The sequence below is a fragment of the Triticum urartu genome, chromosome 3A (genome assembly GCF_056163025.1).
Source record: "Triticum urartu cultivar PI428250 chromosome 3A, HENAU_Tu73, whole genome shotgun sequence".
Taxonomy (NCBI): Eukaryota; Viridiplantae; Streptophyta; class Magnoliopsida; order Poales; family Poaceae; genus Triticum; species Triticum urartu.
The window spans coordinates 721518131-721590219 of record NC_141875.1 but is presented as its reverse complement, the minus strand read 5'-3'; the positions used below and the strand labels follow the sequence as shown (position 1 = coordinate 721590219).

The 72089-nt window shown below is 44.9% G+C and overlaps 3 protein-coding genes, 1 long non-coding RNA gene and 3 pseudogenes across 4 annotated transcripts; 3 read left to right on the top strand and 4 right to left on the bottom strand.

Moving 5' to 3' along the window:
- Positions 1-1334: 1334 nt before the first annotated feature.
- On the bottom strand, positions 1335-7552 carry LOC125530464 (UDP-glycosyltransferase 76E1-like). Its single transcript, XM_087517279.1, has 2 exons — positions 6989-7552; positions 1335-2348 (listed from the first exon to the last, which is right to left on the bottom strand). Exons 1-2 carry the CDS (start codon positions 7494-7496, stop codon positions 1459-1461), a joined length of 1398 nt encoding a protein of 465 aa, XP_087373405.1. The 5' UTR covers positions 7497-7552; the 3' UTR covers positions 1335-1458.
- A 27789-nt stretch (positions 7553-35341) lies between these two features.
- Positions 35342-36935, bottom strand: LOC125530463 ((S)-8-oxocitronellyl enol synthase ISY1 pseudogene; annotated as a pseudogene).
- A 4019-nt stretch (positions 36936-40954) lies between these two features.
- Positions 40955-62031, bottom strand: LOC147982160 (UDP-glycosyltransferase 76B1-like; annotated as a pseudogene).
- LOC147982162 (uncharacterized) lies at positions 48349-49612 on the top strand (annotated as a pseudogene).
- On the top strand, positions 50439-51184 carry LOC147982161 (uncharacterized). Its single transcript, XR_015599120.1, has 2 exons — positions 50439-50792; positions 50880-51184. It is a non-coding gene; the product is annotated as an uncharacterized LOC147982161 (long non-coding RNA).
- LOC125530461 ((S)-8-oxocitronellyl enol synthase ISY1) lies at positions 58373-59780 on the top strand. Its single transcript, XM_048694853.2, has one exon. It carries the CDS (start codon positions 58475-58477, stop codon positions 59654-59656), a length of 1182 nt encoding a protein of 393 aa, XP_048550810.2. The 5' UTR covers positions 58373-58474; the 3' UTR covers positions 59657-59780.
- Positions 62032-64249: 2218 nt separating the features above from the next.
- LOC125530462 (UDP-glucose iridoid glucosyltransferase) lies at positions 64250-70017 on the bottom strand. Its single transcript, XM_048694854.2, has 2 exons — positions 69449-70017; positions 64250-65270 (listed from the first exon to the last, which is right to left on the bottom strand). The coding sequence occupies exons 1-2, from the start codon at positions 69570-69572 to the stop codon at positions 64381-64383; spliced, it is 1014 nt and encodes a 337-aa protein (XP_048550811.2). The 5' UTR covers positions 69573-70017; the 3' UTR covers positions 64250-64380.
- Positions 70018-72089: the final 2072 nt, after the last annotated feature.

Below are 72089 nucleotides of genomic sequence, written 5' to 3'. Positions count from 1 at the left end.
CCGGCAGGAGGGACGACGAGTCAGCCATTGCGGTTGTGGTGCGGAATACTATATTGATCACTAATGTTGTTGTGACCGAGCATTGTACAAGGGAATGAGGGCGTGGGCAGGCGATGGATGCAACTGGCAGTGCAGAGCGCGATCAGTTTCCATGGTGTTATGCACAAATTCGTTTTGAGATGCATCCACCAAGAATCAAGTGGTGTTAGGTCTCCCTAGTGTTGAAAACAACGACATAAGACTAGCCACAGTGAGGAGTAACTTTGACTAGTAATATATGTATGTTACTAGTCTATGTTACTACCTCTATAGTGGGGAGTAAGATATGTATGATGTTATCCAACACTTCATTTATTAGGATGTAAACTCATCTTGTCTTGGTATATATGTGTGATGTTACCCATAGTTTAAGTAACTATAGCTATGTTACTCAAATCATCTCTTTCCTCATTAAATCGTTGCACTGTGGCTGAGTTGGACCCATGTTACTACTGAAGCTACTCCCCACTGTGGCTAGTCTGATGAAAACCTAGTTACACAAAACAATGTCATTACGGTAAATTCTTTGCGAATCTTATAGCGTATGAGCCCATTATACCAAGTTCGCACAAGGGCCTACAAAATGCCAGGGCCGGCCCTTGCTTAGCCCATACATATGTGCTCATCCGATGGCTTGCATGGACCCTTGGTGATTCATCCGCCAGTATTTAATGTCATAGTAAAAATGTGAATCAATTCCAATTAACTCTCCCAGTGTCGCGTGTTCTGTTGTGCTTCTCCTCGACGCGCTAAATACTCTTAGCCTGTGACTTCAGTGGTATGTGTAGCCTCCTCCCAGCATGCATGTGAGAAACGACACTATCACCGCATTGCAAAGGTGGGCGGCGGCGCAGTTACTTTGTAATGGGTTTTTAGTACTAGTGTTGCCTCGGCAAGCTCTAGATTTTCTCATTCCACTAGAAGCCTCATGCTCGTCCCCCCTATGCGTGGATCAGAACATCGGCGTATCGACAAGCTATACAAAAGAAATTGGTGCAAGTATCTGATCAATCGCATCACACAGTAGTACCGACAGATTGTTATTTGGGCACGTGAAAAGCATACCAGAGTACCAGACAACATAGACAAAAATTGAAAATGAAAATTACTAGGGTTGTAGTGAGATTTCTTTTTACTTTCATAAAGGCAGTAGCTTAAGAACCAAAGATACAGTGATATTTTTTATTTCTTTGATATAAGACAGTACAATAAGATATTTCTTACACATCCCTTCCCAATTATAAAACATCGGATGCTTTTGATATATAGCATGCACAAGCGAAAATGACCGACTATATCGCAATGTGGCTTGCGGTCATACATTAATACAATTGTTTCAAATGTTTGTTTCAGCTCCAACATATATGCGGTCATACATTTATCACACGGGAACATATATGCATCCAAACTAAGTAATATCTAAATGGAAGAAGGTAATGTCATTATGCAATTCACCAACAAATCAATTCCAGTTTGTGAAGAGCCTCCTTTCATAATGCACCGGGTTTCTTTGTCTTTGCGATTATTTGCCCTTCGCCTCATCTCTCCACCTTCGTCGTGGAAAAACAACTTTTTAACACTCCTCTGAATATTGTCCCTGTCCATCTTGCCCTCTAACCGAAACCCTATCTTCCACACCTCCTGGACATACCTGGCATTTATCATTTGGTCGCCGAAATGTGGTCTACATATCATTGGAACACCCTCACTTATGCTCTCCAACGTTGAGTTCCAGCCATTATGGGTCCAAAATCCACCAACCGCCTGGTGCCCAAGAACTTCTTGTTGTGGGGCCCAGCTCACCACCATTCCCCTATCTCGTGCCTCTTCCTCAAAGCCGTCGGGTAGGCCTATCTTCCCTGAACCCTGAACCGAGTCAGGCCGGATCACCCAAAGAAATGGCATGCGACTGTTGGCCAAGCCCCATGCAGTCTCCACTAGCTCTTCCTGATCCATGGATGCCAAGCTCCCGAAGCTCACGAACAGAACAGATCCTACTTCTTGCTTGTCCAACCAATCCAAACATGTTCTATCTTGAGCCAACAGGCTGCTCTGGGCACCTAAAGATATCTTGTGAAGCGGACCGATCGCATACACCGGAACGCCCATGCCATCAATGATCTTTTGTAGCTCAGCATCTTCGAGGTCGCTGAAGGTGTTAATGATGACACCTGAAGAACACATTGATGATACCACAATGCGTTCTATTAAGGTGGACATCGTTTCATGTGGAATTGTGGCTGAGAAGACCATGTCTTGCTGCTGGAGCGGGTGGAGACCATCCAGTTGCATATTCAGTTGCAAATGATCTGAAATTTTGGTAACAAAATGATCAACCATCGAGTGGTGTATGTGTGGATGCACGTGTATTATTAAGAAACTAAGCAACTTAAATATGCGAGTCCCGTTTCTAATGAATGTTTGTTGATGTTTTGGTAGGTGAACGTGATTGTGGTTGAGCATGGTAATGTGCATATGTGGATGCGACTAGTAATGCATGTTTTGTACATTATTATTTATATATTCACATGATGCTACAACCATTGTTTTAACTCTATTGGCTACAGCCATTGTTTTAACCCTCCTCCCGCATCGCCACCCTCGCGGGCGACACGAGAGGCACTAACCTTAGCTGCCAGCCTCTCTTTATTCTCCCCTCCTCCCCCTCCATCGCAGTCATGGGATAGCGACGGTTAAAGCTCGTGCATTTGACGGCAGCAACGAAGGGCTTCTCCTCCTTCCCAAGTTGAATGGCGGCAAGGGTGCACGATCCGCGGGGTGTGGCGTCTGCCTCGGTCCATGACGGCGCGGTGGCTCCCGGTGGCGATGCTCATGGTGATGCGGGTGGAGATCGGCCAGAGGATGGGGTTGGGGCTAGGCGTGGTCGGTGGCGGTGACGACGTCTGACCCGGATCCCAGGGCAGCGGCCTTAGTCGTTGGCGGCAGGTGAAACTCAGGAAGCCCACGGCGGATGGCGTGGTGGTGCCCCTCTCCAAGGTGGAACTGCGCCGGCCATCTGGTGGTTTGGCTCCGAATTGGATTGGATCAGTGACGGTGACGAGCAGGAGCGGGACATTTCCCGGATGCTCTCGCGGTTTGGTGAGGTGGGGTGGCGGCCCACCTTCTAGGCTCCAGTGGTGGTGCACTCCAGTAGTGGTCGGTACGCCAGGGCTCACACGGTGGAGTGCTGCTATGTATGGTCGCTGGATCTGGGCAGCCAGATATGGGGCTTTGAATGTGGTCTGGCCGATGCACAGGATGTTGGATGGATTCTCGTGGGATGAAATCCTAGTGCAAGCCTTGTGTTTGGCCGATGGCCGAAGCCGGTGATGGTGACGCCACAGGCGTCGTTTCCTTCCTGAAGGCATCATCGAGCTGAAGCTTGCACCTCCTTCCGCTACCTTCGGGGAAAACCCTTGATCAGTCATTCAGATGATGGCGGCGTTCACGTGCCGTTCTCCCATTAGGGGCATTATTCTTGGACGGGTTCATCAGCTAGAGGGGCCATGGACGACTACAGTAGTGGAGCAGCCAGGCATCTGATGCAACGACAACGGCGGGTCTCGGTGGCATGGGGCAGCGGGGTTTGGACGATGGTCGCGTGTTGATAGACGTACGCAGGATGGTGGTGCTATCTGGCGTCGTGGTGGCGTCAACGGCAGTTGGGCTTGGCGAGCCGTATGCATTGATCTCTCCTGAAGATGGGATGGCGGAAGATGGAGGTGTCGGATAATTCAGTCTGCGCATGCGTGTGTGGTGAGACTCTGCTACACAGGTTGGTGCTATCGGCTCGTGGCAGCCTGGGGTGGGCACTGGATTAGATGGTGTGCGTGGATGCGCCAGGGCACTCCATGAGCCTTGTAGGTGTAGCGAGTGAGGTCGCCAGGAAGGTGGCTTTGGGTTGATCCATGTATCTACTTTGTCAGACTCTGTTGAATAATTAATATAGATGGATGTGTGCATCGCTCGATGCAGAGGTCGGGGGTAATCCTCCTCTTCGTAAAAGAACAAAAAACATGAAGCTCCTTTTACTTGGATTTCCTTGCTTCCATCTTAATGCTAGTGATTCTCAGTATGCTCTTAGCTTGAGTACTCCAAAATATCAGTTGTGATAATGCTTTGGAGGTTGCTTTTAAATGCAGTTACGATGGACTCCATGTGCCATCTATTTTTTGATTTGTGATCCGTTCCCAGGCCTTGCTTCTTATGGATTTCCCCTTTTCTATGTTTTTGTTTAGCGTGCTTCCCTCTAAAAAGTTTACATCGATCTTATGGTATGCTTCTTGCTTGTAGCTATTTGTTTACTCTAGTAGGACTTCAGTGGTATGTGTACTTCAAATCTCCCGCAACCATTTGTACTATCAATTCCTTGCCCCGTTACTATGTTTCCTTGATAGTAGATCCCTTTCATTCGGCCCCACCTAGTACTGCATTGATTTGCCCATGGCTTTCTGGGCTTAGTGGCCGGAACTGACATTAGTAATTTATGTACATTTTTGTAATGTTTGTCTCACTTGGTTATTTCTGTTATCATAAGAAAAGGTATACTTTTCACCGCAAAATGTATCCTAGATGAGCAATAACCCCCTCAAGTGATATGTTGTCTAATTTGCACCTTCCAAATCATGGTTGAACGTGCCTTTTGATGGTTCTCGAGCTAATGCTGCATAGATTTGGTGCCCACTACGTGTGAGGTCCAGTTGGGGTGGAAGTTGGAATACCTTCCTGTGTTATTTATTTTCATGTCCAATTTGGTTGTTCGTGTATGTTACCAAATAATTTTATATATTTTTTGGTTTGTGTATGAGGCCTTAAATGCAATCAGCCTTTTTGTATGCAGAAATATTTTGGGTACTCTAGGGTGATAGAAATCCTAGAAGTGTTTTCTTTGGTTTGTTATGTATGAGGCTTGTTTGGGTGTATGTCATGTTGTAGGGGCAGGAAAAATGGTGACGCATATAGGTTGTTATCTGGGCAACTTAATGGGAACAAAATCCCACGTTCTCAACAAGAACCTCTGCTTTTCTCTTGTCATGGTTCAGCTTAAAAGTTCAAGGACAGTGCTGATGCATCACATTCGCCAAATGCTAGCTATGACATTCGACGAAGTTCTAAACGAAAGACAGCCATCTGTTCAGTAGGTAATCCCTAAGATTTTCGTTCTATCCATGTATATTATCTTAGATTTTGACGCTAGTAAAAGTGTACAGTTGTGGCCGCTAATTTTTTCATGCAAATATGGTCTTATAAAAATTTAAATGATAGTATCATGATAGAAACCTATGAAAATAACAACACTAATTTTACTTCGCTAATCTACATATTTCTAAACTTAAGCATTTATGTCTTGTACGAAAATTTGTCTGCTCTTTATCCACTGGTCATCAGTAAAGATATCATAGTTGGATTTCTCAGTTGCAGTAGTGTTTTCTTAGAATGAAAACATAATATTCAAATAAGCATATAAAGAAGTTATGCGCCTATAGTTCATTTTTTTCTATTCATATTGGTTATTCTCTTTTAATCATCATTCCTTATCTGCTTGTCAATGGCTAATCAAAGAAAAAAACACCTCGTATGCTTCTTTCAATTTCCAGAGAACCATCAATGAAGAACAAAATATAATTACTGATTGCGTGCATATAATCCTTATATTCTATTCGTCCACCTTCATTGATGTTGGTGGTACTGCAATTACGTTGTTCCATTAGTTCAATGGCATGCATGTAGATGATGATGTGCATGCATACTTATCTTCCTATATATTCATATGTCACCTATCCATCTAATGGAATGTGTCCTCTTGTTCATACTCATCTAAATTGCTAGATATTTTATCTCAGCCAGCCAAAGCATAACTTGTGTTTTCGTTATTCTCCCATCCATGTTATTTGCGTAGACTTATGTTGTTACACTGAAAATTCCCTCCATCGGTACGTATTAAATGTTATGAATGGAATCACAATCGATCTATCTCTCATCTCCTCACATAAGTAAGATTGAATTCAAAGTGTGAGACTATTCCAACCATCAATCTCAAATCTCTATAATACTACTATGCATGTTGACTGTGGACAGCGATGCACATAGTGGTGTGAACTGTTAACTTTTTGTCTATTAGCTAGATTGATACTTTGGGGGGGGGGGGGGGGGGGGGGGGGAGGTCCCTTGTCACAGAGCGCTGGAAAAAGCATGCAATTTGTAAGGAAAACTGAATATCCTCTTGCTTCCATTTGTTGCCAAAATATGCATGTTACCTTGTTTTCCCTCGCTAGTTTCATACGGTCTCAATCACTAGTCTTATTGTAGTTCATTGTGTACCTTAGTATATCATAAGGTTAGATTAAGTGGCAATGGGCATCAAGCTGATGCATATATATGGTACTCCCTCCGTCCCCTAATATAAAACATTATTACATCCAACATGCTCTTATAGGTTCACATATTGGATGTAATAGCATCTTATATCATGGGATGGAGGGAGTACTTGGTAAACTTGGCAGGTGAAACCTAATATTACAAATTTGTAATTATCATTGGTTCTTCTCAAATTTTATTACTATCTTTCAAGTTCTAGAGTGCAACATTTTCTTTCACCATGTTTCAGAATTCAAAATTTTAAATTTGTCAAAATATATTTATGAGCGATCTTGTTTCAAAGTCCTTGTCATAAGAAACACAAAAGGACGCCGAATTAGACTTTCGACGTATACATTAAAAATTGAAAATTGGATGAAAAAGTATGGGAGGGTGAATAGAATAGTGTGGTTGGTGGAGCATGCAATCCTTGGCAAAAATATGCATGCATGCGATAAAGACGATTCACCGGCTGACAAATGACAAAGCAATATGATCAAGACTAAGCATGCATGCACCGGGATCTCCAAGAGGAATGTCCCGTGCATGGTTGAATTGTTTTCTCGTCTGTTAGGTTGATGTAGTTAGGTACCTTGTGGCGGGAGGACGCCCTTATCGCAGAGCGCCGGGAAGGCCATATAAGCCAAGAGGCAGGCGGCGGCACCCGTGCGCAGCACCAGCGTCGGCACGCCGAGACGGTGGGCGACCACCTGCATCCCCCGGAGGTTGGAGTCTACCACCAGGCATGCCGGCGCTCCCTCCTCCTCGAGGACCAACTTGCGGAGGCTGTCCTCGAAAGGCGCCTCGAGACGCTCGTTGATGCGAAGCAGCGCCTCGGCGAAGTTGCCGTGGCTGCCGGTGGGGATGAGGTCTGCGATCGGCACTGAGGCGCCGACGGTGACGAAGCGGTAGCCCGCGGGGCGGCGCGCGGGTTCCGGGGCGTTGAACGCGGAGTGGAAGACGGTGACACGGAGGCCCCGGGCGTGCAGCACGGCGGCGAGCTGCAGCATCGGGTTGATGTGGCCCTGAAACGGCAGCGGAAACAACAGCACGCGCCGGGCACCACCGCTCGCTGGAGCCTTGTTCACCGCGCTGGCCATGGCCTCCGTTAGCGAGTATGAGGAGTACGTGCCTGATGATTACCGATGGACATATGGATACCTATGCTGTTGGTTTTTATACAGGAAAGGCAATCATTGGAGATTTATGAGCGCGCTGAATGGGTAAGGGCGGGAGACGATTGATAGACACCAGGGGTCCGAATGTGGGGTTTGCTTAAGGAAATGCGTTATTATGCTGAGTTTTCGATCGGTTTACAATTCATACCGATGTACATCCACATTCCTCGTGTGCGCAACGTGTGGAATGGCAGTCTGCTACTGGTATAATTGAGGATGATGATTGATGAAGACACTAACCGACAGCTTACCAACGATCCCGTTATTGGAAAAATCCTCCCATCCAAGAGGTTACGAAAAAATAGTCCGCCATCGTTAGTTTATTAGGGTGTCTGTGGTGTGCCCAACGGCAGATCCAGGGTCTCTCCGTTGCCGGTTCTCTGTTGGACGATATAATAAGCTACTAGGCCCCCCATCCAACGTCACTCCTCCACCCAACTATTTCATCGCCCCAATTTAAGTCATGGGTCCTTCCACTTACAGTCAAAACCGCCATACGCCCTGCTCTGCTGGTGCTGCGTTTAGAGCATCTATAGTCGGGTGTCTCAAACTCTTCTCAAACGTCCGGGCGGCTCGCCCGGTCACTGATCGGTCACGATTTTTTGATCTAGACGAACGCCTCAAACAGGCCTCAAACGCCCGGGCTGACCGGCACCCCTCATATTCAGTCCCAATATAGGGCGGATATGGAGGCGCCCAGACATGTCCGTCACGTCGGACCCGGCTCATGCTGGCCCACCCGACCCCACATATATTCCTCCCCATTCGCTTGCCGGACCAAACCCTGGTCTCTTCACTCCACTCCCCTTCACTCTCATCCGCCACCTGAGCTTGGCGGCGGCGGTTTCCGGCCGTCTCCGTTATGGCAGGCAGCAGATCTGACTGGGATGTCATCCCGTGCAGGTTGGAGAAGGCAATGGTGGTCCCCATTGCACTCCGAGGCTCACAGGAGGATAGGCCCGGCCGTCGGACGGATCTGTCCGCCGCGACTCCATAGCGTCAGTTCAATTGGCGCTCCGGTCTTCTGGGGCTGATCATCGCGGTCCTGGCAGCCGAAACCCCTCTCCTTTCCCATCACCGGTAGGGCAGACTATTAGTCCTACGGGAACGGGCGGCCCGCCATGGGAATGAGAGGATAAGGGCCGCCGAGCCCCGTATCTCGGCGGAAATGACGGCTGATGCGGCCGCAGAGGAGGAAGCCATCCGCGCCCATATTTTCAAGAAACGGCAGCGGAGGAACACACGCGCCCTCGTCCGACAGCAGAATCGGGCATTATGTGCCATGGTTGGACTACCACCAAAGGAGGAGATGGCAAACAGTGACGGCGAGGACAGCTCCAACGACAAGCAGATCTGGCTCGATCCATACTACGTTTTTGACCAGTACTTCCGCGAGAAGGATGGCAAGGGCGCCGGGAAGGACAAGGGCAGCCGTTGATGAACTCCACCATAACCAAACATGCCAAATTTTGATAGCCCGGTTGCATGTTCAATTAGTAGTGATAGAGTGACAGGACGTTGTGTGTGCATCGACGTAGTTGCATGACTATGTATGGATTTGAGATATGATAATTGAGGTGTCAGGATGTGGATTACATTATTTGAGGGGTGCCCATTCAGTGCCCGCGGATGGGCCTTGCCGCTCTACGGCCTATCCGAAGACTCCATCCACCTTATTGCTAGCCGCTTCCCCCTCTGCCTCGTTGACGCACGACTCTGGTCAGGTTTCGACAAAAAAAACTATGTTTGTGTTCCCCCTAGTGGCCCCAGTGATCGACACTTGGACCCTCGCCATTTACCGTCTGCTCCGTCATGTAGGATTTGCATAGCCCATGCCACTATGGCCAAACGATGGCCTCTTCTCTTTGATTTGCCCTGGTGGCCTGCTCCTCTTGTCGATTGGCCCTCCGCAGTTGTGGCCACCTACTGGTGAACGGCGCCTGCCCTTGGGCATGCATGCAACCCTTTTGCATCCTTCACAAGCGCCGGCACTCATGATCCAGGTCAATCCCGTGCCGCATCCTATGTGGAGGTGACCCTTGCAAGATGCCCGCGCCCCTGGGATTCTGCTAAGGCCCGAGGCCCCTCTGGTCAATTAACCCCGCCCTCGACCCATCCATGTTTAGTCTATCAACCCCTGCCCAGCTCTTGTTCATGGGATGTGACAAACGGAGGCCCCGAGGGATCTGCTTCGCTTCCACATCGGCTGCCGCGCGGCCACGACGTCGATGGGTGGACAGTTGCATGGGAATCTTATGTCCATGCCCTGATCTCTTCCTCATATAGCATGCACAGCCCACCCCATCCCCCTACCCGCTCCTCGTGACCTCCCAAAACCTGAACCTAATGGTGCGCTGCTACCGTTGCCTGGCTCGCGATCATGTGGTGCGCGATTGCCCGACCCCGTGTGGTACCGGAGGTTCTGGCGATGGGGCTATCTCTCTTGGTCATGCACTGCTATATTACACCCCCCCCTTCCCCACATTCAATCCACACGTCTCCGTCCACCTCCATCTCTCATGTCTCAAACTCCCAGTTGTCCCCTTCCTCCAACCGACAACCCCTCCTCCAAGGTCTGCAACGCGCACAAAAATGCATCCAAAAGAGCATGGAGAAAGCAGTTGCGGAAGCCGGCCACCTGACATCTCCGAAGAAAGGTGGCAGGGCATGGACGGAGGCCAGGGGCCAGGCGGGGGATGCCATCGCCGATGCACTCACTGATCTTGCCGGCGGAGATGCAGTCGTCGTACTAGTACGCCGCATCGCAGCTCGGCTATCAACACCGGTTCTCGGCCACTTTCTGTTTCGCTAACTTGCCATCCCCGCAGCTTGTCTAGTTGCGAATGTCGGACGTGAATCAAGTGGGTGCCCGCTCTCTGTTTGCCAGAATGATGCAACCGAGCGCGAAGCTAACTGATGGCGAGGAAGTGTTGGACACCATCCATGATGGATTGGGTGATTTTAGTTTTTGGAGGAACACACACGAGGCGCTAGCGCACGAGCTGGTGGTGGTATACACGGGCCGGAGCAGACACAAGAAAACAAAAGCCCTAGTCAGCTAGCGGTAGAAGACAGGAGAAGTAGCCCAAAAAGAGAGAGATGGGCGAGGCGCCGCCCTGAAACGGGGCAACCGGTGTAATTTTCGCGTCATGTGGGTCGATTAGACAAAATCTAGAAAAACACAAGTTCTGGCCATTTTTCTACCTAAATCTGGGCTCGTTCTAGGCACAATCTAGGGGTGGCTCGGTCGTTCGCCAGAAACCAGGGCGTCCCCAGCAGGCGCGCGATCGATCGATCTACTAGACTTGGGCACATGGCTTGCGCATGCAGCAAGCCTAGCCGCCGGAAAAAGAAGAAAAAGGGCTGTGCATGGGCAAATTTGACAATTTTGACCCATGGACGCAATCAATTCACAAAATGAAGTGCCCCTAAAACTATTTCACAAGGCTGACCTTTTTGAGTGACGCCCAACATGCAGGCGCCACATGTAATGTGCCGCGCCTAGCCCTTAGGCATTGCACTGTCTGTTACTAGTTGGCTGCCCCCCCCCCCACACACACACACACCCCAACCCCCAAAGCATCCCACCTGAGATTTTCCTCCTCTCCCCCTCTCAAATCCTTCCCTAAATCTTCCAAATTTGAAGATTTTGTCTGTGGATTTCAAACTCAAACCCTCCCTCAAGGTAATCTTCTGCGATCCCCTTTATTTGATCCAAGTAATGTTAACAAATTGCTCAGTTGTTGCTCGTTTGGGGAAACCCTGGTTTTGTATGGATCTAGAGATTTGCATGGAGATGTGAGATGTTTGTTTGACAATTTCCTATGATTAGGCTTGTTAGTATGTTAGGGTTATTCTTATGGGTGTTCTTATGTTGGAGCTAGGGTTAGGGTTAGGGTTGTTGTTTCATATATATGTTAGGGTTTGTATTCCATGTTAATCCTTGGATTAGTAATCATGGAAGAAATGTTATGTTGTGTTGTTTGAATGCTTATGGTGATGGGAAGAATATGTGTGTTTGTTCATCATGGGGACAAAGACGCCTTCTTGAAAGGCAATATTGAACCGGACCCGGATGAGCTTGACATGGTGTTTGATAATAGTCCTAGCTATGCGGCGCTCTTGCAATAAGTGAGGAAAGATTTGAATTGGATGAACCCTAGTGATATCGTTGAGTTGGAGGGAAGGCATAATGTTGATTTTGGAATGCACATCCGTTGGAAGACAATGTGTGTCAACTAAGAAGTGAGGCCAACATTGAGCCCGTTTCCAAACAACCAAAATGAAGCTTTGCAAGAGAAGAGTGATGAGTATGCGGACGAAATGTGAGGAGGCACAGAACAAGCGTCTAATGGCTAGGCGCTGCACATTACATGTGTGGCGCCTAGCTCTGAGGCGCTGCACTGCTGGGTGCCGGCCCAGGGACTGCCACGCTGGACAGAGATGCAACGCCAGAGCTAGGCGCTGCACCGTAGGGTGGGGCACGTGCGTATCAGGCGCCACTCAAAAAGATCAGCCATGTGAAAATAGTTTTAGGGGCAGTTCATTTTGTGAATTGATTGCGTCCATAGGTCAAAATTGTCAAATTTACCCCGTGCGTGACTACGTGCGTGTTCATAAGCCTATGTGTAAACATGTTCGAGAGTTTTCTATCGTTGTGTGTGAAGGAAATATGCCCTAGAGGCAATAATAAAGTTATTATTTATTTCCTTATTTCATAATAAATGTTTGCTATTCATGCTAGAATTGTATTAACCGGAAACATGATACATGTGTGAATACATAGACAAACAGAGTGTCACTAGTATGCCTCTACTTGACTAGCTCGTTAATCAAAGATGGTTATGTTTCCTAGCCATAGACATGAGTTGTCATTTGATTAACGGGATCACATCATTAGGAGAATGATGTGATTGACTTGACCCATTCCGTTAGCTTAGCACTTGATCGTTTAGTATGTTGTTATTGCTTTCTTCATGACTTATACATATTCCTATGACTATGAGATTATGCAACTCCCGTTTACCGAAGGAACACTTTGTGTGCTACCAAACGTCACAACGTAACTGGGTGATTATAAAGGTGCTCTACAGGTGTCTCCGAAGGTACTTGTTGGGTTGGCGTATTTCGAGATTAGGATTTGTCACTCCGATTGACGGAGAGGTATCTCTGGGCCCTCTCGGTAATGCACATCACTTAAGCCTTGCAAGCATTGCAACTAATGAGTTAGTTGCGGGATGATGTATTACGGAACGAGTAAAGAGACTTGTCGGTAACGAGATTGAACTAGGTATTGAGATACCGACGATCGAATCTCAGGCAAGTAACATACCGATGACAAAGGGAACAACGTATGTTGTTATGCGGTCTGACCGATAAAGATCTTCGTAGAATATGTGGGAGCCAATATGAGCATCCAGGTTCCGCTATTGGTTATTGACCGGAGACGTGTCTCGGTCATGTCTACATAGTTCTCGAACTCATAGGGTCCGCACACTTAACGTTTCGATGACAGTTATATTATGAGTTTATATGTTTTGATGTACCGAAGGTTGTTCGGAGTCCCGGATGTGATCACGGACATGACGAGGAGTCTCAAAATGGTCGAGACATGAAGATTGATATATTGGAAGCCTATGTTTGGATATCTGAAGTGTTCCAGGTGAAATCGGGATTTTTACCGGAGTACCGGAGGGGTTATCGGAACCCCCCTGGGTTAATGGGCCTTAGTGGGCCTTTGCGGAGAAGAGGAGAGGCGGCCAGGGCTGGGCCGCGCGCCCCTCCCCCCCTAGTCCGAATAGGACAAGGAGAGGGGGGCGGCGCCCCCCCTTCCTTCCTCTCTCCCTCCTCTTTCCCCCCAAGTCCTAATCCAACTAGGAAAGGGGGGTGAGGGAGTCCTGGATTAGGGGGTGTTCGGGTAGCCGGACTATAACCTTTGGCCGGACTCTTGGACTATGAAGATACAAGATTGAAGACTTCATCCCGTGTCCGGATGGGACTTTTCTTGGCGTGGAAGGCAAGCTTGGCAGTACGGATATGTAGATCTCCTCCCATTGTAACCGACTCTGTGTAACCCTAGCCCTCTCCGTGTCTATATAAACCGGAGGGTTTTAGTCCATAGGACGAACAAAAATCATACCATAGGCTAGCTTATAGGGTTTAGCCTCTCTGATCTCGTGGTAGATCTACTCTTGTACTACCCATATCATCAATATTAATCAAGCAGGAGTAGGGTTTTACCTCCATCGAGAGGGCCCGAACCTGGGTAAAAACATTGTGTCCCTTGTCTCCTGTTACCATCCGCCTAGACGCACAGTTCGGGACCCCCTACCCGAGATCCACTGGTTTTGACACCGACATTGGTGCTTTCATTGAGAGTTCCTCTGTGTCGTCATCTTTAGGCCCGATGGCTCCTCCGATCATCAACAGCGATGCGGTCCAGGGTGAGACTTTTCTCCCCGGACAGATCTTTGTATTCGGCGGCTTTGCACTGCGGGCTAATTCGCTTGGCCATCTAGAGCAGATCGAAAGCTACGCCCCTGGCCATCAGGTCAGATTTGGAAGTTTAAACTACACGTCTAACATCCGCGGAGACTTGATCTTCGACGGATTCGAGCCACAGCCGGGCGCGCCGCACTGTCACGATGGGCATGATTTGGCTCTGCCGCCGAACAGTGCCCTGGAGGCCGCACCCGCATCCGCTCCGACCCCTAGCTCGGAGCCGACTGCGCCGATCGAGGACGGGTGGCTAGACCCCGCCCCGGGCGCTGCAGTCTCAACGGCGATCGAGCCGAACACCAGTTTTATCCCCTGCGAAGCTCGTGACTCCAAAGTTCCGGACTCTTCTCCGGACTCCGAACCCTCCGTGTTGGAAATATGCCCTAGAGGCAATAATAAATTGGTTATTATTATATTTCCTTGTTCATGATAATCGTTTATTATCCATGCTAGAATTGTATTGATAGGAAACTCAGATACATGTGTGGATACATAGACAACACCATGTCCCTAGTAAGCCTCTAGTTGACTAGCTCGTTGATCAATAGATGGTTACGGTTTCCTGACCATGGACATTGGATGTCGTTGATAACGGGATCACATCATTAGGAGAATGATGTGATGGACAAGACCCAATCCTAAGCATAGCACAAGATCGTGTAGTTCGTATGCTAAAGCTTTTCTAATGTCAAGTATCATTTCCTTAGACCATGAGATTGTGCAACTCCCGGATACCGTAGGAATACTTTGGGTGTGCCAAACGTCACAACGTAACTGGGTGGCTATAAAGGTACACTACAGGTATCTCCGAAAGTGTCTGTTGGGTTGGCACGAATCAAGACTGGGATTTGTCACTCCGTGTAAACGGAGAGGTATCTCTGGGCCCACTCGGTAGGACATCATCATAATGTGCACAATGTGACCAAGGAGTTGATCACGGGATGATGTGTTACGGAACGAGTAAAGAGACTTGCCGGTAACGAGATTGAACAAGGTATCGGGATACCGACGATCGAATCTCGGGCAAGTATCGTACCGATAGACAAACGGAATTGTATACGGGATTGATTAAGTCCTTGACATCGTGGTTCATCCGATGAGATCATCGTGGAACATATGGGAGCCAACATGGGTATCCAGATCCCGCTGTTGGTTATTGACCGAAGAGTCATCTCGGTCATGTCTGCATGTCTCCCAAACCCGTAGGGTCTACACACTTAAGGTTTGGTGACGCTAGGGTTATAGAGATATTAGTATGCGGTAACCTAAATGTTGTTCGGAGTCCCGGATGAGATCCCGGACGTCACGAGGAGTTCCGGAATGGTCCGGAGGTAAAGAATTATATATAGGAAGTGCTATTTCGGCCATCGAGACAAGTTTCGGGGTCACCGGTATTGTACCGGGACCACCGGAAGGGTCCCGGGGGTCGACCGGGTGGGGCCACCTGCCCCGGGGGCCACATGGGCTGTAGGGGGTGCACCTTGGCCTATATGGGCCAAGGGCACCAGCCCCAAGAGGCCCATGCGCCAAGAGAAGAGGGAAAGGAAGTGTCCTAAAGGGGGAAGGCACCTCCGAGGTGCCTTGGGGAGGAGGGACTCCTCCCTTGGCCGCACCCTTCCTTGGAGGAGGGGCCAAGGCTGCGCCCCCCCTCTCCCTTGGCCCTATATATAGTGGGGGGAAGGGAGGACAGCCCCATCTAAGCCCTGGCGCCTCCCTCTCCCTCCCGTGACACATCTCCCTCCTCCCGCAGCGCTTGGCGAAGCCCTGTTGGAATCCCGCTACTTCCACCACCACGCCGTCGTGCTGCTGGATCTCCATTAACCTCTCCTCCTCCCTTGCTGGATCAAGAAGGAGGAGACGTTGCTGCTCCGTACGTGTGTTGAACGCGGAGGTGCCGTCCGTTCGGCGCTAGGATCATCGGTGATTTGGATCACGACGAGTACGACTCCATCAACCCCGTTCTCTTGAACGCTTTCGCGCGCGATCTACAAGGGTATGTAGATCCACTCCTCCCTCGTTGCTAGATGACTCCATAGATTGATCTTGGTGACACGTAGGAAAATTTTGAATTATTGCTACGTTCCCCAACACTCCGCGCCCCTGCCAATCGAATCCGATTGGGCGCCGATCATGGAATTCACCACCGCGGATATCTTTCAGCACTCGCCCTTCGGCGACATCCTGAATTCACTAAGGTCTCTCTCTTTGTCAGGAGAGTCCTGGCCGGATTATGACCGGCAGGATTGGGATGCGGACGACGAAGAAATTCAACGCCCACCCACCACCCACTTCGTAGCCACTGTCGACGACTTAACCGACATGCTAGACTTCGACTCCGAAGACATCGACGGTATGGACGACGATGTAGGAGACGAACAGGAACCAACGCCTATAGGGCACTGGAAAGCCACCTCGTCATATGACATATATATGGTGGATACACCCAAAGAAGGCAATGGCGACGGAACAGCCTGCTACTGGTATAATTGAGGATGATGATTGATGAAGACACTAACCAACAGCTTACCAACAATCCTGTTATTGAAAAAATCCACCGATCCAAGAGGTTACGAAAAAATAGTCCGCCATCGTTAGTTTATTATTGGGTGTCAGTGCCCGGCGGCAGATCCACCGTCGAGAAAGGTTAGGTCCAGGAGAAGATTACAGCCTCTCCGTTGCCGGTTCTCTGGTGGACGATCCAATAAGCTACTAGGTCCCCCATCCAATGTCACTCCTCTACCCAACTATTTCTTCGTCCCAATTCAAATCCTGGATCCTGCCACTTACAGCCAAAACCGCCATACACCCTGCTCTGCGCCATTCACTGGGCTCTGCTAGTGCTGCGCTTACATCATCTACAGTCGGGTGTCTCAAACCCTTCTCAAGCGTTCAGGCGGCTCGCCCGGTCTCTGACCGGTCACGTTTTTTGTGAAGGAAATATGCCCTAGAGGCAATAATAAAGTTATTATTTATTTCCTTATATCATGATAAATGTTTATTATTCATGCTAGAATTGTATTAACCGGAAACATAATACATGTGTGAATACATAGACAAACAGACTGTCACTAGTATGCCTCTACTTGACTAGCTCGTTAATCAAAGATGGTTATGTTTCCTAACCATGAACAAAGAGTTGTTATTTGATTAACAGGATCACATCATTAGGTGAATGATCTGATTGACATGACCCATTCCATTAGCTTAGCACCCGATCGTTTAGTATGTTGCTATTGCTTTCTTCATGACTTATACATGTTCCTATGACTATGAGATTATGCAACTCCCGTTTGTCGGAGGAACACTTTGTGTGCTACCAAACGTCACAACGTAACTGGGTGATTATAAAGGAGCTCTACATGTGTCTCCAAAGGTACATGTTGGGTTGGCGTATTTCGAGATTAGGATTTGTCACTCCGATTGTCGGAGAGGTATCTCTGGGCCCTCTCGGTAATGCACATCACATAAGCCTTGCAAGCATTGCAACTAATATGTTAGTTGTGAGATGATGTATTACGGAACGAGTAAAGAGACTTGCCGGTAACGAGATTGAACTAGGTATTGGATACCGACGATCGAATCTCAGACAAGTAACATACCGGTGACAAAGGGAACAACGTATGTTGTTATGCGGTCTGACCGATAAAGATCTTCGTAGAATATGTAGGAGCCAATATGGGCATCCAGGTCCCGCTATTGGTTATTGACCGGAGACGTGTCTCGTTCATGTCTACATTGTTCTCGAACCGTAGGGTCCGCACGCTTAAAGTTACGATGACAGTTTCATTATGAGTTTATGTATTTTGATGTACCAAAGGTTGTTCGGAGTCCCGGATGTGATCACGGACATGACGAGGAGTCTCGAAATGGTCGAGACATAAAGATCGATATATTGGAAGCCTATATTTGGACATCGGAATCGTTCCGGGTGAAATCGGCATTTTACCGGAATACCGGGGGGGTTACCGGAACCCCCCGGGGGGTTATTGGGCCTACATGGGCCTTGAGGGAGAAGAGAGAAGGAGGCAGGAGGTGGCCGCGCGCCCCTCCCCTTCCTAGTCCGAATAGGACAAGGGAAGGGGGGCGGCGCCCCCCCCCCCTTTCCTTCCTCTCTTCCTCCTCTTTCCCCCCTTCTCCTTGTCCAACTAGGAAAGAAGGGAGTCCTACTCCCGGTGGGAGTAGGACTCCCCCCTGGCGCGCCCCTCCTTGGCCGGCCACCCCCTCCCCTTGGCTCCTTTATATACAGGGGCAGGGGGCGCCCTAGAACACACAAGTTGATCTTCGTGATCGTTCCTTAGCCGTGTGCGGTGCCTCCCTCCACCATATTCCATCTCGATCATATCGTTGCATTGCTTAGGCGAAGCCCTGTGTCGGTAGAACATCATCATCGTCACCACGCCGTCGTGCTGACGGAACTCATCCCCGAAGCTTTGCTGGATCAGAGCCCGGGGAGCGTCATCGAGCTGTACGTGTGCTAAGAACTCGGAGGTGCCGGAGTAACGGTGCTTGGATCGGTCGGATCGGGAAGACGTACGACTACTTCCTCTACTTTGTGTCAACGCTTCCGTTGTCGATCTACAAGGGTACGTAGATCACACTCTCCCCTCTCGTTGCTATGCATCACCATGATCTTGCGTGTGCGTAGGAAATTTTTTGAAATTACTACGTTCCCCAACAGTGGCATCCGAGCCTAGGTTTTATATGTTGATGTTATATGCACGAGTAGAACACAAGTGAGTTGTGGGCGATATAAGTCATACTGCTTACCAGCATGTCATACTATGGTTCGGCGGTATTGTTGGACGAAGCGGCCCGGACCAACATTACGCGTACGCTTACGCGAGACCGGTTCTCCCGACGTGCTTTGCACAGAGGTGGCTTGCGGGTGACAGTTTCTCCAACTTTAGTTGAACTGAGTGTGGCTACGCCCGGTCCTTGCGAAGGTTAAAACAACACCAACTTGACAAACTATCGTTGTGGTTTTGATGCGTAGGTGAGATTGGTTCTTACTTAAGCCCGTAGCAGCCACGTAAAACTTGCAACAACAAAGTAGAGGACGTCTAACTTGTTTTTGCAGGGCATGTTGTGATGTGATATGGTCAAGACATGATGCTAAATTTTATTGTATGAGATGATCATGTTTTGTAACCGAGTTATCGGCAACTGGCAGGAGCCATATGGTTGTCGCTTTATTGTATGCAATGCAATCGCGATGTAATGCTTTACTTTATCACTAAGCGGTAGTGATAGTCGTGGAAGCATAAGATTGGCGAGACGACAACGATGCTATGATGGAGATCAAGGTGTCGCGCCGGTGACGATGGTGATCACAACGGTGCTTCGAAGATGGAGATCACAAGCACAAGATGATGATGGCCATATCATATCACTTATATTGATTGCATGTGATGTTTATCTTTTATGCATCTTATCTTGCTTTGATTGACGGTAGCATTATAAGATGATCTCTCACTAATTATCAAGAAGTGTTCTCCCTGAGTATGCACCGTTGCGAAAGTTCTTCGTGCTGAGACACCACGTGATGATCGGGTGTGATAGGCTCTACGTTCAAATACAACGGGTGCAAAACAGTTGCACACGCGGAATACTCAGGTTATACTTGACGAGCCAAGCATATACAGATATGGCCTCGGAACACGGAGACCGAAAGGTCGAGCGTGAATTATATAGTAGATATGATCAACATAGTGATGTTCACCAATGAAACTGCTCCATCTCACGTGATGATCGGACATGGTTTAGTTGATTTGGATCACGTAATCACTTAGAGGATTAGAGGGATGTCTATCTAAGTGGGAGTTCTTTTAGTAAATTAATTGAACCTAAATTTATCATGAAACTTAGTACCTGATAGTATCTTGCTTGTTTATGTTTGATTGTAGATAGATGGCTCATGCTGTTGTTCCGTTGAATTTTAATGCGTTCCTTGAGAAAGCAAAGTTGAAAGATGATGGTAGCAATTACACGGACTGGGTCCATAACTTGAGGATTATCCTCATTCCTGCACAGAAGAATTACGTCCTAGAAGCACCGCTGGGTGCCAGGCCTACTGCTGGAGCAACACCAGATGTTATGAATGTCTGGCAGAGCAAAGCTGATGACTACTCGATAGTTCAGTGTGCCATGCTTTACGGCTTAGAATCGGGACTTCAACGACGTTTTGAACGTCATGGGGCATATGAGATGTTCCAGGAGTTGAAGTTAATATTTCAAGCAAATGCCCGGATTGAGAGATATGAAGTCTCCAGTAAGTTCTATAGCTGCAAGATGGAGGAGAACAGTTCTGTCAGTGAGCATATACTCAAAATGTCTGGGTATAATAATCACTTGATTCAATTGGGAGTTAATATTCCAGATGATTGCGTCATTGACAGAATTCTCCAATCACTGCCACCAAGCTACAAGAGCTTCGTGATGAACTATAATATGCAAGGGATGAATAAGACTATTCCCGAGCTCTTCGCAATGCTGAAAGCTGCGGAGGTAGAAATCAAAAAGGAGCATCAAGTGTTGATGGTCAACAAGACCACTGGTTTCAAGAAAAGGGGCAAAGGGAAGAAGAAGGGGAACTTCAAGAAGAACATCAAGCAAGTTGCTGCTCAAGAGAAGAAACCCAAGTCTGGATCTAAGCCTGAAACTGAGTGCTTCTACTGCAAGCAGACTGGTCACTGGAAGCGGAACTGCCCCAAGTATTTGGCGGATAAGAAGGATGACAAGGTGAACAAAGGTATATGTGATATACATGTTATTGATGTGTACCTTACTAATGCTCGCAGTAGCACCTGGGTATTTGATACTGGTTCTGTTGCTAATATTTGCAACTCGAAACAGGGACTACGGATTAAGCGAAGATTGGCTAAGGACGAGGTGACGATGCGCGTGGGAAACGGTTCCAAAGTCGATGTGATCGCGGTCGGCACGCTACCTCTACATCTACCTTCGGGATTAGTATTAGACCTAAATAATAATTATTTGGTGCCAGCGTTGAGCATGAACATTATATCTGGATCTTGTTTAATGCAAGAAGGTTATTCATTTAAATCAGAGAATAATGGTTGTTCTATTTATATGAGTAATATCTTTTATGGTCATGCACCCTTGAAGAGTGGTCTATTCTTATTGAATCTCGATAGTAGTGATACACATATTCATAATGTTGAAGCCAAAAGATGCAGAGTTGATAATGATGGTGTAACTTATTTGTGGCACTGCCGTTTAGGTCATATCGGTGTAAAGCGCATGAAGAAACTCCATACTGATGGACTTTTGGAACCACTTGATTATGAATCACTTGGTACTTGCGAACCGTGCATCATGGGCAAGATGACTAAAACACCGTTCTCCGGTACTATGGAGAGAGCAACAGATTTTTTGGAAATCATACATACAGATGTATGTGGTCCGATGAATATTGAGGCTCGTGGCGGATATCGTTATTTTCTCACCTTCACAGATGACTTAAGCAGATATGGGTATATCTACTTAATGAAACATAAGTCTGAAACATTTGAAAAGTTCAAAGAATTTCAGAGTGAAGTTGAAAATCATCATAACAAGAAAATAAAGTTTCTACGATCTGATCGTGGAGGAGAATATTTGAGTTACAAGTTTGGTGTACATTTGAAGCAATGCGGAATAGTTTCGCAACTCACGCCACCCGGAACACCACAGCGTAATGGTGTGTCTGAACGTCGTAATCGTACTTTACTAGATATGGTGCGATCTATGATGTCTCTTACTGATTTACCGCTATCGTTTTGGGGATACGCTCTAGAGACGGCCGCATTCACGTTAAATAGGGCACCATCAAAATCCGTTGAGACGACGCCTTATGAACTGTGGTTTGGCAAGAAACCAAAGTTGTCGTTTCTGAAAGTTTGGGGCTGCGATGCTTATGTGAAAAAGCTTCAACCTGATAAGCTCGAACCCAAATCGGAGAAATGTGTCTTCATAGGATATCCAAAGGAAACTATTGGATACACCTTCTATCACAGATCCGAAGGCAAGACTTTTGTTGCTAAATTCAGAAACTTTCTGGAGAAGGAGTTTCTCTCGAAAGAAGTGAGTGGGAGGAAAGTACAACTTGACGAGGTAACTGTACCTGCTCCCTTATTGGAAAGTAGTGCATCACAGAAAACTGTTTCAGTGACACCTACACCAGTTAGTGAGGAAGCTAATGATGATGATCATGAAACTTCGGAACAAGATACTACTGAACCTCATAGATCAACCAGAGTGAGATCCGTGCCAGAGTGGTACGGTAATCCTGTTCTGGAAGTCATGCTACTAGATCATGATGAACCTACGAACTATGAAGAAGCGATGGTGAGCCCAGATTCCGCAAAATGGCTTGAAGCCATGAAATCTGAGATGGGATCCATGTATGAGAACAAAGTATGGACTTTGGTTGACTTGCCCGATGATCGGCAAGCAATTGAGAATAAATGGATCTTCAAGAAGAAGACTGATGCTGACGGTAATATTACTATCTACAAAGCTCGACTTGTCGCAAAAGGTTTTCGGCAAGTTCAAGGGATTGACTACGATGAGACCTTCTCACTCGTAGCGATGCTTAAGTCTGTCCGAATCATGTTAGCAATTGCCGCATTTTATGATTATGAAATTTGGCAGATGGATGTCAAAACTGCATTCCTGAATGGATTTCTGGAAGAAGAGTTGTATATGATGCAACCAGAAGGTTTTGTCGATCCAAAGGGAGCTAACAAAGTGTGCAAGCTCCAGCGATCCATTTATGGACTGGTGCAAGCCTCTCGGAGTTGGAATAAATGCTTTGATGGTGTGATCAAAGCATTTGGGTTTATACAGACTTTCGGAGAAGCCTGTATTTACAAGAAAGTGAGTGGGAGCTCTGTAGCATTTCTGATATTATATGTGGATGACATATTACTGATTGGAAATGATATAGAATTTCTGGATAGCATAAAGGGATACTTGAATAAGAGTTTTTCAATGAAAGACCTCGGTGAAGCTGCTTACATATTAGGCATAAAGATCTATAGAGATAGATCAAGACGCTTAATTGGACTTTCACAAAGCACATACCTTGACAAGATTTTGAAAAAGTTCAAAATGGATCAAGCAAAGAAAGGGTTCTTGCCTGTGTTACAAGGTGTGAAGTTGAGTCAGACTCAATGCCCGACCACTGCAGAAGATAGAGAGAAAATGAAAGATGTTCCCTATGCTTCAGCCATAGGCTCTATCATGTATGCAATGCTGTGTACCAGACCTGATGTGTGCCTTGCTATAAGTTTAGCAGGGAGGTACCAAAGTAATCCAGGAGTGGATCACTGGACAGCGGTCAAGAACATCCTGAAGTACCTGAAAAGGACTAAGGATATGTTTCTCGTATATGGAGGTGACAAAGAGCTCATTGTAAACGGTTACGTTGATGCAAGCTTTGACACTGATCCGGACGATTCTAAATCGCAAACCGGATACGTGTTTACATTAAACGGTGGAGCTGTCAGTTGGTGCAGTTCTAAACAAAGCGTCGTAGCGGGATCTACATGTGAAGCGGAGTACATAGCTGCTTCGGAACAGCAAATGAAGGAGTCTGGATGAAGGAGTTCATATCCGATCTAGGTGTCATACCTAGTGCATCGGGTCCAATGAAAATCTTTTGTGACAATACTGGTGCAATTGCCTTGGCAAAGGAATCCAGATTTCACAAGAGAACCAAGCACATCAAGAGACGCTTCAATTCCATCCGGGATCTAGTCCAGGTGGGAGAAATAGAGATTTGCAAGATACATACGGATCTAAATGTTGCAGACCCATTGACTAAGCCTCTTCCACGAGCAAAACATGATCAGCACCAAGGCTCCATGGGTGTTAGAATCATTACTGTGTAATCTAGATTATTGACTCTAGTGCAAGTGGGAGACTGAAGGAAATATGCCCTAGAGGCAATAATAAAGTTATTATTTATTTCCTTATATCATGATAAATGTTTATTATTCATGCTAGAATTGTATTAACCGGAAACATAATACATGTGTGAATACATAGACAAACAGAATGTCACTAGTATGACTCTACTTGACTAGCTCGTTAATCAAAGATGGTTATGTTTCCTAACCATGAACAAAGAGTTGTTATTTGATTAACGGGATCACATCATTAGGTGAATGATCTGATTGACATGACCCATTCCATTAGCTTAGCACCCGATCGTTTAGTATGTTGCTATTGCTTTCTTCATGACTTATACATGTTCCTATGACTATGAGATTATGCAACTCCCGTTTGTCAGAGGAACACTTTGTGTGCTACCAAACGTCACAACGTAACTGGGTGATTATAAAGGAGCTCTACATGTGTCTCCAAATGTACATGTTGGGTTGGCGTATTTCGAGATTAGGATTTGTCACTCCGATTGTCGGAGAGGTATCTCTGGGCCCTCTCGGTAATGCACATCACATAAGCCTTGCAAGCATTGCAACTAATATGTTAGTTGTGAGATGATGTATTACGGAACGAGTAAAGAGACTTGCCGGTAACGAGATTGAACTAGGTATTGGATACCGACGATCGAATCTCAGACAAGTAACATACCGATGACAAAGGGAACAACGTATGTTGTTATGCGGTCTGACCGATAAAGATCTTCGTAGAATATGTAGGAGCCAATATGGGCATCCAGGTCCCGCTATTGGTTATTGACCGGAGACGTGTCTCGGTCATGTCTACATTGTTCTCGAACCGTAGGGTCCGCACGCTTAAAGTTACAATGACAGTTTCATTATGAGTTTATGTATTTTGATGTACCAAAGGTTGTTCGGAGTCCCGGATGTGATCACGGACATGACGAGGAGTCTCGAAATGGTCGAGACATAAAGATCGATATATTGGAAGCCTATATTTGGACATCGGAATCATTCCGGGTGAAATCGGCATTTTACCGGAATACCGGGGGGGTTACCGGAACCCCCCGGGGGGTTATTGGGCCTACATGGGCCTTGAGGGAGAAGAGAGAAGGAGGCAGGAGGTGGCCGCGCGCCCCTCCCCTTCCTAGTCCGAATAGGACAAGGGAAGGGGGGTGGCGCCCCCCCTCCCCCTTTCCTTCCTCTCTTCCTCCTCTTTCCCCCCTTCTCCTTGTCCAACTAGGAAAGAAGGGAGTCCTACTCCCGGTGGGAGTAGGACTCCCCCCTGGCGCGCCCCTCCTTGGCCGGCCACCCCCTCCCCTTGGCTCCTTTATATACGGGGGCAGGGGGCACCCTAGAACACACAAGTTGATCTTCGTGATCGTTCCTTAGCCGTGTGCGGTGCCCCCCTCCACCATATTCCACCTCGATCATATCATTGCATTTCTTAGGCGAAGCCCTGCGTCGGTAGAACATCATCATCGTCACCACGCCGTCGTGCTGACGGAACTCATCCCCGAAGCTTTGCTGGATCGGAGCTCGGGGAGCGTCATCGAGCTGTACGTGTGCTAAGAACTCGGAGGTGCCGGAGTAACGGTTCTTGGATCGGTCGGATCGGGAAGACGTACGACTACTTCCTCTACTTTGTGTCAACGCTTCCGTTGTCGATCTACAAGGGTACGTAGATCACACTCTCCCTTCTCGTTGCTATGCATCACCATGATCTTGCGTGTGCGTAGGAAATTTTTTGAAATTACTACGTTCCCCAACATTTTGACCCACACAAACGCCTCAAATGGTCCTCAGACATCCGGGCAGACTGGCACTCCTCATATCCAGCTCAAATATAGGGCGGATATGATGGCGCCCGGACACGCCTGTCACGTCGGACCCAGCTCATGCTGGCCCACCCGACCCCACATATATTCCTTCCCATCTGCTTGCCGGACCATACGCTAGCCACTTCAGTCCACTCCCCTTCGCTCCCATCCACCACCCGAGCTCGTCTTCGGCGGTTTCCAGCCATCTCTGGTATGGCAGGCAACGGATCTGACTGGGGTGTCATCCCGTGCGGGTTGGAGAAGGCAATGGTGGTCTGCATCGCACTCCGACGCTCCCAGGAGGACAGGCCCGGCCAACGGACGGATCTGTCGCCGCGACTCCATAGCGTTGGCTCAACAGGCGCTCGGGGTCTTCTGGGGCTTGATCATCGTGGTCCCGGCAGCCAGAACCCCTCTCCTTCCCAATAACCGGTAGGGGCAGACTATGAATCCTACGGGAACGAGCGCCCCGCCATGGGAAGGAGAGGATAAGGGCCGCCGAGGCCCGTATCGCGGCGGAAATAGTGGCGGCGGAGGCGGCTGATGCGGCGGCGCGGGCAGCCACAGAGGAGGAAGCTATCCGCGCCCATATTTTCAAGAAACAGAAGCGGAGGAACACGCGCGCCCTCGCTCGAGAGCAAAATCGGGCGGTCTGTGCCATGGTCGGACTACCACCGAAGGAGGAGATGGCGGACAGTGACGGCGAGGACAGCTCCGACGACAAGCAGATCAGACTCGATTTGTACTGCATCTTGAACCGGTACTTCCATGAGAAGGATGGAAAGGGTGCCGGGAAGGACAAGGGCAGCCGTGGATGAACTCCACCATAGCCAAACATGCCAAATTTTGGTAGTCCGGTTGCATGTTTAGTTAGTAGTGATGGAGTGACCGGACATTGTGTGTGCATCGACGTAGTTGCATGAGTTTGTATGGATTTGAGATATGATAATAGAGGTGTCCGAATGTGGATTACATTATTTGAGAGGTGCCCGTTCAGTGCCCGCGGACGGGCCATGCAGCTCTGCGGCCTATCTGAAGCCTCCTTCCACCTTCTTGCTAGCCGCCTCCCCCTTTGCCTCGTCAACGCACGACTTTGGTCAGGTTCCGACAAAAAAACTATGTTTGCATTCCCCCTAGTGGCCCCAGTGATCGACACTTGGACCCTCGCCATTTACTGTATGCTCCGCCATGTAGGATTTGCGCAGCCCATGCCACTACGACCAAACGGCGGCCTCTTCTCTTTGATTTGCCCTGCTGGCCTTCTCCTCTTGTGATTGGCCCCCCTCTGTTGTTGCAAGCTATTGGTGAACGGCACCTGCCCTTGGGCATGCGTGCAACCCTTCTGCATCCTTCACACGCGCCTGCCCTCATGATCCAGGTCAATCCCGTGTCTCATCCTATGCAGAGGTGACCCTTGCTAGATGCCCGCGCCCCTGGGATTCTCCTAAGGCCCGAGGCCCCCGTGGTCAACTCACCCCGCCCTCGACCCATCCATGTCCAGTCAATCTACCCCTGCCCGGCTCTTGTTCACGGGATGTGACAAACGGAGGCCCCGAGGGATCTGCTTCGCTTCCAAATCGGCCACCGCACGGCCAGGACGTTGATTGGAGGACAGTTGCATGGGAATCGTATGCCCATGCCCTGATCTCTTCCTCATATAGCATGCACAGCCCACCCCATCCCCCTACCCGTCCCTTGATACCTCCCAAAAACCTGAACCTAACGGTGCGCTGCTATCATTGCCTGGCTCGCGACCATGTGGTGCGCGATTGCCGCGTCCCCTTGCGGTACCAAAGGTTTTGGCGATTGGGCTATCTCTCCTAGTCATGCACTGCTATATTAGACCCCCCCCCTTCCCCACATTCGATCCACACGTCTTCATCCACCTCCATCTCTCATGTCTCAAACTCCCAGTCGTCCCCTTCCTCCAACCGACAACCCCCTTTGTCCAACCGAAAACCCCTCCTCCAAGGTCCGCAACGCGCACAAAAATGCGTCCAAATGAGCACAGAGAAAGCAGTTGCGGCAGCCGGCCACCCGACATCTTCGAAGAAAGGTGGCGAAGCAGGGACGGAGGCCAGGGGCCAGGCAAGGGACGCCATCGCCAATGCACTTGCTGCTTTGGCCGGCGGAGATGCAGCTATTGTACTAGTATGCCGAATCGCAGCTCGGCTATCAACACCAGATCTCGGCCACTTTCCGACATGTCTGTGCCATGGACAGGCGACCTGGACGCGTCCCTCCATTTAGCTGACTCGCCATCCCTGCAGCTTGTCTAGTTGCGAACGCCGGGCGTGAATCAAGTGGGTGCCCGCTCTCTGTTCGCCAGTATGACGCAACCGAGCGCGAAGCTAACTGATGGGGGGAAATGTTGGGCATCATGCATGATGCATTGGGTGATTTTAGTTTTTGGAGGAACACACACGGGCCGGAAGCGCATGAGCTGGTGGTGGTATACACGGGCCAAAGCAGACACAAGAAAACAAAAGCCCTAGTCGGCTAGCGGGGTAGCAGACACAAAAAAGAGAGATAGGCGAAGCGCCGGCCTGAAACGGGGCAACCGGCGTAATTTTCGCCTCAGGTGGGTCAAATAGACAAAATCTATCAAAATACAAGTTCTGGCCATTTTCTACCTAAACCTGGGCTCGTTCTAGGCACGGGTGGCTCGGTCGTTCGCCGGAAACCAGGGCGTCCCCAGCAGGCGCACGATCGACCGATCTGCTGGGCTTGGGCACGTGGCTTGCGCATGCAGCAGGCCTGGTCGCCGGAAAAAGAAGAAAAAGGGCAGTGCGTGATGGAAAATCCTATTGGCCGCTTGTTGCTGCAAACTGCCAGCGCTTCGCACTAGGGCGAGCGACCGAGCGATGCTTTGGGCCGGCCCACTTACCAACATAGCTTACGAGGTTTTGTGAACCATCTAGAAGGTTCCATGAACCGGTTTTTTTCTTTTATTGGTTTTCCATTTTTTTTCAGTTTTCAGTTTCTTTTTCTTTTCTTTTTTTCGTTTTCTGCTTCCTTTTCATTTTTTTCGTTTTTTCGTTTTTTGTTTCCTTTTCTTTTTCAAGTTTATTTTTCTTTTTCAGAACATCTTCACAGTTTTACAAAATGTTTAGGATTTTCTTTTTTTATAACCTTTTCTTTTCTTCTCTTTTTTAAAAAAATCGAAAATTTTAAATATTATTAGTGTTTCCAAAAAAAAATCGTTTTTGAAATAATGTTCTCAAAAATAAAAAATTGTTCTCGATACACAAAAAAGTTCAAAACTTTCGAAATTCAGAAAATGTGCGGATTTCAATTTTTTTTCTTCACATATTCAAAATATGTTTGCGCTTCCAAATTTGTTTGGGATTTTTCAAAATTGTTCTTCGTTTCAAAATTTGTTCTCAAGATTCAAAAACTGTTCGTGCTTTCAAAAATTGCCCGCGCTTCCAAATTTGTTAAGGATTTTTCAAAATTGATCGTCATTTCAAAATTTGTTCTCAAGATTCAAAAATGTTTGTGCTTCAAAAAATAGTTCGCGCTTCCAAATTTGTTCTCAAGATTCAAAAATCATTCGTGCTTTAAAAAATTGTTCACAAATTCCAAAAACGTTCATGTTTTCGAAAAATGTTTGGGAAAATCGAAATTTATTCGTTTTCATAAAAACTTTTCACATATTCAAAAAATGTTCATGTTTCAAAATATATTCACAAATTCAAAAAATCGTCTGCATTTTTATTTTTTTACTAATTCAAAAAATTGATCCTGTTTCCAAAATTGTTCACATATTCGAAAAAATAATACAGTTTTGAAAATTTGTTCACAAATTAGAAAAAGTCATGTTTTCAAAATCCATTCTCAGATTAAAAAAATGCTCGATTTTGTAAAAATAGTTTAATTTTGAAATATGTTTAGTTTTCCAATTTCTTTATTCTTTCCAAAATATGTTTTGCGTTTATGAAAAGTAGTTCATAATTTACATATATTCATGTATTTACTTTTTGTTCCTGTTTGTTTAAAAAATTGAGTCTCCTAATAATATTTGTGTTTCTAAAAGTGTTTCTTTTAAAAAAATATGCTTCAAATTTTAAAATAAGTCTTAATGTGCAACAGGTTAAAGTTCATATACTTCGGGCTGCCATTGTAATCGCGAAATATTAGATAGTACAGTGGCTATTAACACGCTTCCCTGTCCGGAGGACTCGAGTTCAATCCCTTGCCCACAAGTTTTTACTTATGGAATTGGCTGAATTGGTTTTTATTTTTCGCCGTTGCAGCAGTTTATTTAAACTCCCGCTGTTATTGTTTCATAGTATTTAGCGTCGCACAGTGGGAAGAGCATCACGTGCAACCAGTGGCGGAGACAAGGGGGGGCGAGCAGGGGCATGCCCCCCTATCGATGGAGATTTCTTTTACGAGGCAGTAGTAATGAGCGAGAATATTAGGTGATTAGGCGTACTGCCCCCCCCCCCCCCCCCTATTCAGCCCCCTATTCAGACGTAAAATCAGGAAAGGAATCGAGAAGGCCCATAATTAAGGTAGTATTTTATATAGGTAAGCCCACTCTTAGCTAAAAAAAAGCCCACTCTCGGCCTCATCCGCAAATTAGGTCTTGACGTTTCCCTAAAAAAAGATAGGTCTTCATGTTAAACGCCGCCCTCTGTGATTGATGCGTGATTGCATTAGGATATTGGATCTGCACAATTAGCAACTACACAAACGATCAAGGAAATTGGCTCTGCCGTACATGCTTGCTACTTCCTGGACTTCGTGCAAATTTCGGCGATCAATTCCAGATTAGATCAGAGGCGACGTCGCCGCGATCATGAGCTCGTTAATTCTCCGGCCAACTAGCCAAGGTTAGCACAACTAACAACTGCTTACTCATCTCGATCAGTTCTCATCTTATACCTATCAAATTTGTACATCAAATTTCAATTCTTTTGATTATGTGACTTGTGATGTAATTTTTTAGATTTATATTTATCAAGAGAAAAGGGTCGCCAAACACCAAAAATATTATTTCAACTTAATTGTTAAGGGCATGTTTTCAAAGTAAAACGAGAGACGACTTGCTTGAGCATTGCATGAAAATTTGCTTCGAAAAGGATTCACAACTGAATTATCTTCTAATGAAATTGTTAATGTGTTTTATGTTATTGAAAATCATGGAGATTATATAACTAATTCAAATGTAACTAGCACGTGTCTATACTCTATAGCACTGAAGCGGTATTTTTTTCCAACTTTGCTTGCCCCCCCCCCCCCCCCGGTCTAAATCCTGGCTCCGCCCCTGCGTGCAACTGAGGAAGGTCATGGGTTCGAATCCTATCAGTACATCACGCTCTTTTTTTGCGAATTTTTCATTCCTTGAAGGACAGCGAATGGGCCGGCCCAGTTGCACGACCCCTGTGCGTCGCGCGACCTATTGGCCGTAAAATGCGGCATATAGGAGGTCTCGTGCGTTGACGCCGACGCCAATGCGGGAGTCAAACATACGTACGTGGCGGCAAGCTGACGTGACGTGATGCGGCGTTGCGTTGTTTGTGCGCGAAGAAACGAAAGCAAAGTGCGTTTCGAAGGGAAGCAGCCTGTGCGTACGTATGGGCCGAATTGAAGGGAAGCCTTGTTTGTGCGTTCGGCGCGAGCGAGCGAATGAAGCTTTTTTTTTTTATGGTGATACGTGTCTCATTCATGTCATAAAGAATAAAGTACAAGTCACGTAATGATCGACATGATAAAACTGAAAAGATGATAGAACATCTCTGAGCTCACGCGCGTCACTTGTGTCCGGTACCACTACAGCAGTCACCGAAGAAAAGAATGACGGATCACCTCCTCACCCGAACTCGACGTGGTTCCATCGCTGATATGCAGCTTTGCGGATCTCCAAAGTGACTCACCAAAAGTGAAGCCATTGCCGTTGAACGAATCAGATCGGGCAACACTCTGGACACGTCATCAAACTCCACATCTGACACCCCAGCACGACTAAGACGCTGAAGGAGAAAACCATATCTGCCATCCATGAACCACGAACCCAGCACATGTTTCGTCTTCCAGATGTCGTCGATGCAGACCATAATCTACATCCGCTCCTGGACTAGCTCCCAAGCTCCACGCCGACGCTCGAGCAAACGTCGTCGCAACGGCGAAGTCCGAGGACTCGGGTCCACCACACGGATGCCGCCGCCACGTCATCCTTACTTGAACTGACTGGTTTCCAAATCCATCCCCAACCATAGGACCGTGGCCTCGTCAGGGATGGATCCAAAGAATCTTTATTCAGCGCCGTCATCATCACCACCGAAGCCAAGGCGAGAAACAACCTAAAGACCTAGACTATAAGGGAGTAAAAACAATCCACCCGCGTGCGATCCGGCGACCCCTCATCACCGACAACCGAGGTCGCCGGCGGAGGGGAGCCGCCGGAGGACAGCGCTGAAAGATGGCCCCCTGACGGCTACCTCAATTCGTTCGTTTGTGCGAGCGAGCGTACGTCTAGTTGGTGATGCCTAAAGACCGACGTATACGAAAATGGACGGAGATAAGATTGACACGAAAGCGAAATAGGTCACGTTCCGAGCAACCATGTTACGTTCTGCAGCCCTGCCATCGTCCTAGCTTATTCTAGATCGGGTTTGCTATTTGAGATCTAGATGTAAAATAATTATCTCATATTTAACTCCCTTATTTTGGATTTGTTTTGTCCCTAAAATTCATGCACAGGCTAATCTCGCGTTGTCCGCGATCGTGACAGCGTGGGCTGGCCCATGTGTGGCAGCGTGGGCTGGCGTTGCCTTTTCTTTTTGTTCTTTTTGTCTATTTTTTTGAACTGTTTCAATTCGCTCCAGCCTTTGCATTTTGTGAGGTATTTTATCTTGTTTTATTTTTTATTTTTTCTCACCCTGCGATGCTATGATATGCATATATATCATATGCTGTATATATCATATGCTGCGTGCATGCATATACCGTTCAATCGTTGGTGCATGTTTGTTTGTCGCTGTTTCGATTTCTGTTTATCTATCCAACGTCTCTATGGAACAGTAAATTATGTATCGAATTGCTAAAACTTTTTAGCGATGTTTCATCCAAGTTCCAGTCCATTTGATTCGTCACTATTAGTTTCGTGTAATTTTTTTGATCGGGGTTGTTTTCTCCCGCGCGTCCGGTGTCACTCGCCCGTTGTCCATTTTGCGGCCCATCACATCGTGCATTTCTTTTGTTCGGCCGTTCTTTGTGGTTTGTTTTTTCCTGTGTTGTAGTTGAAAAGATAAGTTGTTTGTATAAGTCGAAGAGACGAGCCGACCGCTGACTCATCAGGTCTGTCCATCTCTCTCTCTCTCTCACACACACACACATTCCTCTTTGTCTTTGAGCAGAGGTGAGACGAGGATGGATCTACTTCTAAACCCTACAATGACAGGCAACGACGGACGCGGCTAATCTGCACCCGAGCTCATATGCTCCCGCATGAACAATAAAATCGAAAAAAAATCAAAAAATTCAAAAAATTCCAAAACAATTTTGAGAGAAATATTGACAAAAGTTCTAAGTGCCTGCAAAAATTCGTCATGAAATCACATTCCTAGAAGGCGTGGCAAAAAAACAAAAATAGTACTCTGAAAAAGCTACTTTCAAATGCATTTTGAAGCACTGAATTTGTTTTTTTTTGCCACGCCTTACAGGAATGTGATTTCATGATGAATTTTTGCAGGCACTTAGAACTTTTGTCAATGTTTCTCTCAAAAAAAAATTGGAATTTTTTGAATTTTTTTCGATTTTTTTTCGATTTTACTGTTCATGCGGGAGCATATGAGCTCGGGTGCAGAATGAACTTTTCAGGCAACGACCCTTTTTTGGAAGTCTAACCCTAATATGTAAGAAGTCTGCCTCTTTTCTTGTCCTACTTTGTGAGTGCACCGTTCATACGCAACTTGGCCTGACCCATTTTTTGTCCTGGTTGCAAGTCCACCCTCGACACGCAACTGGGTCCCGACCACTTTTGTCCCTGTTACAAGTCCACCCCCGACATGCAAGTCCACCCTACAAGCCCAGTTTGACTCGTAACTGGGCATGTGTTTTGTCTTTCGTTCTAGTTGAACTGGGCATGTGTTTTGTCTTTCGTTCTAGTTGCAAGTTGACCATTGACTTGCAATTGGGCTTGTAGTTTCGTAGTTGTCCTAGTTGCAAGTCCTCCTTTCACTTGCAACTGGGTTCATATTTCTCCCATCTACAAGGCCACCCTCGACTTGCAACTAGGCATGTTTTTGGTTTTCATCCCAGTTGCAAGTCCACCCTTGACTCGCAACTGGGACAATAGTTTGTTTCATTTCAGTTGCAAGTCGACCCTTGACTCGTAAATGGGTTCGTTGGTTGTAGTTGTCTTAATTTCAAGTTCATCCTCGACTCGCAACTGGGACCACAGTTTTGTTGTTGTCCCAGTTGTAAGTCCACCCTCGACTTGCAACTCTATCCATATTTTTGTTGTTGTCCTAGTTGCAAGCCCACACTCGAGTCACAACTTGACATGAGTTTTGTTTTTCATCTCAGTTGCAAGTCCACCCTTGAGTCGCAACTGAGCTCATAGTTTTTGTTGTCCTAGTTATAAGTCCACCCTCGACTTGCAACTAGGCTCATATTTTGTTTTATCCCAGTTGCAAGCACACCCATGACTCGCAACTGGGCCCGTGTTTGGTCTTTCATCTCAGTTGCAGGTCCATCTTTGACTCGCAACTAGGACCGTAGTTTGTTTATCCTAGTTGCTAGTTGACCCTTGACTCGCAGCTGGGCTCGTACGTAGTTTGTAGTTGTCCCAGTTTTGTGCCCATCCTCGAGTCACAACTCAGCTTGTAGTTCACCTAGTTGCAAGCGCACCCTCGACTCGTAACTAGGCATGTGCATTGTTTTTAATCCTAGTTGCAAGTCCACCTTTGACTCGCAACTGGTCTCATAGTTTGTTTCATCCCACCCTCAATTCTCAACTACTAGTCTTGTCCCCCGACTAAATTGCACACCTTAAATGCTATGCAACTAGGCGTGGTTGGGTTGGATTTCGAAATTGGCGTTGTGGGGGGTAATCACATGTCCAACATTCTTTCCGACGAAAAACAAGAACAATCCCTCACAAACTTCTAGAAAATGTCGAGATTTTTTTAATGCGTGAAGTTTCTTTAGAAAATTGCCACGAACATTTCTTTGAATATTATGAAACTTTTTTTCATTCTATAATACATTTTTTAAACATCACTAACATTATTTTGAAATGCATGAACATTTTTTAAATGGTGCAAAAGAATTAATTGACAGTTTATGATTAAAATTAAAAAAACTCAATGAATTAGTATTTTTTTTAAATGATTGGAATTTTCAAAAGTGTCCACACTTTGAAAACTGTTCGGGGATTTTCATAAATTGTCCGTGCTTTTTAAATTTTGTTAATGAAGAAATTGTTCGGAATACCATATTTTGTTCTTATTTGTAAAAAAATGTTCGGAACTACAAAGTTTATTCACATTTCAAAAAGACTGTTTCAAATTATAATTTTTTTTGTGTTTTTGAAACATACTGGACACTTCAAATTGTTCACAATTTCTAAAAAAAAGGTTTCAAAAAATTGCAAGATTGTTTTCTAATCTCAACAGTATACTATGTTCTTATATACTCCCCTCTTAATAATAATCAATAGCAGCTATCTATTGGAGTGGTAGGAGCCCGTGGTGACCAGCATGTTGCCGCGAGTTTGATTCCTAATGCGGCGCACGTTCTCAGTTCATTTTTTTGTCGCTCTAGTCAGTCGGCCGAAAGAAAAAAAGAAAGAAATGACGCGAAAAGAAACAAATAAGAAAACAATCTACTGACGTCACAACTTAGATGTGAGATAATATCTCACGTCTAGGTGTGATATAGTCAGACCCATTCTAGATTATAACATGGGACTGCGTATAAACAATATAAAAGCATCACGGAACAATCTTGAGAACCTTCATCTTGTCAATCCATGCGTTGAAGGAGCTGGCCGTGTTACGGAAGCCGAGGAATCCATGCTCCTTGCTCTTGTTCATGCTATCCAGATGCTCGATCTCAACATTGAACATGGCGTCGACGAACCACCAATTGGCGATCTCATGGAGCCCCGTCGTGACAAGCTCATTCTCCCGGAGAATCTCCGCCCACACGGCCTCCTTCCCCGCCATGGCGTCGGCGAGCACGAACCGGCTGCCCTCTCCCTCATACCCTGCCCATTCCACCCCGAAACGATCGGCCAGCATCGGCCTGAGCTGCTTCCACTTGAACACATCCCCATTGCTGCAATTGAAAGCTTCATTCTTTGCGAACGGATCCACGGCTGCCCAGATCTCGTGCTCGGCGATGAGATCCGCGTCCGAGGCGTCGCTGAAACCCTCCCAGGCGACCCTGCAGCCAGGCCATCTCAGCACGGCGCCCTCCTTGCGGCAGATGGCAGCATAGACGCATAGGCTGGCGACGATATTCATGGCGCTCCGGGCAGAGAACCCAAAGACCACGGAAGGACGGTGCACAGACCAGCTGACGGCGCCGTCGCGGCGGGAGACCTCATCGAAGAGGGTATCCTCCAGGTCGTAGTAGAAGTTGGGGTAATCCAGGCGGGGCATGTCCTCGGTGTAGGGCGGGTCTGGGACACCTAGCTTGCCGACGGCCTCGAAGGGGCCGACGTAGTGCTTGCGTCCGGTCTGGAGGCAGACGTGGGCGAGCGCGGGGCAGCCCGGGACGACGACAGACAGCACGTTGCGGAGCATGGCGGAGTTGGCCTCCCGATTCTGAGCCTCCGTCGGGTGGCTGGACCACGCGGCGTAGAAGACATGACTGATGTCGGTGAGCGGTGTGAGAGCCTCCGCTACGGCCGCCGGGTCGGCCAGGTCGAGGTACAGATGCGTGATGGCGGGGGAGGGCGGCGGGCACCAGGGAGGGAGCGGGCGACGGGAGACGGCGTACACCTTCCAGGGTCCGCCGGGGGTGTCGTCGCGCGGGAGTATGTCGACCAGCGAGGTGCCGACGATGCCGGTAGATCCGACGACGAGGGCGACACTCTGAAAGGAGGACGCGGCGCGCTCGTCCTGGCTCTTCTTGACGGCGCCCACCGCACCCGCCCACCACCAGCTCATCGCGGATGTCATGGCAGCTAGGCTGACCCCGTCACTCGGCGGTGAAGCAGCAAGGAGAAGCTCGGGTACAGGTACAGCACAGGCTTTGTTTGCATTAGAGCATCTCCATCCAACAGGCGCGCTAAACAGGCGCCGCGCCCTAAATATATCCACTTTAGCGCGCGCGCAACCCGGCGGATGGCTCCAGCGGGCGCGCAATAACCGCGCGCGCGGTATAAGCAGTTGGGCGCACGCTAGGAAGCGGTACCTCGCGCGATGTATTTGCTGCGCCCGCTTCCGTGCGCGGCACACACGACGCTCGCGCTGCGCTCTTCTTCTCCCCCTCCAAAGCCCCGCGCGCGTTGGCGCCGGCGACCCGCACCCATGGACGCACATGTCGGCACCCCGCTCATCCCGTCCTATAGCCACGACCCCCCAGCCGCCGCCGCCGCAAACCCTAGCCCGGGTGGCGTTGGCCTCGCCTCCGCCGGAGCTCCTCCGACGAGCGGCCTCGCGCGCGGCCTCTTCATGCCGCCGCGGATGACCTCGGCGGCGGATGGCGTCGCGCCGGCGCCGGCCCGAGCCGCCGCCCCTTCCTCCTCAAAGCTCCCCAATGCGGCGCGGCCAAAGAAGGGCAAGACATCGGCCAAAGAAGGGCAAGACATCAACTTGTTTGTGTGAAATTTTTGTTGTGTTAAAAATGTTCATCATTTTGTGTAGAAAAATGCCATATGCAATGCACCGGCGAGTCGCGCGCGCTGCATTTTGGCACGCTACTGGAGCGGCACGCGCTGCATTTTAGCGCGGCTGCTGGAGACCTGCACTGCGCGCCGCTCCAAATCAGACGATGCGCGCGGCATATCTGTTTTTTGCGCGCGGCGCGACCGGCGCCTGTTGGAGATGCTCTTACAACGGAGGACTCTGATCGTTTTATAGAGGACTATGAGCTATAGTACGTGTGCAGTGACGCACGCGTCGTAGACCAGAAATTTACTTGAAACAAGATAGACTAGCTAGCAACAGAACCAGATATTTTCGGTAGCGAGATTAATTAATCAACAACAATAATATTATTCAACTCGAGAAGTGCTGCGTGTGTTGGACTGCTTTCGTGGCCATTTGGCTCGAGGTGTTGTTATTTTTCTGGTTCAGATCCACGTGTTTCTTGCGTGGTGGCGGCTTGGGTGTTGGGCGGGCCGCCATTGTTACCGAGAAGCGACACGACTAATTAGCACAAGCTAATTAACAGACACACTTATTAATTCTTCGTGTAGATGAGATTCACTGATGTCTCATTTAGACCTCTTTCATTCGCAGGTTTCTAAAAACGCGGGACTAGTATTAATTTAGGATTGGAATGTCTTGTTCATCTCAATCCTTGTTTGATTGCAGCATAGAAAAAACAAAGGATTCTTTTAAAAAGGTGAGAGTGGATGCTAGAAATTCTATATCAAGTAGTACAAACAAATTCTTAGAAAAAATTCCTATAGAATCAAACAACCAACATAGAAAAAAAATCCTAAGAATCCTAATCCTCTAGAATTCCTACTAAAATCATTTGGACTAAAGGATCCCTTAAGTTATCCTCCACATGATCTGAGGTGTTGAGATTCTTGCAGAAACAAAAATTGTCCCGCGTCGCTGGAATATCCTATTTGCCGCTCGCTGCGGCAAGTTGTCGGCGGACGCACAGGGAGATCAATGGAGGGTTCGCGCGTGGGCCGGCCCGTAAAATGTTTCGACAATTCTGGTTTTACGAACCTTCTCGTTTGTTCCCAGCTGGCTTTATCCGGTTTTGGGAACCTTCTAGGAGCTTCCTAACACTTTTTTTTCTGTTTCTTTTCGTTTTTCGTTTTCCTTTTTCCTGTTTATTCTTTCTTCTCTATCTTTCCTTTTCATTCCTTTTCTACTTTTTCAACTTTTCTTTTTCACCTTTTTTCTTTCTGTTTATTTTCTTTATTTTTCCTCATCTTCACTTTTTCATTTTTCATAAATTTAAAAATGTTCAAACTATTCAAATTTTGTTTGCATGTAAAAAATATTCGTTCTTTACAAAAATGTTTGAAGTTTAAAAAATTGTTCGCTTATTGAAAAATATGTTCAAATTTTAAAAAATATGTTCTGGTTTTAAAAATATTGTTCATGTATTGAAAAAATGTTTGAATTTCCAAATTTTTAAAAAGGTTTTAAATTTTCAAATTTGTTCTTCAATTTAAAAAATGTTCGTGCTATCTAAATTCCTTTCTTTCAAAAATGTATTCGAGTTCTCAAATTTTGTTCACAAATGCAAAATATTCATAGATCTAAAATTTTGTTCACAAAATTCAAAAAATGTTCATCCTTTCAAATTTTATTTAGGAGTTTCAAAAAATGTTCCTCTTTCAAAATTCATTCGAAAATTTAAGAAAAATGTTCGTGTTTTCCAATTTTGTTCGGTAGTTTCAAAATTTGTTTCTATGTCAAATTTTGTTTGCAATTTTCAAGAATGTGTCTGTTTCTAATTTTGTTTGGGAGTTTCAAAAAATGTTCGAATTTTAAAAAAAAGTTAACGAATTTGAAAAATGTTCATCTTCTTTTCTTTTTTTCTGCTTTTTTCCTCCTGTTCCTTTTTCCTTTTTAGAGTATTTCACAGTTCTAAAAAATGTTCCTGATTTGATAAAACTTTTCATATTTCTCAAAAAATGTTCGAAAATTAAAAAAATAATTTTCAAATTTTTTTCCGAGATTGAAAAAATGTTCTTGTCTCAAAATTTTTTGACGGATTCCAAAACTATTCGCATTTTGAAATTATTGTTCAGAGTTTCAAAAAATGTCACTTTTAACAAAAATTTGTTCACATATTCAATAATGTTCGTGATTTTCAAAAAAGTGTTCAGTTTATCAAAAATTTGTTCGGATATTCAATAAATGTTCGAGCTTTTTTTCTTCTTCTCAAACTTGAAAGGTGTTTGCTTTAAAAAAAACATATTTCCAAAATAATGTTCACGTTTAGAATTTGACAAAATGCTCGGATCTATATTACCTGTAATTTCGCGCGCCTTTGCAAACCACGAAGCTCATCTATCCCGTTGGCTATGCTCTTGCATAAGCAATAACAGGTCCGTGGTTCGATCCCTTCCTCGAGCACACTTTTTTGGGGATTTTTCATTGTGTTACGCTAATGGGCCGGCCCAGCTGGAGTCGCGCCTGTGCGTCCGCTCGGCAATTCGCCGCAACGAGCAGCACATAGGAACTCCCCGCGTCGCTGACTCCCCTTGTTGTTGTTTGTCAGGCCATTTTCTTGTTTTGGGCCGCGTCGACGTTTGTCTCCTTGTTTGCATGGGCCTCTGTTTTTTCTTATGTGGATTGCGTTCACAAGTCTGTGCTTGCTGTAGAGTTGGAAGAGTTGCATGGGCCTCTCGTTTGGATTCTTTTCACCCCCAATCAACGCTCTCTCTTTCCCACCCTCATTCCATTTTCCATCTAGCAGAGTGTGTGGTGAGTATAAAGGGAGTCGACTCGGGTCGCTCTTGTTCACTCGATGAAGAGATGGTAGGACAAACGGATGTGGTGAGTGATCTAGGATCGATCTGATCCCTCCCTATTATTTTTAATGTGACACGTGTTGTATATGTCACATGTATAGGTGATCATCGAAGGTATTCTTCCACTGAAGGTATTCGCCCCACGTGGTGTATGCGCCCTCGAGCTCACTGAAGGTATTCTTCCATCTTTAACACGTATAGTTCATCCGACCTAGTTGCACATACACTCTCGACATGTAATTTGCACCGTCCCAACCTAATTGCATGTCCATCCAGAACATGCAACTTGCCTCGCGATTGATCTCGTCATATGTCCATCCTAGCCATGCAATTTTTCTAAGATGGATGAAGTATGTTGTAACTCTTCAAACATAAATGACATTACGTGCCAAATGGAAGTATGCAAATGTTGGCAGAAATGTATTAAGCAATATGCAACTTCAGTCATATTCCAAACAAGTCCACGTATGATGACAACATTCTAAGTTTTATGAATGAATTCATATGAAAGTAGGAAACACGCATCGTCTAAATGGAAGAAGATAACGACATTATGAAATTCACCAACAAATCAATTCTGGTTTCTGAAGAGCCTCCTTTCTTGATACATTGGGTTGCCTTGTACTTGAGATCATTTGCATTATGCCTCATCTCTTTGCCTTCTTCCTGGAAAAAAAACTTTCTAACACTTGTACCAATGTCCCCCCCTCTCCAACTTGCCCTCTATATCAAACCCTATCTTCCAGACCTCCTGGACATACCTGGCATTTCTCATCTGGTCAGCAAAATGGGGTCTACATATCATCGGAACACCCTCACATATGCTTTCCAATGTAGAGTTCCACACGTTATGGGGCCAAAAGCCACCAACCGCTTGGTGCCGAAGAACTTCTTGTTGCGGGGCCCAATTCACTACCATTCCCCTGCCACGAGTTGCGTCCTTAAAGCCTTTAGGTAGGCCTACCTTCCCCAAACCTTGAACCGAGCCCGGCCTGATCATCCAAAGAAACGGTACTTGGCTGTTGGCCAAGCCCCATGCAGCCTCCACTAGCTCTTCCTGATCCATAGACGCCAAGCTCCCAAAGCTAACAAATATAGTAGACTCCGCATCATGCTTGTCCAACCAATCTAAACAATGCGGAGCCCCCGACAGTTTGCCGCAATGTGCGGCATATAGGGTTTTCTGCTCTGCCTTCGAAGGAGTGCTTCGGGAGCATCCTATACGACGCAATCTGTGTCATATAGGAAACTAACGTAGGGGCGCCGCGCAAACTGGGCTGTCCCACAGACGTGAGGTAGAAAATGACGAACACGAGAAAAAAGGGAGTTGGCATGATTCAAACATGCGACCGCCCACTTATGTGCATCAGCTGCTTGGCCAAGTGCCTCTCGAGTTCTACTGACATAAGTAACAAATCACGGATAGATTTGCAAAAACTGGACCCAAAAATTGAACTTGCAAACAATTTTGACAAACCCGACGGAATTTCGAAAAATTCTGCATATTTTTAAATTTTGGACAAAATATGATGCATGTGAAAAAAAATTGAATTTCCAGAATATTTTTAGAAAAATCCGAACTTGTTTTAAATTTGGAGCAAAATTTTTAACATGGGAAAATATATCTGAAAATCATGAACATTTTTCGAATTGAGAGAACAAAAATTTTAATTCAAGAACAAATTTTGAACATGGGAAGAGAAATGAAAAATCCAGCACATTTTTGGAAGCAAGAACATTTTTAATTTTGAGATGTAAAAATTTGAAATAGAGAACACAAATTTTACATGGGTACAAAATTTTGAAAATCCCAAATATTTAAAAAACACAAACACTTTTTAGAACAAAAAATTGAAATCAAGAACAATTTGAAAATCTGAACAAAATTGGAAACATGAACAATTTTTTAATACATAAACAAAACTTAAAATGAATAATTTATCGAAAATTGGAAATACTAAATGTTTTTTGAATTATTGATTTTTTTAAAGAAGCAAACAAAACTTTGAACTTCTAACATTTTCTAAAAATATTAACAAAATTTGGAAAACAGGAATAGTATGTGAAAATTCAAAGAAATTATGCAAAAAAAATTAAATTGCTAAACATTTCTTGAAAAATAAAAATAATTTTGAAAAAGAGAAATGAAAATGAAAGAATATAAAAAGGAAAGGGAAGTAAAGTAAAAAAGAAACAACAAAATAAAAAATGTAAAGAAAATAAACAGGAAAAAAGGTGAAAAAGGAAACAGTTGGTCAGATTTCGAGCAATTCGTTCCAGGGTACCTCAGAAATTTAACGTTCCGTCAAACATTGCCTTAATTTACGGATTTAGGCCTTTCCGAAAATAGAAAATAACTCCCGACCGCCCCCAGCACCCATGCCGGCACCTTGTCGAAAAAAAAAACACCCATGCCTGCACACAAGAAAGAAACACGTGGATCTGAACCAGAAAAACAACAACAGCGCATATACATCGAGCCAAATGGCCAGGAAAGAAGTCCAACACACGCAGCACTTCTCGAGTTGAATAATATTATTGTTGTTGATTAATCTTGCCAGCAAAAATATCTGTTGCTAGCTAGTCTATCTTGTTGAGATACACATCGAGCCAAAGACCACAAAAGCAGTCCAACACGTAGCACTGGTCGTTGAATAATGCTGCCACCTAAAACTAGCTCAATTGCAGTCCGGCTGTTGTAAGTCAATTGCCTTTTTCCAGATGCTACGACGCGTGCGTCACTGCACACGTACAGACGTACTAGCTCAGAGTCCTCTATAAAATGACCAGAGTCCTCCGTTGTAATGCAAGTAACCAAGGCTTCGAGCCTGTGCATGAAAATGTTTGTCAGTTTCGAAAATCATATGTTCACCTTAAGGTAAAAAAATATGTCAATAGTTCAAAACAATTAACCATACATTGAATGAAGTTTTTTTTTCATACAACACCATAAAAATGTGCTCCGAAATGTTGTAACTATTCAAATCAGATCCAAACGTACCATTGCAAATTTCAGGCACGTCACACATAAAAGAAAGTTATTTGACGACTCAACATTGGCAAAACACATAAAGGAATTTAGTAAAGGAGAGTAATAACCAAAAATGTCATGCATCTAGATGATTGCGTTGTACTAGTACCATCGGTGCAATTTCATGCATCTCCATGGTTCCTTGATGATGGAGATACTGATCCGTATAGTGTTTGGACACAAACAGCTGACAAGTACTGCTTGATAACTAAGCAATTACTGGCTGGATTAACACTAACTTATTTCTAACAGTTTAGGGAAAACGTTTGCAAATGTCCAGTCTGGACGCTATTAAGCCAATTCTAACGGGGCAGCCTGAACGGATGCGGATATTGTCCATTTTTTGTCCGTTCAAGTTGGCAAAACGGACAACGAACACAGACGGACAGGCGAATACGGCTTCTGCACCCAACGGTGCTGCCCCACTTGGTAAGATGCCCGCCTGCATCATTCGTCAAACACTTAGAAGCGCGGACAACGCTCGCGTCAACGACGAGCATGCTCTTCGACTTGCGACCCTGACGTTGCTGCTGTCCAGCGCGAGGGAGAGCGAGCTGTCATGGTCGGGCGTGGCCCGTCGCGGCGCAGTAGCTGTGGGTCCCTCCACCCCCAGCACACGCAGCGCGCAGCTAGGAGCGAGGCTAGCGGCAGATGCGGCAGCCGAGACTCCTTTGCCGCACAGCGCATGCGCAAGTGCACGCTTGATCTAGTGTCCGACACGTAGATGGCCGTCGTGTGAGGAGGTCGGATGTCGCGGTGACGAGGTTGGGTTGCATCGCGCCTTGGCCCGGAGGTGCTCCACCTGGAGCACGACGCAGGCGGACGCCATCTCGCAGCAGTCCGTGGCGGTGATCAATTGCGCGGCGAATCCTCCCGGCAGCCACTACTTGCCCAAATCCTCTAGGCAGTGGTCCTCGCTGGAGACGAGGCCTGAAGGCATCTCACCGGAACGGCGCGAGGTGGCAGGTTGAGGAGGTGCCGGTGGTGCATTGAGGTGCCCGCCGGAGTTGCCCGAGTGGCCTCAGAGGTGCGCGCCGAAGTGGAGCGAGTGCCATGGAACTGCGCAATGGAGTGGCGCCGAGCGCCAGTGCCGCTGCCCAACAACGTACTCCCGTGGATCCAACAACCTACTCCCGTGGATCCAGTCGCCACACGAACAACGTACTCCCATGGGTCCAGTCGCCACAAAGGTACCCTCCGCCTCTGTAGATGTCATCCATGGTGGACACCGCACCCGACAATTGTTCGGTTAAAGTCCATCGGCCATATTTTGATGTACTCGTTGTTCACTTTGAAACAAACATGACGGGTTCACACAATGAGTACTGCTATGCTGAGTTCCTAGATTCATATTCATTAAACGATAACAAAGATGAGGATGAAATAGCGGCGATAACATCTATTCTTGAAAAAGCCATAGTGAGCATATTTTTCATTTCAAGGGTTCAACAAAGGTCATATGACTATGATGACTAGTTTCCCCCGATGCACCATTCAAAATAATTTTTTCCACGTTGATTCCTGATGCAGGAACCATTATTATTCAGGCGCCTCTACACAGGTGCCAGTGTCTATATATGATGATTACTTCAAACTGAAGAAAGATGGTGTTGGTCACATTGGGTTCTCAGGTCTACAGAAGTGTACAACTGGTATGAGGATGCTTGCCTATGGCAGAACCGTAGATTTGTTGGACAAGTACCTCTGAATGTATAAGAGCACATGGTTGGAGGTCATGGTTAGATTTGCCATCATAATGGTGAAGGAATTTGGATCGGAGTATATGCGAGAACCAAATGCCGAAGACAAAGCAATACTATTCATGGCACTTGGAGAATCATGAGGGTTTCCATATATGCTCAGATCTCTGGATTGAATGAACTGGAAAGGGAAGAACTGCCCATATGCTCAGCAAGGACAGTAATAGTACTAGGGCCATCATAAAAAGCCCAATATTAATCTTGAAGCGGTTACATCACAAAACCTCTGGATTTGACACTCTTTCATTGACGTATCCGGGTCTCATAATGACATTGACATGTTGTAATAGTTTTCATTGCTTGCAAGGTTGTGTGAGGGAAAAGCTCCTGCGTGCAACTATCATCAATGGACATGAATGCAATATGGGGTACTATATTTGTGATGGTATCTATCCCTCATTGGTGACCTTTGTCAAGACCATCTCCATGCCATGAGGTAAAAAAATGCCACTTTGCTACAAGATAAGAAGGTGCCAGTAAGGATGTGAAGAGGAAATTTGGAGTGCTCCAAGCTTGTTTTGCATTTCTTTGCAGACTTGCTAAATAATGGGATCCAGAGACATTGTGGGAAGTGATGACAGCTTGTGTGATCATGTATAATACGATTGTGGAGGATGAGGGTGAGGGCGTATGCCTTGGCCTTGAAGTTCAAAACATGGGTGATCCTATATAGCCTCTAGATCAGATTCCAACGATGTTTGAGGAATTTGTTCAACTGCATCATCAGATTCGCAATCAGCAAACTCATACATAACTTTAAAATGATCTCGGTGAGCATTTGTGGCCATTTGTGGGTGTTTCGTATGGATAATTACAACATGTGTCTGAGTAAACTGTATTCAAATTCAAACTATTTTATTTCAAAAATTGTGTTTGGATTGTAATATTTTTGTTTTAAAATTATAGTTTCGTCGGAATATTTATATTTGAGTTATTGATGCGTCGTGGTATTTACTTTGATTACCTCCAATATTCGTACTACTACACAAGGAAAACGGATAAGCCTCGAAATATGGTGACACATTTATTTAGAGTCAATTACACCGGTGGTGCTACAACTTGTCACAAACGGTCACTTTAGTGCTAGAACTTACGGTATACATTAAAGTGATGCAAAAACTTGGCTCGTACGTGCAAATACGGTGCAAATCTCGTTTGTATACGGCTGCGATGCTGACAAGGCATGACAGCATGGCATAGGGCCCGCTGTCGGTGACTTCCAAAAAAATCTTGGTTTATTATTATTATTTTCTCACAAAAAGGCCCCTGTCAGGTGTATTGCATCCGGTGGGTCCCACTCGTCAGCGAAACATCACAAATTTTATTAGAATGAAAAATATGCAGCCAAGGGATTCGTACCAGTAACCTCAGCCTAAACAGCATGTGCATCTAACCATCAGTCAAGACCTCACATCACGAGATAGAAGCATACACACGTTTTATATATTTGAATTAGGTTACATAACTAAAGAATCTTAATCGTAAAAAGGGTTACGCCCACGGTGTTTCAAGCCAGCTACCCAACTACTCCCCCTATTCGGAATTACTTATCGTAGAAATGAATATATCTAGACGTATTTTGGTTCTAGATACATCCATTTTTAAGACAAGTAATTTCGAACGGAGGGAGTAAAATAATTAGGACGGCGTGCCACTCCAACCATGTACTCACATGTGTAAATATAATTGCTACAGTTTATGTCTATAACAGAACGTGCTCCTGGGCTACAATTTATGTTATTTTTTTCCACTTTCTGAAAGTTGTAAAGAAATGTAAATTGTAATTATAAATAACATACATATAAATAAATATATTAGACTAAAACAATGCTCATTTATTAATTTTTAAAAATCCATGAAATTAAATTACGAATTAATTGTATAATTATTATTTTTTCATATTAAATAAAATATCAAAGTAATTTTAGAAAATATGTTTACTTAAAATCATATCAGTTCAAAAAATGTACAAGTTTTTTAATAAAATATTCATGTTGTATATAAAATTTTCCAAGCTTTAATGTTTTTATGTTGTTTTAACAAAATTTGTGTGTTTTCTAAAAATTAGATATGTAGTTTTAAATTAATATAAATATATGTGCAAAAAATTAGCCTAGTGTGCCTCGGACTGCAGATTCTCAAATGAAAACGTATTTACAATTATATGTACACTTTATAATTTACATTTTTTGTTTTGTTGTATAGTAATCCCTTCGTCCGGAAATAGTTGTTATCAAAATGAATAAAAGGAGATGTATATAGATGTATTTTAGTTCTAAATATATATTCTTTTTTGTCCATTTTGATGACAAGTATTTTTGGATGGAGGAAGTATATGCTAGGTCCTCCTCGTGATAACTGTTAGGTTGCTGGTACGAAATCCCAGGGATGTATCTTTTTTTTAATTAGAATTTTTATTTTACGTTATTTAACAAAGATATAAAGACTGATTATCCTTATATGACACACCTATTATCTGGTGCGTTGGCTAGACGAGCTCACGGCTGACTATAGGTCAACGGTTCGAATCCCTGCATGACTCCTATTTTTCTTTCAAATACTAATAAAATTTGTGATGTGGGCTGACAGGTGGGACCACCCAATGCCATACATGCAGTTGCTGTACACCTAACAGGGGCCTGTCATGCCTCGTCAGCTTCGCCGGCGTATACATACAAACGACATTTACACCGTATTTGCACGCTTAACCCAATCTTTTGCACCACTTTAATGTATGCTGTAAGTTCTAGCATTAAACTGACCATTTACACCATGTTTTAACATCACCAATGTAATTGACTCATTTATTTACTTTGAGTACAAGCGCTTGGGAATGCACGACAGAAGCGGAAATGGCTGCACGCACTTTTTCTCTTGTGGTTTCCCGAGTCGTCCTCCAGTAAACAGCCAGAGGTTGGCATTGGTGCAAGCGGCGGTCATGCATGCAAAAGGTCAACTTCCTCCGACTTCCGAGCCCATTAAGCTGCATGCTGTGCTTCCTCTCCTCTCGTCTTCCGAGTCCATTAAACCAACGGCGGCGCCGGGTGGTGAACCAAGCGCCGGCCATCGATCCATCCGTCTATAAATAGGGTGTTCCTCCCACGCCTTCGTTCCCCCGTCCAGTATACAGCTCGGCCAGTCTCGCTGCCACACTACCTACCAGCGACCGATAGTCGATACGCCATCCTACCGATCCGCCATGGCCGCCGACTGGTCCTTGCTTCCCCCGGACCTCCTCCGGCGCCTCGGTGACGGTCTCCTGGAAGCCGGCGACATCGACTACTACATGGGCATGCGCGCCGTGTGCCACGGCTGGCTCTCGGCACTCGCCATGCCGCGTCCGCTCGGCGTCGGCGCCGACCCTCGGTTCCGCCCCAGGAACTGGATCATGCTCCACGAGTACCAGTTCCGGGAAGCCGCCGACGGTCGCCACCTCTTCGTCAACGTCTCCACAGGACGCTTCCTCCGCCGCCGCGTCTCCATGCTCGACGACCACCAGCTGCTTCAAGTCTCCGACGGCCTCCTCATCCTCAAGGAGAAAAAATCCCCGCGCACCATCTGCGTCTTTGAGCCCTTCACAGGCTCGGTGCTCCGCACGCCGTACCAGGACGAAGAGGAGCAAGACGGTGACAATGAGGACGGCAACAATGAGGACGACGGCCATGAGGACGAAGATGAGCACGACGAAGACTACTATTTCGTGCCCCACACCGTCTACTTCGTCCCCTATCCGGCAAACGAAGTACGGGTGGTGCAGTCCCCCCAATATTAGGCATTCTGCGTCCGTAGCATGCTCGCCCACGCCGGCCATGTCTATGTGGCTGACACCGAGAGGTGCGTGTTCAGGATTGTTGAAGCGGAGCGTCCATCCTTCGGTTACGGCGAGCTGATAGGCAAGATGGAGCCGTATGCCCATGTGTACCTCGTTGAGTCAGGCGGGGAGCTGTTGGTGGTCAGCCTACCGAAATATTCACATGGCCGCCGCGCCGCTCAAGTTTACAGGGTCGACGTTGATCGCAAGGTGCTGGAACCGCTGGACAGCATCGGCAGCCGCGCGCTATTCCTGGGCGTCAGCAGGTGCCTCTCCGTTGACGCAGACAAGTTCCCATCCATCGATCGCAACTGCATATATATTGAAGACATGCATCTTGGAGGTGAAGTGCTTATGTACCATGCAATGTACATGTATGACCTCAGTACAGATGGCATGCGAGAGCACGTCTCTGACGACCTGATTAGCCCTCTCACTCGGATTGCTCCTCTCAGTCTTGCTAAGGTTTTCCTCGACTACTGTAACCGCCTTGATGATAAGTAAATCGGCAGTTTGGCACAATTGTGTATTATTTAGTACTAGTGCTTGGATGAATGTACTATGAAGCGGATTCAAAAGATTGAAGAGTGATATTTGAGAATTTTAATCGAAGAAGTTGCCGCTTGATAGAACAGTTGAAGATTGTTCTTATTTGTTTTTTATAGCAAAGAAAAACACATTAATGTCGATTTAAGTAAAGTCTCATCTAGCTGCGACATCATTTGATTTTTTTGGATTTGCTAATTCTCGTCTCGATGAGAATTAGCTACTATGTCACTTATAAATTCTTCACCGCATGATTAAAAGGCTTAAATATTTGTGCAAACTTTTTTATCTTTGTCGCCATGTCCAGCGTCGATGTGTGTGTGTGTGTTTCTTCTCAGGTCGGCTGGTGTCGTACCGAAGGCATGTGTCCCTCGTAAACAGCGTTTGGTTGGGTCTGATACACGCCCCTCAGGCCAGTCATAGTGGGAGTAATTTAGCTAGTAACATAACATACTTCAAGAAATTTTTACTTACTATGTGGCATGTAGTTAATGAGAAGTGGTAACATAGTGCTTCACAAGACACGATGAGTCTACAAACTAATCAATAAAGTCTAATATGACACTACTACTATATTACTTTGCACTACGAAGATAGTAACCTAGACTAGCGAAAATGTCTAGGAGCTCTCGGCGACTCCCCCCACTGGAATCCATCCCATCCACTAGCATTGGGATTCGCACTCGCTATATTAGCTCCGTTGTATTCACACCATTTAATGTCTAGTATTCATTTGCACAGTGAGGTATATCACCTGAACAGTTCAACGCGCTTTCTCCCCTCGTCCAGACAAATTCACATCCTCCTGTCCTTCTCCCCCTCTCATCCGCCAACTCCCAACTACCCATCTGAATTTAATGCTCACGCTTCACAATTTCTCGCAACGGCTCAATCCTCACTACAATGGTCATCTTCCTCCTCTCGTCAGATATAAAATACTTGCAGCTTGCAGCTTCCTCACTACTGCATATCATACCATCAAGAACAGTTCATACCAGCCATCAAGTACAGCTTCCTCCCTTGTACATGGTTCTCATTGCCATGTCTAGCTCAACCCATCCCATGTCAAGCTCCAGCTCCCCCCTTGTTTCTCTTGAGGAGCAGCCACCACTTTCACTAATGATATGCCCTTTCTGCAACAATGGGATGGTTTAGTGGTGGGTGTCTCGCACGACAAACAATCCAGGAAAGCACTTTTACAAGTGCGAGCACGAGTGGGTATGTCCTAATACTTTTATCAATTTTTGTGTACTATCCTGTTCTACTGCATGATCCCATCTTCCTTTTTTCTTCCGTTTTTGCAAGACTCGCAAATGCAACTTTTGGAAATGAGAGGAGAACTACATCAACGTCATACATGCCAAGTGGCCGAGGCTGTTCACCGTCCCTTCCCGCGAAGACAGGAAATTACACCGCATCATCATCGCTCTCCTCCTAGTCAATCTGCTCACTCTGTTCTTCGTATGCTGCAAGGTCGCTTGAAGCCGCCAGGACCTCTCCCGACTCCTGCCTGTCCTTCAAGTTCAAGCCGTTTTTTATTGAATAAATATGTTTATCTGTATTGTCTAAAACCAGTTGTCTTACTCTGGCAAATTCTGTTTTTATATTTATCCACCCTCTGATTATATGTTGTAATCATGTATCACAACTAGTACCCCATTCATAAATTCGAAATCAGATGTATGATATTTTTTTTTCATTGTCCACCTTATCCATTACCACACTTAACTATCACTATCATTTTCCAGATTAACTCCATCATTAATGTTCATTACTTACGTCCAACCGTTGGCCCACGTCACGTTGCACCCTTTCTCAATAAATAACCTCTCCCCACCAAGTCAACAATTCCCTGCCCAAAAGCCTGCTTGAACAGCCATAACTGCATCTGTACAACCATCAATCTGGCCCGGCAGCTGTCCCCACATACTCACTTTCTTTGGTTTCCCCTATTGAGAAAGAAAACTAAATTCAATAAGCAGAAAAAATTCTGAAAAAAATATAAATAACCGAACAATATATAGATTGTTTGATTACCCCGCAGTTGCACAACAGCTCTTGTATGCTTTTAGCACCTTTGACATTTGTACGGCTCTTCCGGTACCTGATTCCAAAACCGCACTCCCATGAATACAGGTTGCAGTAGTCGTAAGCTTCTCCTAGCGAATCAAATGTCAAGCCCAAAGAAGGCACCACAACTGCATCTCCTTTCCTCTCAGCAAATCCTCTAAATGCTAGTTCCAGTGCATTAATCCTATCTGCACTAGCCGCTCGTTTGTCAGGCATTGCGCCGTGTCTGTTACTGTAATTGCAAAAAACAAATGCCCCGTGTCAATATCATATAAATTTGCTTAACGGTACATACAATTAGGAGAACATATTTAATTTCAATGTTGTGGATATGTTCATAATATAATTAAATTTTTCAGACTTCTAGCCTTCTTCTATACGTGTGCATCAAGCTCATAAATCAAGTTAATGATGGAACTTGTACAGAGATAACTTACCGTCGAACCCAGCCGCTTTTTTCCCTTTCGACATCAATCACATTTGGAGTCCTTGATTTCGAACCATGATCTCCATCTAGAACTGTTGAGATGTGCTGCTCTGTGCTTCCATTAGAAGAATCCAGCTCGTCAGCTTCGGCTACCGTCGACAGTGCACGCGCCTCTTTGACGGACATCTGAGCTATGCCCGTGGCGCACTCGTCGGCTCTTATTTCTTCATTCGATCTTGAAGGGGACAGTAGCAAAAGCAAAATAAACAATTAATCATCTAATAAAGCAGTTCTGCTTTCCAATCTGTTCTAAACCTAAAGAACTTGCATGGAATCGATGCCGGTGGGTTGGTGGTCAAGCGGATCTGCTGGACTGCTCGTCTTCTCATGCCGAAAAAGTACTCAAGATACAGATTACTGATAAACAACTGACGCACAGGCCGAGTACTACCAAACTGAAATACCCTTCTTCTGTGGCGATTTTGTTAGTGCGGAAATCACTACCGGCAGCCGAGAGGAGAATTGTTTTACAGATCTGGCTATGGAGTGTTTGCGTGCAAGGAGAAGACTCCACAGATAGGCGATGGTAGAGTAAATTAATTAGGTAGGGACAACTTTACTGTAGCAGGTCAGCTCGGACAGGAAACAATAAATGAGCAAGAATAGGTATAGATTGTTGCTTCATACAACGCGTCCGACGTATTAACAGGCTGTAATGTTTTACAGCAAATCGGCACAGATCCCAAGGTTGCATCCGTGCGGCAGCGATTTCGTAGGTGTGCGTCGCCGGGTGCTCCTAATCCACCTCCACTAGACTAGTGTCATATGCATGACACTAGTATACGTTACTCCCCACTACGACCAGTCTTACATAAAATCACAAATGGTAACACTTTAACAAAGGAAAAGAAGTATAGGAAATTATTTGTACCACCACTATTAACATGTATAGCTAGTTGTATCATGAACAGTAAACAAATCGCCACAAGAAAGTACGGAGTGTTTCTTGGTACGTTTTTTTAAAAAGCCACTGGTGTTTCTATTGATAACCCATGGTACAGTATTAAGTCCCTCTCCATTCTCTTTAGTTGTTACATTTCGGCCCAACTTCTGTGTCCACTGAGTGCTGGTTAGTATTCTACGTTTAGCTGCAGTAGGCCTAGTTCACTCTATTTTCAACCCGTTAAGGTCCATGGTCTTTTTTAGTTACAGCGAATATGTTAAAATGATCATGCTATAACTTTGCAACCATAACTCAGATTAAAATAATTTATATATGTAATTTGACCAGAAAAATGCTTAGCTTGAAACTGTTCGATTAGTCGCTCCTGCTAACTAGTATTAAATTATTTTTCAGGAATAACATTAATTAATCTAACTAATTGCTGCGTAATATTAAATGGTTTTTACCTCATTTAAATTGGATACATATGTTAAATAAAGTATGATGTATATTCTGCTAATATTAGCAGAATAATATTCTGCACAAACTTCGGAACCGCGCCGCTCAACGCGAATGCATAACATTTTTAAGCAAGAGTACTGCAATACTAAGAGCATCTTCAGCCGTTTGGCCCCCAGCACACCCGGCGATAGCGATTTGGTCAATGCGCTGGTGGTTTTTTCGCCCCGGGGGCGATGCAGTTCCCAGCCGCGCCCCCAGGTTTCTGAAGGAAATATGCCCTAAAGGCAATAATAAAGTTGTTATTATATTTCCTTATATCATGATAAATGTTTATTATTCATGCTAGAATTGTATTAACCGGAAACTTAGTACATGTGTGAATACATAGACAAAACAGAGTGTCTCTACTATGCCTCTACTTGACTAGCTCGTTAATCAAAGATGGTTATGTTTCCTAACCATAGACATGTGTTGTCATTTGATGAACGAGATCACATCATTAGAGAATGATGTGATGGACAAGGCCCATCCGTTAGCTAAGCATAATGATCGTTTAGTTTTATTGCTATTGCTTTCTTCATGACTTATACATATTCCTCTGACTATGAGATCATGCAACTCCCGAATACCGGAGGAACACTTTATGTGCTATCAAATGTCACAACGTAACTGGGTGATTATAAAGATGCTCTATAGGTGTCTCCGATGGTGTTTGTTGAGTTGGCATAGATCGAGATTAGGATTTGTCGCTCCGAGTATCGGAGAGGTATCTCTGGGCCCTCTCGGTAATGCATATCACTATGAGCCTTGCAAGCAATGTGACTAATGAGTTAGTTACAGGATGATGCATTACGGAACGAGTAAAGAGACTTGCTGGTAACGAGATTGAACTAGGTATGATGATACCGATGATGGAATATCGGGCAAGTAACATACCGATGACAAAGGAAATGACGTATGTTCTTATGCGGTTTGACCGATAAAGATCTTCGTAGAATATGTAGGAGCCAATATGAGCATCCTGGTTCTACTATTGGTTATTGACCGTAGATGTGTCTCGGTCATGTGTACATAGTTCTCGAACCCGTAGGGTCCGCATGCTTAACGTTCGATGACGATTTGTATTATGAGTTATGTGATTTGATGACCAAAATTTGTGCAGAGTCCCGGATGAGTTCACAGACATAACGAGGAGTCTTGAAATGGTCGAGAGGTAAAGATTCATATATTGGAAGGTTACATTCGGACATTGAAATGGTTCCGAATGATCCAAGAATTTTTCTGAAGTACCGAGGGGTTACCGAAACCCCTGGGGAAGTTAATGGGCCTTAGTGGGCTTTAGTGCAGAGAGGGAAGAAGGGCCATGAGGTGGCACGCGCCTCCCCCTGCCCAAACCAAATTGGACAAGGGGCGGGGGTGCGGCCCCCTCCTTCCTTCTCCTTCTCCCCTCCTTCCTTTCCCTCTAGTGAAAGAAAGGAAAGGGGGGGGGGAATCCTAGTTGGACTAGGAGTCCAAGTAGGACTCCCCCCTGGCGCGCCTTCTCGTTGGCCGGCCTCCTCCTCCCCCTCCTTTATATACGTGAGCAGAGAGGCACCCCAAAGCACAACAAACAATCTCTTAGCCGTGTGCGGTGCTCACCTCCACAGTTTAACACCTCGGTCATATCATCGTAGTGCTTAGGCGAAGCCCTGTGCCGGTAACTTCATAAACACCGTCGCCACGCCGTCGTGTTGACGGAGCTCTCCCTCGTCCTCAACTAGATCAAGAGCTCGAGGGAGGACGTCATCGTGCTGAATGTGTGCTGAACACGGAGGTGCCGTATGTTCAGTATTTGGATCGGTTGGATCGTGAAGACGTTCGACTACATCAACCGTGTTACTAAACGCTTGCGCTTTCGGTCTACGAGGGTACGTGGACACACTCTCCCGTCACGTTGCTATGCATCTCCTAGATAGATCTTGCGTGATCGTAGGAATTTTTTTAAAATACTGCATTCCCCAACAGTTTTGGCCCCAAGACGCACATAAATTCAAATTTGTCTTTTCTCGCTGCCAAAAAAATGCCACAAGTTCGGCGATCAACGGCGATCTGCCACAAAGTTCGAGGATCACCATACCACAGTTCGGCGATCAAACATAAACGATAGTTCGGCGCTCAAAAGGAATGACGCGTAGACAAAGGAATGCATCAAATGACGGGCTCCTCCGGCGTGGGACTGGCAGGCGTCCGCGTTGGCGTGTCTTCTATGCTCGGGCTGCTCAACGTCGGCGTGGCTTCTGTGCTCGGGCTGCTCGGCGTCGGCGTGGCTTCTGGGCTGGGCGTCGGCGTGGCTTCACCCCTCGGGCCGAGTGTCGGCCCGGCGTTGGGGTCAGCGTGGGCGTAGGCGCGGTGGTCCAAGGCATCTGGTTTAAGATGAGGCCGTGCTTTGTCAAGTACCACGCCTTGATTTGCACGTCCATCGTCGACATGTCCGCCCCCATCAAGAAAGCCAGGTCGGTGTTCCTCTTCTTCGCGGTGACGTTGGTCCGGAGTAGGTCAAGTTTGATGGCGCTGTTCGTCATCAACGCCGACCACCGCGCCTCGGATTTCTGCTCCCTCTTGGCGGCGTGGTTCTTGGCGTTGGCGATGCACTGCTCGATCGACGATAGCAGCCGCTCGGCAGCCGGTGCGGCGTCCTTCGCCGTCTTGGCTCTTTTGTTGTCGTCAGGGCGCCCATCCGCCGCCCCCAGGGCTGGCGCGTCCGGCTTGTACGTCTCCAAGGCCTTGGCAAGGGTGCGCCAGACATCCGTCCACTTCTCGCACTTCTCGATCCGGGTTAATATGTGGAGGAACATGAATTCTTGGTCGTTGTTGTCCTGGCGGTACATGGTGAACATCCAAACCATTTGCGCAGCCGAAGAATTAGTGTCGGTGACGTGCACGGCGAAAAGAAGCGAGAGCCGGCGGCTGTACATACCTGACCCTCGACGTTGGCGCCGCTTTCCGCACGAGCCGCGATCTCCTCGACGAACCCAGGCCATTTGTTGCGGGCCGTCTGAATGATCGCCCAATAGTTCGACATGGCCTTTGCGCCGAACTGCATGTGGATGGTGGCGAAGTAGGGGTCGACAAGCTTTTCGCTGCAGTTTTATAACCGATTGTTGAAACAAGGCGTGTGATACGCCGTCGGAAGGCCGTGGAAGAGGCTCAACTTTCATAAATAGAATATTTTCTGAGATTCCTTACGGTTTTAAATGAATTTTTAATATAGTGTTACAGCTGACGAGTGACAACGATCGTTTTTTCATGATATTTTCCAAACCTCTTATTGAAATAATGCAAACGGTACACCATTGGAAAGACATCAATGAGGCGCAATGTAGAACACTCTCTCTAATTCCTTACAGTTTAAGAGCATTTTTTATTTAACAAAGTACGGACAATCTGTTTTTTGCGACATCAAAATCGACGAGTGCATCAGACATGAAACCAAAAATGTGCCTCTTAATATAAAACTATAGTTCAAGCATCTTAATATAAGTGTTCAAATGTTTTCCGAAAACGTGCCTCTAGTTTTTTTTGGCGAAAAAGGGTCCAGATATGTTACAAAAGTTCACCTAAGTTTGAAAAGAAGAATAAACATGGTAGCTGAAAAAATAAAAGAAAAACCAAAAATGATAATTTTAAACATAAATAGAAAAGTAAAAATGAAAAATAAAGAACATAAAAAAATGGGCTGGCCCAGACGGGCGAACCTGTGCGGAGCTCCCGACAGTTTGCCGCAATGTGCGCCGTATAGGGGTTTCCGTTCAGGGAGCTCCTATTCAGCGCTTTAGGCACCAGGGAAGCCCACATGCCGGAGCTGGTGGGCCGGTGCATTTATACGTCCGCCTTTGAGAAAAAAGGGGGGAAATCGAAAAACCAAAAAATGATAAATTTGAAAAATTCACCATTATGAAAAACAGTAAATCAAATTTGAGAAAATCACCGATTTTCATAAAAAATCATCTATTTTTCAAAAAAATCATTGATATTGAAAAAAGTTCACGGAATTAAGAAAAGGTTCTTCAAATTTAAATAAAAGTTCATCAATTTTAAAAAAGGTTCTTTGAAGTTTTAAAAAAGATCATCAAATTGGAAAAATCATGAAATTTGAAACAAGTTCATAGACTTTTTAAAAATATATAGATTTGCCAAAAATAACAAATTTGGAACAGTTCATCAAGTTTAAAAAAATCATCGATTTGAAAAAAAAAGTTCACGTATTTACAAACAATTCATCGAGCCAGTAAGAACAAAAATAAAGAAACCGAAAATGAAAAAGGAGAAAAGAAAAAAGAAAAAGGAACAGGACCAATAAAAGAAGAAAGAAATGAAAGCTAACAGATCCTGGTGATGGGCGTGGTGGTTAACTATGCTACCTCGACGACAATAGTAACAGTGCCTGGAGCATCAAATAGGGTCTGCCTTCCGTTCCTTCTTTAGAAGGCACGATTCGTTCCATCTAGGGTATCCTGGTATTTCTTTATAGAAAAAAACTTCATGAGCACCAAACGCTCAAGCCGAGACTTGTATCCTGGTGGGCTAATAGAGAACTTCCGCGCCTTATTTTATGGCTTAAGGCTTTTAAAAAAAAAAGAAAATTCCCGACCGCCCTCGACACCCATGCCGCCACCACAAGAAAGAAACACGTGGATCTAAACAAGAAAAACAACAAGAACGCTCACGCGTGACGAGGAAAGCAGTCCAACACGTAGCACTGGTCGTTGAATAATGCTGCCACCTAGAACTATCTTGTGTTGTTGCTAGTCTATCTTCTTGTTGTAGGGCAATTGCCTTCTTCCAGATGCCACGACGCGTGCGTCACTGCGTACGTACTAGCTCATACTATATAGTGTATAAAATGACCAGAGTCCTCCGTTGTAATGCAAGCAACCAAGGCTTCGAGCGTGTGCTGTGCCTATACGTGAGCTTCAGTGCCGAGTGAGCCATAGTAGCCTAGCCTAGCTGACTCCCGCGATGAGCTGGTGGTGGGCGGGCGCGGTGGGCGCCGTCAAGAAGAGCCAGGAGGAGCGCACCGAGCTCTCCTTCCAGAGCGTCGCCCTCGTCATCGGATCCACCGGCATCGTCGGCACATCGCTCGTCGACATACTCCCGCGCGACGACACCCCCGGCGGGCCCTGGAAGGTGTACGCCGTCTCCCGTCGCCCGCTCCCTCCCTGGTCCCCGCAGCCCTCCCCCGCCGTCACGCATCTGCTCCTGGACCTGGCCGACCATGTCGCCGTGGCGGAGGCCCTCAAGCCGCTCACCGACATCACCCATGTCTTCTACGCTGCGTGGTCCAGCCACCCGACGGAGGCTCAGAACCGGGAGGCCAACTCCGCCATGCTCCGGAACGTGCTCTCCGTCCTCGTCCCGGGCTGCCCCGCGCTCGCCCACGTCTGCCTCCAGACCGGCCGCAAGCACTACATCGGCCCGTACGAGGCCATCGGCAAGATCCCCGTCCCAGACTCGCCCTACACCGAGGATATGCCCCGCCTCGATTACCCCAACTTCTACTACGACCAGGAGGACGTCCTCTTTGAGGAGGTCTCCCGCCGCGACGGCGCCGTCAGCTGGTCTGTGCACCGTCCCTCCGTGGTCTTTGGGTTCTCTCCCCGGAGCGCCATGAATGTCGTGGCCAGCCTATCCGTCTATGCCGCCATCTGCCGCAAGGAGGGCGCCATGCTGAGGTGGCCTGGGAGCAGGGTTGCATGGGAGGGCTTCAGCGACGCCTCCGACGCGGATCTTGTCGCCGAGCAGGAGATCTGGGCAGCCGTCGATCCGTTGGCAAGGAACGAGGCTTTCAATTGCAGCAATGGAGATTTATACAAGTGGAAGCAGCTCTGGCCGATGGTGGCTGACCGATTCGGGGTGGAGTGGGCGGGATACGAGGGAGAGGACAGCCGGTTCATGCTCGCCGACGCCATGGCCGGGAAGGAGGCGGTGTGGGCAGAGATCCTCCAGGAGAACGAGCTTGTCACGACGGAGCTCCAAGAGATTGCCAATTGGTGGTTCCTCGATGCCGTGTTCAATGTCAAGTGTGAGCATTTGGATAGCATGAACAAGAGCAAGGAGCATGGATTCCTTGGATTCCGTAACACGGCCAAGTCCTTCAACGCATGGATTGATAAGATGAAGGTTTTGAAGATTGTTCCATGATGCTGCCACATCCCATTTCCTTTCTTTGAAGTTAGTTTCGTTACATCATTTCTGTGTTTGGGTTTGGGAAGGTGGCATGATGTAAAATGTTATAGTGCAGAATAAAGTATGACGACAAAATAAATCTCCGCGTAAATGAATTATCCATGCTCATCATGTAAGGCACTAATACTCATGTTTGGTATTGCTGGTCTGTTGCTTTTGACTTCAGAACTGAGATAGCTCCCAAAAGCCGGCACATCTGGTTGATTGTTCTAATTGATTGCTGATGTTGGCATGTTTGACAAATATCACCAGTTGGGTATCAAAATCCGATTTGGAATCGTGTTTTCTATCTCCAACAATAGCCCCTAATATCCCATCCAGTTTTGCTAAAGCACATCTAGATGTGCCATAAGTATTGCACATCTAAGTTTTATGTCATTGATCTTACGTCGAGATTCGTGTGTGGATATTTCCTTTTTCTTTTCTTTTCCTCTTTGTGCTTGAATTCACTCACTTAGATGTGCAATAACTAGGGCATATCTAAATGTGCCCTAGACACACCCTATCTCATCCACTACTTTTTCACCACAAAAAGATTCCAACCGCGGCAACGGAGCCTCGTTCTTAATCTGTAGTCTCTTTTCTCATGACATCACATGTAGTCTCTTTCTCATGGCACCAAAAAGTAAGCCCTATGAAGAGGACTAGAGGTTGGGGCCCGCTACTGCGGGCCGCTTGAGAGAAAGATGTGCGTGTGTTTCTCCATCTTAAAGGGAAAAAGGAAACAAAACCTCACTTTCATCTCAAAACTGGGGAAAAATATCACATCAGATGGACATCACATCCAAATTTAAAAGAAAAAAAAACTAGAAAAACTTTCCTCAAAGAGAATAAGGAAAAAAGTCTCACTTACATGCTCCAAAAAAATCAAAAAAATTCTCACCGCAGCCAACCAACATGCACCATGTGGCATAGCTGACCAGCGGCGTTTCACTCTACCTTAATGTGTTTGATGATGGGCACCATCATTGCCATTGTGTAATATTAATTGTACAGTAGCGGCAGCATCAACTAATGCAATTATAATATGAGGTTGCCCTTCATGTATAGTATTTCTAGGAGAATGGCGTTTTGGCTCCTAGGTGTAAATACACCAATTATGAAATATGTATAAAAACACATTTCAAAATGTTAAAAGTTCAAGAAAAAAAACCCGCATGTACATCCAGACATGCTATATTCGCACACAAAATTTCAGTGAAAAGGGAAATTTTTTATGGCATGTATAAAAAAGATGAAAAAATGCCCCGTGAATAGCTGTAATCAAGCATTGAAAATTGCATTTTTTTACACAAGCCACAAAAAATGTCCTTTTTTTCATCGAAACTTGGTGCACACACATATAATGTCCGAATTTACACGCATGGTGCATATACACCTATGAGACAATGTGTATTTAGATGTTATTGTCAAAATGTACATAATTATATTTTGAACCATGAAGATGACAGCAATTCTCACCTGTTGATGGGCATAGTTTCGAGTGCCACCTGATGCATGCCTCTTTTATAAAACTAGTAAAACGGACCGCTCTACCCTTGGGCTACATCTTTTTATCCCTCTCTCATAAGTTGTGCAAATGACCCTATACAAACCACAGGGTCAGAGGAATTTTCTAGAATATGTCACATGAACATATGGAATTTCTTGACTCAACATTGATAAGGCAATGCACGTAATTGGCTTGTATAATACATCTTAACACATGTGTTGGAAATAAACTTGCGATATATTACTATGTGGGGCGTGCTATGTGTCCCTGGGCTGATCTTTTGAATAGATCGGCTGGGTTGCAAGCTGTAAGATCTGACGCCATTGAGTCGTTGACCAGCGCCCTCCACCATTGCAAAAAGAGCTAATGTTGCAAAAACCTTTGCAACATAAGTCATGTTGCAGAAACCTCTGCAAAAAATGTTACGTTACAATTTTATTTTATTTTGCAAAATAGACCATATTGTAGGAATTGTTGCTGCGGCGGCACCATGCGCGCCGGTGCTCCTCTAGGATGGCGATGCACATGAACATAATAGACTTTGCCTCCTAGTTGTCTAAGCAATATAAACGACTTCTATCTTGAGCCAATAGGCTGCTTTAGGCACCTGAAGATATCTTGGGATCCGAGCCAATCGCGTACACTCGGACACCTACGCCATCGATGGTCCTTTGGAGCTCAGCATCTTTGAGGTCACAGAATGTGTTGAGGATGACACCGTACGAACACCTTGATTATTTCACAATGCATTCTAGGCAGGTGAACATCGTTTCATATGGAGTTGTGGTTGAGAAGACCGTGTCTCGCAACCAGAGTGGTGGAGATCATCTAGTGGCATATTCAGTTGCAAACGATCTGAAATTTAGTTAACAAAATAATCAACTACCGGGTGACGTATGTGAGGATGCATCTGCATTATTAGGAAACTAAGAAATATAAATATGTGAGTCCAGTTTACAATTGATGTTATTGTGATTGTCGTTGTGTGTGGCAATGTGCATGCATATGTGAATATGAGTAGTAGTGCAAGTTTACAAAATGTATATGAGGATGCTTGCTCATTATTAGAAAGCTATTTTTACTCTGATTTGTCTACTCCATCTCAATGGTGGTCACTCTATATACAAGTATGGTCTTACATGCAGTTGCACTCGACTCCATGTGCCATCTATATTTATTTTACGATTCATCCTTGGGGCTTGCATTTAATGGAAATGTTCTATATTCCCTTTCAACCGATTCTTGCTCTAGTGTATTTTTTGATTTCTTTATTGTTTGCTTATCCTTTCTTTCCAAATTTCCTTGCACCATAGGATATGCTTCTAGGTTGCCGCTACTTGTTACCACAATGAAATCGACTATTTTTTTATAGTTTTGCTCGGTGTGTGAGTTGTTCGATCCTGCCAAAAATATATACTTTGATCATCAATTCACTGCTTTCTGACTGGCCCATTATTCCAATGATAAGTTATGACTTTTAGCACAGGGCCTCAGTTGAGGGACTACAATACACAGGTCAGCCCACTCGTGTGCATCTCTAATGCCTTACATTGATGTGAGCTAAACTACTATATACCTTAATTTCTCTATTTCCATAAAGAAACATAGATTATGTTTGTGGACTAAGAATTTTGCAAAGGAAATGCTAACAAAGCATTGCTATAAGCTGATCATTTAACTACACAAATTGTTCCAACAGGTCATAATTATTTTTCATGCAAGCGAACTTTTTTGTTTGACAAATGTTGCATCATTCATAAAAAAGATTTTTAATCATCTCAACAGAAGAGTTCATATGGCTTTTGGAAATGTGCCACTAGTTAAAGAAAAAAGTCCTGTTACTGACTTAAAACGTCTATCTCGCATCAGGAAATGTAATGCTACTTCAAGAAGAATGTTCACCAATCTCAACAAAATTGTAAACATGTCATTCAAAAATGTGTTGCGGGTTCAAGAAAAATGTCCCAACTATCCATCCAGCATCACGGAAATATCCAAGAAAAATGTTATAACTATTGAAGACACATCCAAAAGCATTCTAAAAAATATAGGGAACGTGAGACTGGATTTTTTGCTCTGGGGCTCCATGGAGCAAAAACAATTCGAAAATCAACTTTCTAAATTTCAAGAAAAATCTGAAAATAAACACACAAGTTCTTGTAGATGTATACATGATACGTGTGAAATTTTATCATGAAATGTGTTTCGATGTGATTTGTACAGAAAGAACAAAAAACATGTACTTTTATAGTGAATAGTACATGTGCTAGAAATACATGATTTTGCCTTTTTTGTGATTCGCATAAAAAATTATTTCGCCATGAAACTTTGCAAACAAGTAGTATACATCCATATGTATGCTTGAATTTTTTTCATAATTTTTAAAACCTATTTTTTTAACTTTTGTAACAAATGGCTCCATGGAGCTCGAGTTCATTTAGTAATTTCCGCGGGAACATCACATATAAGAGAAAAGGACATGACTCAACATAGGCAAAATAACAAAAAATAAAAATTTTACACATCTAAATGATTATGTTGTTCCATTAGTGCAATGTCATGAATCTACATGATTCCCCTAATTTTATATGTCCCTCTCCATCTAATGTGACGGCTTCCTAGTGTATACTCAACTAACTCGCTAAACATTTTATTTCACTCGCTCGAAGAATAGTTGTGTTTTAATATTGTGTCATCCATGTTCTTCGCATCACCTTACATTTAATTCTTTAACTTAATATTGTTATGCTGGAAATTTTTCCGGTTGCCAGATATTAAATGGTAATGAATGGAATATCAATTTGCTAGTTTCTAAATATTTGCAAAGTTTTAGCATGTTTATAGAAAAACTTATGAACATCTACAAACTAAAAATATACAATATGATATTTTTACTATGTATTTAATGGTACTAATTTGGTACGTAGTTAGTGATAATTTTTCAACTTCACACATTTTGACTTGAGATAAAAAATTATAGATCTTCTTTTTAAGCACAGATGAAGTATGTTATAACTCTATAATATAACATAAATAATATTGTGTGCGAAATGAAATTATGAGGAATTTGCAGAAATGTATTAGGCAATATGTAAGAGTTCACACATATGCCAAACAAGTCCATGTACGGTAACAACATTCTAAGTTTCAGGAATGAATTCATATGAAAATACAAAACAAGTCTCATCTAAATGGAACAAGGTAATGACATCATAAAATTCACCAACAAATTGATTCTAGTTTCTGAAGAGCCTCCTTTCTTCATACACTCGGTTGCTTTGTCCTCGAGATCTTTCGCCCTCCACCTCATCTCTCCACCTTCTTCGTGGCAAAACAACTTTCTAACACTCCTCTCAATCTTCCCCCTCTCCAACTTTCCCTCTAACTCAAATCCTGCCTTCCAGACCTCCTGGACATACCTGGCATTTATCATCTGATCGGCAAAATGGGGTCTACATATCATCGGAACACCCTCACATATGCTTTCCAACGTCGAGTTCCAGCCGTTATGGGTCCAAAAGCCACCAACCGCTTGGTGCCCAAGAACTTCTTGTTGAGGGGCCCAACTCACCACCATTCCCCTACCACGTGTCACCTCCTCAAAGCCTTCAGGTAGGCCTACCTTCCCTGAACATTGAACCAAGTTTGGCCTAATCACCCAAAGAAATGGCATGCAACTATTGGCCAAGCCCCATGCTGTCTCCACTAGCTCTTCCTGGGTCATGGATGCCAAGCTCCCAATGCTCAGAAATAGAACGGACTTCGCCTCCTGCTTATCCAGCCAATTCAAACAAGTTTTGTCTGCATCCAACAGGCTGCTCTGGGCACTTGGAGATATTTTGTGAAGCGGACCAACTGCGTACACTGGGACACCTAGACCATGGATGATCTTTTGGAGGTCGGCGCCTTCAAGCTCACTAAAGGTGTTAATGATGACACCAGAAGAATACCTCGCAGATTCCATAATGCGTTCAAGGCAATTGGACATTGTTGCATGCGGAGTTGTGGTTGAGAAGACCATGTCTCCTAGCTGGAGTGGTTGGAGATCATCCAGTGGCATGTTCAATTGCGCATGATCTGAAAATTTGGTAAAAAAAATGGCCAGTCATTGGTTGACTATTTGAGAATGCACCATTAGGAAATTAGGAACCTTAAACATGTGAGTCGGGTTTTCAACAAATGTTGATACTTGTAGGTGATTGTGGTTGTGTGTGGTAGTGTAGATATGTAATGTGAGTAATAATTTGTGCTTATAAAATGTTCTATATCCATAGGTAGCTACTTTTACTTCGCTTTTTCTTCTTCCATCTTAATGCAAGTCACCCCATCGGTATACTCTTACCATGAGTCTTACCAAATACCAGTTGTGTTATTTTTTGGTGTTTGAGGAGGAAAGTAGGTTTCCTACTGCGTATTATCTTAATTTTTGAGCATGAACGGACGGGTTGGGGTACTACAAGGCTTATGCCTCTAAGAAAAACAAGAATATACAGAAGCAAATCATATCATATCAAACGAAGGAATCAATACAATGAGTTGTGTTAAATTGAGGCGACTCTTTTGCATGCAATTTCACTTCACTCCATGTGCCATCTATTTTTCTGTATGACTCGTTCTTGGAGCTTGCACTATCTCCCTTTCAATTGGTGCTTGGTTCAGTGGACTTTTTGGTTTTAGCATTTCTTTTCTAAATTTTATTGAACCATAGGATATGTTGCTTGGTTGTTCCCACTAGTTTCTTGGAGCCGCACCTCGGTACACGGTACTTTTCGAGTATTCAAGCGACTGTCTGTATCAACCACAGTCAAATTTATGACAAAAAAGAAGTCCCATTTATCGTTTTCCTTATGAAAACATTCAATTATAGTCGTCCTTACTTTGTGTGATTGCTTTTTTATGGTCATTTTCGGTAATTAGCTATCGTGGGTACTTCCGGTTAGACGCACATTGCGTCAAATGGCTACAGTTCTGCAAAGAGCTCACCTATGGCGCGCCCATTTAGTCAGCATGGATATCGGTTTTTGGAACCTTCTCAAAGATTCATAGCCTTTTTTCATGTTGTTTCTTTTACCGGTTTTCTATGGTTTCTTTTTTACAAAAATCTTTTAAAAAGTTAAGAAATTTGAAAAATTGTTTCCAATTTTGAAAGATGTAGGACAATAAAAAAAATCATGTTTAATCATTTTCGGAATTTTAAAATGATAATATTTTCAAACTTTATTCATAAATTTTAAAAAATGTTCAGGAATTTTAATAAAAAATGGTTCTAAAATATCCATGTTATCAAAATTCATTCACAAATGTAAAAATATTCATGTTTCAAAAAATGTTGGAGAATTTTAAAAATGTACTTGTTGTCAAAATTTTGAAATTATAAAAAATGTACCGAGTTTCAAAATTTTGGACTTCCACAAAATTGCATTTTCCAAAAAAATCTTAGAAATTTCAAAAAAAATTGTGTTTTCAAAATATTATAGCTTTTGTAAGAAATATTCGTATTTTCAATAAAACAAAAAAAAGAGGAACATAAAGAATTGATATCTATAGTTACTGGGTCACTACAGTGACCGGTTCACTATGGTGGTAGTTGTTGCAACGAACCAACTTGATACGGTGCACTAGTCAGTACATCGGTTGCTACAATACGCGTTAAGTGGGCCAGACCAGTTGTGGCCTCGCATGTGCATTGGATTCTTATTTGAGGCAAAATCCGTCATATAGGGGCTTCCGCTACCTTTGATTGGAAAAAAAAGGAGCTTTCGCTACCATGATTGATCATGTCTGAAAAAATAGGCTTGATATATTCGTTACTTTGGCCCGGGGCTGTTACTAGATTGATAGGCCATGGCTTTGTTGGCACGAGAGCCATGAAATCACTAATTAAGGGGTTACCCTTGTAAATGTCACTCCCACTTTCTTTGTTGCTGAGAAATAACGCACTATATTTGCCCCACTTGTCACAAACTAGGAGTTTTCCTTTTTTTAATAGATTCATTTTTTAACGGTTTATCTCTTGAACCATGCGTCCAAAGCCCTAACCATTTTCATTGTTGGATTTCTTGCGTTGAGATCTTTGAAACTAGATCACAAGTTAATAGGTTTATGTGAACTTTAAAAAATGAAATACGTGGAATAAAAAATCAAACAAAAAAGAAATAAAAAACAGGAAGAGAACAGAAAAACAAAATATGAAAACCTAAAACCAAAAAAGACAAAAAAATAGAAAAAGGAAACTAAATAAACCAGAACCTTGAAACACAGTCGTGCTCCTCTAATAGCATAGGTCGTATTTTCCTGAATAATCAATTATGAGCCGGGGCTCATCTGCTCCTGGTGAACAGTAAATTCAAAAAAATACTAAAACCCAAAAGAAAATCTGGAATTTTTTACGTGGAAGATGTTCGAGCATGTGATGTCCGTGTCAAATTTCAGCTCTTGGCAAACAAAATTTGGTCCAAACGGTGCGCAAACTGTAAGCTTTTTCACAGGCACCAAATTTGTCTTTTTATCAAGAGCTATTGAAATGTCCAAACTCCGCGAAATTCAGCGTGGATTTCATGCAAATGAGTCACAAACAAAAAAACTGATTTTTTTAAAGAAATACTATTTAAAACGATTTTACCTTGCATCCTAATGTGCAGATGCACTCCGCTTCTGTATTTTCCCCAGTTTTGGGGAAGAACAACTATGCATCTCGTGGAAGCACAGGCTATGCTTCTCACGAAAAAGCGCTGCTTCGGCAAAAAAAATCCTCCAAAACTAGGGAAAACAAAGAAAAAAATTAAGAAGCCAAAAAGGCGAAAAAACCCAAATAAAACCCAAAAACGCGTGGAAAATACTGAAAACGCGAGGGTGCACCCAAAGTGTGACATGCGACGGGGGTTGGGCGCATCAGTTGACACGCTCCTAACCCAAGAAAGAGACCTTTGCGGTAGCCCTCCAAGGCATAACCCTTAATTAGATACTCCGCAAGAGTCGTAGGTTTTTTTAGTGGAAGCAGAGACGTAGTTGAGGGACCCCCCTAGCGCTGCTCACTTGGGCTGGCCCACGATATGTTTCTATGTAGCATCTCTAACGCTTTACATCGATGTGAGCTGAACTAGTTAGCCAGTGTGCAGTTTGCTAAAAAAAGGTAGTTAGTCTGTTCTAGAAGTGTATCTTAATTTCTGGATTCCATAAAGAAAACATAAATTCTATTAATGCACTAAGAAACTCGAAAAAAACACAAACAAAGCATTAGTACAGGTTGTTCTGATGGGTCATAAAAAGTTGTTCCATGCTAAGGAACATTTTGTTTTGACAAATGTTGCATCATTTCTTTTAAAAAATAAAGCGTCGCAACAAAAGCGTTCAACTGGTTTTCGAAAATGTTCCTCTGGTTGAAGAAAAAAATTCCAATGTTTAACTTCATCTCACATTAGGAAGTGTAATACTAGTTCAAGAAAAATGTTCGACAATGTCAATATAATTATAAACACGCCTTAAAAAATGGGCCGCTAGTTCAAGAAAAACTTTCCAACTGTTACATCAAACTGCGGCTGTTTTTTAAATGATGTGTTCACCTTAAGTTAGAAAATATGTCAATAGTTCAGAACAATGCTCCATACATTAAATGATGTTTTTCATCCAGCGCCATAGAAATGTCCACCGAAAATGTTGTAACTATTCAAAACACATCCAAAAGCGTCGTAGGAAATTTTAGGCACGTCATATATAAAAGGAAATTACTTGATGACTCAACATTGGTAAAACACATAAAGGAATATTAATGTAGTGAAGGAGAAAAATAACAAAAAATGTCATGCATCTAGATAACTACGTTGTACTTGTACCATCGGTTACAATGTCATGCATCTCAATGATGCATCTAAATTGCTATGTCACCTCTCTGTCTAATGCAATGTTTGCTATTGCATACTCATCTAAATTGCTAAACATTTTATCTCACTCACTGAAAGCATATCTTGTTTTTCCTTATTAATGCATAGATATAAATGGGTGTATTATGTTTACTTCATATATTAAACAAAAGTATTTCGTATTAAGGATTTATATGGTGTTTGTATACAAAATTTATAATTATCTGAATTTTCTACTTTTCTGTGTTAAAAGTCTAATTGAAGTAGGCATTCTCAAGGCTAAAGTTTTACTTGCATCGGCTAAAAAAAGTTCCAGTACTACTTGCATGTCAACTGTCCCGATGCAGAAAGTGCTGCGAACTGTTTGTTTGTTAGGTAGGTGTGGTAGTACAGTACCTTGTAGCGGGAGGAGGCCCTTGTCGCACAGCGCCGGGAAGGCCATGTAGGCGACGAGGCAAGCGGCGCCGCCCGTGCGAAGCACCAGCGTCGGCACGCCGAGCCGGTCGGCGACCACCTGCATGCCTCGGAGGTTGGAGTCCAGCACCAGGCACGCCGGCCGCGCTCCCTCCTCCTCCTCCAGCACTTCGCGGAGGCTGTTCTGGAAAGCTCCTTGCAGGCGCTCGTTGAAGCGCAGCAGCGCCCCGACGAAGTCAGCATCGCTGCCCGTAGGGACGAGGTCGGCGGCCGGCACGCCGGCTCCGACGGGCACGAAGCGGTACCCCAGTCCGGCGCGTTGAAGGCGGCGTGGAAGATGGTGACGCGGAGGCCATGGGCGTGCAGCACGGCCGCCAGCTGCAGCATCGGGCTCAGGTGGCCCTGGAACGGCAGCGGGAACATGAGCACGCGCCGGCCGGGGATCGCCGGAGCCTTCCCCGCCTCGCTGGCCATGGCTTTTGTTAGGGAGGGGAGTGCCTGATTGGTGATGGAGATATCGATCCGTATAGTGTTTGGTTCCTATATATACAGGGAACGTAATCATTAGTAGTAGTTGGTGGATTTGGATTGGATCGAAATAAAAGAGGATCGTGTGATTAGAGCGCAATGAATCGGTGAGAGCGGGAGAGAATGGATGGATATGGGATGCCAGCACGAGGATTCGAGTGCGTGCTTTGTTTAGGGAGAAAACGATTGCATCCGGACCAGGCCGACCGTCCTGAGTCCTGACGGCGACCCAAACGGACGCGAGTATTGTTCACTTTTTATCCCTTTGATGAGTAGGGAACACGGACAGCGGGGACACGGCCACACGGGGGACATGCGGATATGGCGTTGTTACCCAACGGTAATATCCCATTTGGTGAGATGTCCGCCCACGTCATTCGTCAAACACCTAGAAGGCGCAGCCGACGCCAGCGTCAACGACGAGCATGATCAATTCAGACAGACCCAAGTATCTCTCCTTTCTAAATTCATATAAAGAATCACCTTAGTATAATTTTTCTTTTAATAATTTAGTTGTGTGCATTCTCAATGTCTTGACTAGTTCTTGACTTTGTATTGGTGCAAAGGCCATTTGTACATTCAAAAAAAAAATTAATGTTATGATTTGTAAGGCACTTAACATATATATTTTTGGTATAATGTATTGTCAACATTAAATCTCCAAATATATCCATGAAGGTAATACCAAATTTACATTAATATATTAATCCTTATAAGAAAATGGCATAATGTATTAGTAATCGAAACTCTTATAATCATGGACCGTACAATTTTAGATCTCTTTATCAGAATTATTCGGTCCTGTCCCACGGGTTAGGTGCTTAGCTCAAGGTGGAAGGTGAAGCCTAGTAAATTGATGGAAGCATCTCAACCTATGCAGAGGGCCGCATTCGCTGATTTAATAGGTTGGAGATTCTCCCGAATACCTGAACATCGTGTTGGTTACAAACTTGATTCGAACATAAAAAGGGATAAGGAAAGCTAACAACCTGACAAGATCCTAGCCGACACGCACACACGTGCTAATTCAACATGTTTAAAATGATGCAATAGTTCAAACTCTAACAACCTCTCTTAATCACAACTTTCTCAAGTCGAGATTACATTTTAATTCCTTCGAATTCTCGTGGGCAATGCTTCTAAAGTCATGTGTAACTTCATTTCTTCAATGAATAAATCAAACGTACATCAACATGTTGGTGCCTCGCCCTCTCACAAAGTGCAAGTCTATTTTTATGTGTTTCGTATGGGCATCAAACACTAGGTTAACACATAAATGGGTATCGCCTAAATTATCGCACCTAATACAAGGAGTTTTTGCTTGAGGCACTCCAAGTTTGGCGAGCAAAGACTGGACCAAAATGATTCATGTCGTGGCATTTTCAAGGGATTTATATTATGCTTCGATACTTGATCTTGACATTGTTGTGTGTTTCTTAGCATACCATGAAAATAAGTTTAGTCGAAAAAAATATTGTAAATAACTAGTTGATCTTCTACATATATCATCCAAGCTTCCACCTCAATCCACATCAGCGAAGACATTTTCCAAGGTAGGTGATGACTTATTAAATGTCAAATCAACACTCAAAGTGTTCATGACATACCTCAAAATACGTTCTGCAACAGTTCATTAAACTATGATAGGGGAATGCAGAAATTGGAATACCTTACTTACAATGAGAGGGATATCAAGTTTAGTGATACTCAAGTGTTGAAGTGCACCAACTATGCTCCTACTTGTTGTGATATGTTCTTATCCCAAGGGTTCTCCCTCAAGAACCGACAAGTTTTCAGTGTTTTGAGAGTTGAGATGGAGAAGGCTTAAGCCCCTACATTCCAACTGGAGTCAAAAGATCTAGTGCATATTTTCCCTGTGATGGCACCATCCTCAATCTTCTTAATTACAATCGCACAGAGAAATCTAAGCCTCCCAAGTTCTTCACGACAAAGTATGTGTTTAATAGGTTTTTTGCTTCTTCATTAGATGAGCTAGTGATGATAACTATGTCATCAGCATAAATAAGCACAAAATTACTACTCCAAATTTAATATAAATGGGTACTGAAGTATCAAACTTGGAATGAATATAACC

What these genes read in the sequence shown, in the direction of transcription:
- LOC125530462 (XM_048694854.2), bottom strand. Translation starts at nt 69,572, where the DNA reads ATGCAGGTGGTCGCCGACCGGCTCGGCGTGCCGACGCTGGTGCTTCGC. An exon ending in GGGCCTCCTCCCGCTACAAG is followed by an intron (nt 65,271 to 69,448) that starts GTACTGTACTAC and finishes CCAAATTTTCAG; the next exon opens with ATCATGCGCAATTGAACATG.
- LOC125530464 (XM_087517279.1), bottom strand. Translation starts at nt 7,496, where the DNA reads ATGGCCAGCGCGGTGAACAAGGCTCCAGCGAGCGGTGGTGCCCGGCGC. An exon ending in GGGCGTCCTCCCGCCACAAG is followed by an intron (nt 2,349 to 6,988) that starts GTACCTAACTAC and finishes CCAAAATTTCAG; the next exon opens with ATCATTTGCAACTGAATATG.
- LOC125530461 (XM_048694853.2), top strand. Translation starts at nt 58,475, where the DNA reads ATGAGCTGGTGGTGGGCGGGCGCGGTGGGCGCCGTCAAGAAGAGCCAG.